The 71,359-nt window shown below is 43.3% G+C and overlaps 1 long non-coding RNA gene across 6 annotated transcripts; it reads left to right on the top strand.

The window, feature by feature from the left end:
• Positions 1–25,570: 25,570 nt before the first annotated feature.
• On the top strand, positions 25,571–66,190 carry LOC138820167 (uncharacterized). Of its 6 annotated transcripts, XR_011369749.1 has the most exons (12): positions 25,571–25,603; positions 25,832–25,909; positions 27,315–27,677; positions 31,807–31,928; positions 33,446–33,484; positions 39,817–39,883; positions 40,144–40,247; positions 42,898–43,062; positions 46,821–46,983; positions 48,073–48,157; positions 64,386–64,606; positions 65,658–66,190. It is a non-coding gene; the product is annotated as an uncharacterized lncRNA (long non-coding RNA). The 6 variants fall into 6 exon arrangements; XR_011369751.1 differs by lacking the exon at positions 33,446–33,484; XR_011369752.1 differs by lacking the exon at positions 40,144–40,247.
• Positions 66,191–71,359: the final 5,169 nt, after the last annotated feature.

The raw sequence follows: 71,359 nt of genomic DNA, 5'->3' as shown, positions 1-71,359 counted from the left end.
AAAAGACCTTCTTTAGACAGACTCTCTCCCATGGTTAGTTGACAGCAATCTTTACCTCAAGACCTTTCCGGGGTGGACGAGAGATGCGGTCCGGACGTCTCTACCTCGCGTGTCAGGAGCTCCTTGTTTGTCCGCTGTCCGGTAGGTCACCGTGTCTCGGGCCCCACGTTGGGCGCCACTTGACCGGTCCAGCAGGCCAGGTAATTTGGTGGGGGATCCGAGAGGGCACCTCCTAAAAGAACCAAGGGGGGCGAGAGAGGATCGAGACCAAGCGCATAAAGAAATACAGGGTCAGTCTGAGTCGCGTCAAGGTCTCATATATTGGCAAAGAAACTTAGGCTTTTATAAGGAAAGAAGGGGAAGTACTGTATGGAAGGGAGGGGCGGACGGAAATTTCTTTACGGTGAAGTCAGGGCAGGGTCTTTTTGGTCCACCGGTTTCGGTAATTGGCCCAGCCTGTTTTAGGAAGTAATTTAAATGTACACCTTGGAATTCCCAAGAACGGCTATTTGTCATGGCTTAATCAGGTGTTTGAAAAAGGCCAGAGCATTCTCAGGCAGGTTTCAGGTCTCCAACACATGATCATCCATCTAGAGAAGGACTCGTGTTCTGTCCACTGCATCCTGTCTTCCCTTCATAGTAGAGGACGGATATCCTTCTCCACTGTGGTCACATTTGGGAGGGATTGCTTTGTGGGGAGTGGAGGCATGGTGTAACAATGCTTTGTGTATGAAGACAGCAAGCTATTTTCTCTTCTGGACTCTGTGATCTGTATCATGGTTTGATTGGCTAGAAGCCAGTGTCAAGCGAAATTCCTACCCTATCCCACCTCCCCTTGGAATACAGAGGTCATTTTGTGGTACTAATTGTGCATTTCTGTATTAACTCCATTCCTGTCTCCATTGTATGCTGCTATCCATACCTTTCTACTTTCCCGTTCTCTCCTACACCTAGTTTATCAGAGCAGTTCTGGAATACAGCAAGTTATAAATAATTAAAATATAATTAAATTGCCTGGGCCTAGGGTGGAATTTGAGAGCTTTGCTTTGCTCTTCTCTGCTGCTGAGGGGCAAGCTTTCCTGTTGCTCTCCTGACTTCCACTCACTTGACATTCCCTAGGACCTCGGCAGTTTTTGCTCCTGGGTTTGCCATCCAGGCTGACTTGTGCAGAGCATACAGGACAGGCTTGGTTTAGGTTCTCCCCGAATCTTTGATAGTAACCTTGGTCTAAGGAGCCTGAGCGTCTTTTCCCCTGAACTCATACTTGAGTCATTTCACAGGTTTGTCTTGCCTTTCTTGTCTTCATAAATTGTAATTGCTTCTTTTGTCTTAGACACAGAGGTACAAGGAAGAGTTAAGAGCTGTGGAATGCTGGGTGCTTGCTCCCCAAATGATTCCCTATAGTCTGAAGCAAAAAGATAGATTAAATTTTGAAAATCTCTTTACAAGTCTGGTTGAAAATAAGAACCTCCTTACCTTTCTTAGAGGGATAGATCTGTCTGATAGTGACCCTGAGTTTGTAGCCAAAGGCGACTTTTAGAAACCCTGAGTGGTATTGGGCTCTGTCACTGACTGGTAACTCCAGGCTGTACAGTTTCCTTGTTCTCAGTAGAGTGTTAGCTCTTCCCCATAGTCCAGGGGATAAATGGTGAATTGTTTGGTATAATATCTAATGATCAATATATATAACTTACTATCATTAGCCTGCCTTCTGCTTATTTGTCACATTAGTTAGTTGGTCTATCTTCTGTAAAGATTATAGCAATTATGGTAATTACTATATCCACCAAAAAGGAACCACATGAATACACACTTAATATCTTATTTTTTTTTCTGTAAACTCGCCTTTTATAAGTGCTCACTCCTTCCTTTCTTCCCTTCCCTCCCTGCTTTTTCTTCCCCTTTTTTGTACTTGAGCTGAGTCTTGAACTTATGGCCTCTTGCTCTTGTTTGGCTCTTTTGTTTATGGATGATGCTTAGTCCTTTGAGTCTCATTGACTTTATCTGTCAAGGACTTTGAACCGGGATCCTTAGATCTCAGCCTCATGAGTTGTCAGGAGTACAGGGGTGAGATAACAGTACCAGGCAACTCTTTGCTTTTACTTTTAAAAGCAATGTATTCTTTTATTTATTATCTTTAAGGAGTTATACAAAGGAGTTGCTATCTAACTCAGCAGTTTAGGAATACAATATATCTTCATCAATATCACCCCTTTCAACTGTTGTTTTGATTCTTCTTTACTTCCTTTCCCTTAGCACTTCTCATGACCAATTACTGTATATTCACTTCTGTGGATTTACTGCACACACATGTGTATGTATGTGCATGCATGTGTATGTCTGTGTTTGGTGTGCACACTCGGTTCCCACCACAGTCTTTTTAGAACATTGCTTGGTACGTCGTAGCCATGCAAATCTATATTCAATCAGTGAATAGTCTTCAGACACCACCACAGTTTCATTAATGCGGCTTTGGATGATACTTGAAACAGAAAGGGCATTCCTTTGACTGAAGACAGAAGCTCTTCCCAGGGAAGTGTGTGCTTGAAAGACCCAGGGAAGACATGGGCTGCATTACTCTTTAATGGGGCTGCTTGCTCAGGATTCTGTCACGAATTACCACTAGTCTTTTTGTCACCAGATTGTGGACTGCCCACTGAGAGCTAGGGAGAAACCAAATGGGAAACCTCGCAGGTGCCCACAGAATGATGTCCCTTTTGATTTCTGTGCAGGGACAACATTTTGGTAGGATCAATACATGTGAGTATCTTAGAATCCTCATATGTCAAGAGCATTTTTCAAAAGCAGTCTCTGATCTGCTGACCTCTCTGGGATTAAGAAAGCTGACTTATGTAAGCACATAGCTAACAATACCCTATGTCCTGATGCATAGAAGAATTCTAAGATGAAGTTGACTCAACACAGGTTCACACTGCATACACTATGTGTGGAAATTCTGCAAAGCAAGGCTGGGGTACCATGGAGCTACTTACCCCTGAGGGGGAGCAAGAAGCTGACATCCAGGGAAAGACAATCAAACCACTTCCTTCTTTCAGAGCTGAAGACCTTACTGTTAGGCAAGTGCACTTCCACTAAGCTAAATCCCCATCCCCCACTGCCTCTTGTCTCTATATTTCCTCAATATTTTCCTGACTCTTTCAGAATGTCTTTTGATTAAAAAAAATCTTAACTGAGGATCATTTCCTTGAGTATGCACAAGTAAAAGTGAAAGTTCTTATGTTCTGTATACTTCCGGAATTCTGAATGAATGCATGCTACCCTGCTGCACTCTGAATGTGCACGCTACCCTGCTGCACTCTGAATGTGCACGCAGCTTTCTCATCCATTATTTCACTGATGCTCTGCAGTTTCATTGTGAATCAAAAGTCACCAATTGCTAAACAGAGAAAGCAAAGCAGAGCGGTTAAGTTTTGCCCCAGGTCATTAGTGTACAAGTTCAGTAAAAGGAAATTATATTCACTTTTTTTTTTGGTTGTGGGGCCTGAACTCTGGGCCTGGGCGCTGTCCCTCAGCTCTTCAGCTCAAGACTAACGCTGTACCACTTGAGCCACTTCTGGCGTTGTCTGCTTATGTAGTACTGAGGAATCAAACCCACGGCCTCATGCATGCAAGGCAAGCACTCTACCACTGAGCTACCTTCCCACATTTACATTCACTTTTTATCTATTAAATCCTGAGTTCTTTTCCTCCCCTTTTTTTTCTAACTACATCCTACTTCCGCAAATGTAGAGGCTCTACTCTCACAGCAATATTATAGCATCCTCTTCGAGAAAGAATATTAGCAGCAGCCATTATATACTCAGGAAACATGGTCTACCCTACCCTGACTCCTACTGGTAACTCCTCTATGAGATGAGTTCCTGGGCAGGTTTTGGACTTTAAGCTACAAGTTAGTTCTGCTATGGCAAAGGGGCCACAGGCAGGACCAGGAAGCAATGCTGCTGTGCAGACTGTGGGGAGCCTGTATATGCTGAAGGTCAGATGCTGACCCAGGCAGGAACAAGATGAGGGGAAAGCACATCATCAGGCATTTGCTTTGCCTGTCTGCTTGTGCTCAGGACATCAATGAAGAAATAGATTCCGTTGTGCAACATATGTTTTAGATTATAGCCTGAAAGCTGTCTATGTGGCACCACAAATATCTTGGCCGGCATAGCAAATTTGAGGGTAGTCTCGTGTAAACAGTATGAAATTTGAACTAAAGAAGACATCTAAAATAAATGGGCTTCAGTTATTTTCAAAAACTTATATTGGAAACCTAAAATGATAAGGGCTCTAGGAAAGGTTCTGGTGTATTGCTGGTGGAGCCCAGCTATTTGGGAGGAGGTAATGGGAGGGTCACGGTCCATAGATCAGTTGGATAAAACTATGAGAACTTACCTGAAAAAGCCAAATTAAAGCTGGGTGCTCGTGGCTCACACCTGTAATCCTAGCTACTCAGGAGGCTGAGATCTGAGGATCACGGTTCAAAGCCAGCCCAGGCAGGAAAGTGCATAAGACTCTTATCTCATATTTTCCAGAAAACCAGAAGTGGTGCTGTGGCTCACCTGGGTTCAATTCTTCAGCAACACATAAGCAGAGAAAGCTGGAAATGGTGCTATGGCTCAAGTGGTAGAGTGCCAGCCTTGAGCTGAAGAGCTCAAGGGAAAGTGCCCAGACCCAGATTTCAGGCCCCACAACTGACCAAAAAAAAAAGCCAGAAGTGGTACTGTGGCTCAAGTGGTAGAATGCTCACCTTGAACAAAAGACATCTGGAGACAGCACCCAGGCCTTGGCTCCAAGCCTGAGGGCAGACAAAAAAAAAAAGGAAAAGAAACAAAAAGAATAATTTTTAAAATTATGCTATGGTGGTCACGGGACGGAGATAAGACATTTACCAAGAAATGCCCTCCAACCAAGTCCATGAATTATTGAGAAAACCTGGAGATGCTGGTGGCTCATACCTGTAATCCTAACTATTCAGGAGGTTGGGCTCTGAGGATCGCAGTTCAAAGCCAGCTTGGGCAGAAAAATCCTGAAAGACACTTATCCACAATTAATCAGTAAACTAGAGGAAGCAGAGCTGTGGATCAAGTGGTAGAGCACCAGCCTTGAGCAAAAAGGCTCAGAAAGAGCACAAGACCCCAAGTAAAAGGAGAAGGAAGGAAGGAAAAAAGGAAGAAAGGAAGATAGGAAGGAAGGAAGGAAGGAAGGAAGGAAGGAAGGAAGGAAGGAAGGAAGGAAGGAAGGAAGGAAGGAAGGAAGGAAGGAAGGAAAGAAGGCAGGCAGAGAGGCAGGCAGGCAGGTAGGCTTATCACATGTCTTCCTGAACAGAGAGCCAGGCAAGGTGGTGTGTGTCTGTAATCCCAGCATTCATAAGGCAGAAGCAGGAGAATTATAAGTTCCAGGCCACCTGGAACTCCATAGCAAGACCCTGTTTAAAAGAACAGGAGAGGAAGCCAGGTGCTGGTGGCTCCCATCTATTAACCTTGCTACTCAGGAGACTGAGATATGAGGATCACAGGTTAAAGCCAGCCAAGGTAGAAAAGTCTGTGACATTTCCAATTAACCCAAAAAAGGCAAAAATGGAGCTCAAATGGTAGAGTAACAGCTTTGAGTGAAAAAACAGGGACAGCACCTAGACTCTGTTCAACCCCCAGGACTGGCATGAGTGTGTGCATGCACGCACGCACGCACGCACGCACGCATACACACACACACACCACACACACACAAACTCACACCACCACCACCATGACAACCACCATCCAAGCCCCTCAACAGGCAGACACTTCAGACAGCAAAATGAAGCTGCCATCACTAGTGCTTTCTCTGAAACCCACATTGCTAAGTGGCTGGGTGTATTTTCCAAAGATGGCTAAAAGAATAGTTTCACCTATATACTGTTCCTTAATGTTTGTTTTGATTTTGAAACAGTGTCTCACTATATAGCCCAGACTGGCCTGGAACTTCTGATTCTCCTAATTACCAGCACATACCACCATACTTGGCTTTGAATAGTTTTTACCAAGACCCATATTAAGAAATGGTTAGGCCGGGCACATGCCTGTAATCTTAGCTACTCAGTAGGCTGAGATCTGAGGATCATGATTCAAAGCCACCCCAGGAAGGAAAGTCCAAGAGACTCTTATCTACAATTAATCAGCAAAAATCCATAAGTGGCACTGTGGCCCAAGTGGTAGAGCATTTGCTGTGAGCTGAAGAGCTCAGGTACAGAGTCCAGGCCCAGAGTTCAAGCCCCATGACCACCACCACCAACAACAACAAAAACACGTTTAGGCTAGGCAATGGTGGCTCCCACCTATAATCCTAGTTACTGAGGATTGTGGTTGGAAACCAGGCAGGAAAATCAACGAGACTCTTATCTCCAATTAACCACTAGAAAACTGGAAGTGGAGCTGTGTCTCAAGTGGTAGAGTGCTAGACTTGAGACTAAAAGCTCAGGTACAGCACTCAGGCTCTAAGTTCAAACCTCACAACTGACAAAAATGATAGAAAAAGAAAGATGGACGTTTAGGCCAGGTGCCGCTGGCTCACACCTGTAATCCCAGCTACTTAGGAAGCTGAGGTCTGAGGATCAAGGTTCAAAACCAGCCTTGACAGACAAATCTGAGATTCTTCTTCTTCTTCTTTTTTTTTTTTTTGCTGGTCATGGGTCTTTCTTTCGTGTATGTGGGTGTATGTGTGTGTGTGTGCTGGTAGTAGGGCTTTAACTCAGAGAATGAGCTTTTGCTTGACTGTTCTGCTCAATGCTGGCATAGCACAACTCAAGCCAGAGCTATACATCTGGCTTTTTGGTGATTAATTGGAGATAAAAGCCTCAAGAATTTTTCTGCTCTGGCTAGCTTGGAACTACGAGTCTTACTTCTTACACTCTTGAGTAGCTCAGAAAACAGGCATGAGCCACAGGCACCCAGCTAGCTCCATGATATATTTATCTAGTTAGACAGTTTATGATGTTTCCAGGTTAGTTTTTGTTTTTTTGTTTTTTTTTTTTTGCCTTTTAAAAAGGATCTGAAATAGCACAGTGGTAGCTCAGTAATGAAAGCACATGCGATTCTTTCTACAGGGTGATTTCTTAGTGCTAGAATTTCTAGGCTAAAGGAGCAAATGCTTTTCTTAAACAAACAAACTTATTTTCTGCCAGGCACCACTATAATCCGAGCTACTCAGGAGGCTGAGATCTGAAGATCACAGTTTGAAGACAGTCAAAGCAGGAATGTCCGTGACTCTTGTCTCCAATTAACCACCAGAAAATCCAGAGTGGCTGTGGCTCAAGTGGTAAGTGCTAGCCTTTAACTGAAGAGCTGAGGGACAGCACCCAGGCACAGAGTTCAAGCCCCATGACTGACAAAAAAATTTAATAACTCTATACACTTCAGAAACACACACATATACATATAACCTTACAATTTCAAAAGGGTGTTCTCATACTCTCAGTCACTAGTTCGTTCAATGCTCATGACTCCTCCAGAGGGAGGAGACCATTATGATTCACAATTTTTCAGAGAAAGCAAAGAGGTTTCATTGAGTGAGGCTATTCGCTTAGTGTGACACACACAACCAGCCAGTGGCTGAGCCTGCCTGCCCTTCATGTCACCTGTTCCACACCCCTCCATTCCACCACCTCATGTCCACTCCTCACTTCATAACATTCCTGTGATAAAGACCTTCTAGACCCTTCTAGATCCACAATGGATGGCTGACCTTGCAACCCCCATGAATGGAGCCAGAACAGTTTCTGTAAGATCAAATGGATCTTGGCCAATTTAATTTTGTAGGATGATGTTCAGGGGCTCCATTCAGCAAGAAGTAGATATTTCCTGGGGCTCAGATGGTTCTAGCACTGCTTTCAAGGAGCCCAGAGAGATCACTTTGGTCAATAGATCCTTGTCAGTTCACTAGTATAAATTAAAAATTCCACCATAAGATTTATTTACTTATTTATTTATTTTTCCCCAAAGAAGATAATTGTGATTCTGGTTAAAATGCAAACCTGCACAAAAGGGAACAGAGTCTGACCATTCACTTACACGCCTCGATCTCCTTCTAGCTGTCTTGGTTTACTGATTGTCAATGCTACAGCACTGGAACCATAGTACCTGTCATACATTACTGAAGGCAGTGCAGGTGTAGCCCTCAGCAAGGTGCTCACGACAGTCCCTAAGTGCTAAGTAAAACCAGGTCTTCTGGGTGCTGCTTGGTTGTGGTAGCTGCTGGGGAAAGAAGCTGCAGAAGGGTCAGGACCGAAGAAATAGCAGTGCACCTGGGAGGAGCAGCTCGTGGGCAGAGGAGGCCCTGGCCATGTGAGAATGGATGTGGCCCAGGTGGGAGAAGGTGGTTGGTAGAGAGGATAGATGGATGGTAGGAAATTCAAAGTGCTGTTGTCCTGTTGTCTAGGAAAATCATAAAGGTGACAGACCAAGGCTGCTTTCCTCTTTCCTTCCCATCTCAGCATGTGGGGCCTACCCTGGGTGGCAGGAGGAGGGAGGGGAGGAGGAGGAGGAGGAAAGCAATCAGGTTCTGGCTAAGTATGGGTTCACACTCTCCATGGAACTATAACATGGGCTCTAGAACAGCCTGGTTCAGAATGTGGAGCAGTGCGGCCAGGTGGGGTGCATGGCTGTGTATGATGGCAGGCGTGGGTGTTTTATGGCTGTGGTGGTGCAGGTTTGCTGGTTTATATGACTTGCCTTTTAATGTTCTGCATCTCAGGCATTGTTTCTGCAGTGCTCGCTCTTCCCCTCTCTCTCTCTCTCTCTCTCTCTCTCTCTCTCTCTCTCTCTCTCTCTCTCTCTCTCTCTCTCTCTCTCTCTCTCTCTCTCTCTCTCTCTCTCTGCTCCTGTCATCTTCCCTTTGTTTCTGATCTTTTGGAAATGCAGAGACATCACGTAGAAGGGCAGAAGCAATGCATTTCCTATGGCGTGCACCACACGTCTGTACACACAGGTGACCATTGTGGCCCACTTCATCCTGCAGCTCAAGGACATCCACACACATAGGACCAAGGATCAGGCTTTGTTATAGCATGAAGCAGGCTACTTGCAACTCAGACTTTGCCCTTCACCCTTCTCTCCTCCAAAGATCTATTAAATGTGCAGACAAAGAAATATGCTTATGCTGGCAATGAGGCTTGAACTCTGAACCACATGCTCTTGCTTAGCTTGTTTTGCTCTAGACTAGTGCTTTACCCACCATTCGACTGACCCCTTCAATTTTGACCTTTTTCTGGTTAATTAGAGAGAAATTTTCCATGGATTTGTCTGCCCTGGCTGGTTTTCAACCTTGATCCTCAGATCTCAGCCTCTTGAGTGGCTAGAATTAGAGACATGTGCTATTAGCACTAATGTGAGAAAAAGTCTTTTCTATCAAAGGAGTTTTCTTCATTTCTGTTAATATTGAGCGATTTTTCTTTTCTTTTTCCATTTTGTCCACTATGGGTCTTTAACTCTGAGCCTGGGTGCTGTCTCTGAGCTCTTCAGCTCAAGGTGAGAGCTCTACCACTTGAGCCATAACGCCACTTCTGGTTTTCTGGTGGTTTATTGGAGATAAAGATTCTCATTGACTTTCCTGTCCAGGCTTGCTTTGAACTGTGATCCTCAGATCTCAGCCTCCTGAGTAGCTAGGTTTACAGGTGTTTTTTTCTGAAGTGTCCCTGCTTTGGCCAGGTGGCTTGGCCCTTGTTATGTACACTTTACTTACAAACTTCCTTTTCCTCAGCACCTGAGAAGCTCCTTGAATTTTAATTACATCTACATCTCTTTCCACATTATGAGCCTGATCTCAGCCAATGGGAGCAGAGGGGTGGGGCCTCCTGGATCTGGGATAAAAAGGGAGCAGCCAGCCTGCCTGCTCTGTGCGGTTGCTTGCCAGCTTTTTGACTGATGGTGCATTCTTCTGCAGAAATAAACTTAGCCTTGGTGAGTTCCTTTCCAGACACCCAGGAACTGAAAATCCACTTTACCATCCAGGTCCTTAACCTACACAACCTGGAAGTCTGCATGTACACAGAAGAGGTAGGGCTTGCTGCTTGTCCTGAGCACAGCAGGGTTGCACTGTAACTGACCATAATGCAGTTGCACTGAGACGGGAGACAGCATGGGCTAGACTAGAATCTCCATCAGCTCTGTGACCTTGTTTCTGTCTCCTGGCTGTTTGTTTGCCCATTCAAACAATGGAGTTCATGCTTAGCAATCTCTATGTTCTTCTCCAGTCCCATTGGCCTTGTCCTCTTTCTTTTCCCACTCTTGTCCTCTTGCTTTTCTATCACTATATATTTAAGACATTTAAAAAATTTGTTTATTCCTGGTGCCAGTTATGAGACTTGAACTCAGGACCTGGGCACTGTCCTTTGTCTTTTACTCTCAAAGCTGGTGCTCTACCACTTGAGCCACAGCCTCACTTCTGGCCCTTTTTTTACTGGTTAATTGGAGATAAGAATTGCACAGTCTTTTCTGTCCAGACTGGCTTTGAACAGCAAGAGGTCTCAGCCTCTTGAGTAGCTAGGATTACAGAAATGAGATATTAGTGGCCAGCAATCAATTATATCTCTAAATGAAGTTAAACAAACATAAAATATTAATTTCAATGTTGGACAATAAAGTGCTAAAATGAATCCTCAATCTTAGACTGTCTCTTTGTCTAGCATATAACTTTCTACTCTGTCATGTCCCTTAATAATGGCAGCCTTTATGGTCAAATGGTTCCTAACAGGTGACGGCCTCCTCTCCCCCCCACCCGTGCACTGGGGAGGGTAGAGGGAGACACATATTTTGTAAGGCAGACATTCATACAATGGCACTCATTTGTGCCCCTAAACCATGTCTTTTCTACTTGCAAAACACATTAACTCACCTGGCTCCAGTGGCTCACACTTGCAATCCTGGCTACTCAGAAAGCTGAGATCTGAGGATCATGGTTCAAAGGCAGCGCAGGCAGGAAAGTCCATGAAATTCTTATCTCCAATTAACCACCAGAAAACCAAAAGTGGTGCTGTGGCTCAAGTGATAAAGTGCTTGCCTTGAGCTGAAGAGCTGAGGGACAGTGTCTGGACCTAGAGTTCATGCCCCATGACCAAAAAAAACCCCCCAAGAAAACAAAATAGATACATTAACTTCATCCTAGTATTCCCTATCCCTCCACCCACAAAAAAGTAAATTTCGCCACTTATTCCAGCATCAACTTTAAAGTCTAAAATCCCTAGTATGACCTAAGTCACATACAGACCAGCTTTAAATCATGCTCCTTCTGAGGTTGTATGCCAGCGGAACCCAATGTATATTTCTAAAACACAACGGCGGATTGGCATAGAATAGACATCCCCATTTCTAGAGGGCTACATAGAACAGAAGAAAGGAATAGCCATTAAGTCTCCCAAATCCAACAGAGTAAGCAACATTAAATCTCAAAGCTGGAGATGAGTCATCTTAATGAAATTCCATTTCATGGACACTCAAGGCCTCAGGAAGACTTTCCTTGGTCATGCTCAAGTTTCTGCTCATGCTGAAATTTCATGCCTATGACTTCTTTAGGTTGAGGCTGTACATTGAAGCTCTATGCTTGTTTGTGTGTGTGTGTGTGTGTGTGTGTGTGTGTGTGTGTGTGTGTGTGTGTGTGTAGCCGGTTTTCCATCAGTCCTCTCAATATTGTCCTAGCAGAGATCTTGATAAGACTCCAGTGTCACAGCCTGCTCTCTATAGCAGCTCTGTCCCTGAAGTAGGACCCTGCCTGGTCCTCAAGGCTTTTGCAAGCATCCTTTGAAATCTGGCCAGACGAAGCCATGCCTCCATAGCTCCTACCTTCAGATTGCCTTGGAATTCACTGTATGTGGACATTTTATAAACAAGGCTTGCGTTGTGGTGGCCTGAGGCAAATCTTGGCCCTTGGAGCCAGAGCTGGGAGTATGGCAGAGGAGTTCTGTGGCAGAAAGTGGGGATCAGAAACTAGAAAAACTCTGGGTAATGAGCCCAGTATGTCCCACAGGTACTCTGAGCCTGTGAGGGGATAGGTAACCCTAGAAATCTCTGGCATGCCTTCTAGAAGCTTGTTTCTATCTTTTGCTGATCTCCATATGGTTACTTGGTTACAACTTTGCTTTTCTCAGCACATTTGTGTATGTATGTGTATGTGTGTGTGTGTGTGAGTGTGTGTGTGTGTGTGTGTGTGTGTGTGTGTGTGTGCACGCACACTTGTATCCACGCATGTGTGCATGCTGGTCTTGGGGCTTGAACTCAAGACTTGGTGCTCTCATTTAGCTGTTTCGCTCAAGGCTGGTGCTCTGCCACTGGAGCCACACCCCCCTTTCTGGCTCTTTGCATGGGTACTAAGACTTGAACTGAGGACTTTGAGCTCTTGTTTAGCTTTTATGATCAGGACTGGTGCTCTAACACTTGGGCCACATCTCCACTTCTGAAGCAATTTTTTTTGTCAGTCGTGGGGCTTGAACTCGGGCCTGGGTGCTGTCCCTCAGCTCTTCAGCTCGAGGCTAGCACTCTACAACTTGAGCTACAGCGCCACTTCCACATCTCCACTTCTGGCTTTGCTTTTTGGCTTATTAGATGAAGCTAAGAGTCTCATAGATTTGTATACCCAGACTTGCTTTGAACTGTGATCCTCAGATCTCAGCTTCCCTGAGTAGCTAGGATTACAAGTATGAGCCACTAGTGCTCAGCTTGAACATGCTTTTATGTCTCTTTACATGGACTGTCTCTGAACTTTCCAGATGTTTCCATGCTCATTCCCTCCTGAGTGTAAATTCTAGGCTTCAGATCATTTGATCATTCCTCTCTTCTTGCATTTTACAAGAAGCTGTTCAGAGAAGCCACATAGGTTCCTGAACCTTTGCTGCCTGGAGAGATTTCTCCTGCCTGATTCCAGAGCATTACCCCACACATTCTGCCTTCTACAGCATCCGAGGAGAGGGACAGAATTCACCCAGCATCGTTGCAAGTTCACAGCAAGGCTGGCCTTTCCTCTTGTTTCTTTCTCACACTTTGCTCAGGATGTCTAACTGAGGGTCCATTTCAGCTGATTTTAAGTCCTGACTACATCTGCTGAGAACACATTTGTTTTCCCTCCCTACCACTTTATTCTCGCAGAACCCAGTGCCTAATAGCTTGGGCCCTGTATGCATTCCAAATCCACTTGCACATTGTTAGATATTTAGGAGAGCCTCCACAGTGTACCCCATGGCTCTGGGACCCATCTTTGTCGTCTTAGTCCATTGGTATGACTATAATAAAATACCAGAAGCTAGACACTATATTAACAAGAGAAACTTGTGTTTTGTTGCCTTGAAAATGGAGATTAGTTCATGGCCCAGTTGTCAGAGGCTCAATTGTCAGATGATGCTACAGTTGGCTTCCAACATGGTGCTTGGAACACAGCATCTTCTGGAAGGGGATGGACACTTGCTGAACATGGACACCAGGGGTCAGACTCCCCTTAGATTCCTTTCTGATAGCATTAATCTCTCCACAAGGTCATGGCCTTCCTGGCATAAACACCTCCCCAAGTCACCACCTTCTAACACTGAGAGGATGGGGATTACGTGTTCAGCGTGTGAACTCGTGTGTGTGTGTGTGTGTGTGTGTGTGTGTGTGTGTGTGTGTGTGTGCACTCATACCACAGCGATCTCACTTTCTGCATCTCTGATATAAAACATTCTGAGTACTAAGCAGGTAGATTAAGAACTACCATGTGAAATCACATGAGGACCAGGAAACAGGCCAGGAACTTTAGATAGAGGGAGAAGGGATGATGGCTAGGATTTTTTTTTTTTTTTTGCCAGTCATGGGTCCTGAACTCTGGGCTTGGGCGCTGTCCTTGTACTCTTCAGCTTAAGGCTAGCACTCTACCACTTGAACCACAGCACCACTTCCTGTTTTTCTAGTGCTTTATTGGAGATAAGAGTCTCACAGACTTTCTTGCCTGGGCTGGTTTTGAATCGTGATCCTCAGATCTCTGCCTCCTCAGTAGTTAGGGTTATAGGCATGAGCCACCGGTGCGTGGCTTTTTCTAGGATTTTTATCTCATTCTCCTGAAAAGAATTAAACACACTGTGAACAAAAGTGTCAGCTTGTCCTCTGTATCTTGTTATTATTTCCAGGCCATCATTGTGATTTCTGAGTACTAGAATAAAAAGATTCATGAAGCCAGCTTTCCAAATATATAGCCTGGAGCTAACAGCATAAGCTGTTATGAATTCTAATTTGTATTTTACTTAGGAATCACATGGAATTAGACACCAGACTAAGGTTAGTTATATGGAAATGAAATGGAAAGAACTCAGGTCTTCAAAATTATGTTGGTCAGCCATGCCCTGGGGGCTTATGCTTGTAATTCTAGCTACTGAGGAGGCTGAGATCTGAGGATTGCAGTTCAAAGCCAGCCCTGGTAAGAAAGTCGATGGGATTCATGAACCACCACAAAACTGGAAGTGGTGCTGTGTCACAAAGTGGTAGAGCGCTAGCCTTGAGCAAAAAGAGCTTAGAGACAGCATCCAGGCCCTGAGTTCAAGACCCATGATTGACCAAAAAGGAAAGAAAACAAAACAAAAAAACATGACCAAGGATATTAGCCAGGCCCTGAGTTCAAGCCCCAGGACAAGCACAAAATAAAAACAATAATAGATGCAATCATGGTTCTAATCTCTGAATTAGCTCTTACTTGTTGGAATTCTCTTTATGAAGCGATTGAGCTATTAGGGGATATTGAGTGGAAGTGAGGAGTACAAAAGTCAGGCCTTTCTCAAACTTCTTTTGTGACCCCACACTCATTTTTGAAACCTTGATGGCTGAGCTGTGGGGTGAGTTTTATAGTCCTTGCCTTCCCTCCAAGTGGTGCAAAGCATTTATTGAGTTCTTCAGGTAATGATAGTAGCGTGCATGCTCTTAGGAGGTATCCTCATCTCTATCATCATGTGAAGTAGAAATGGGGTTTCCACAGCCCTGCAAAACCACCTCCATCAGCACATTGACCCTATGGGAAGGTAAATATATGGGCAGTAATAACACTCAGCCTGAGTCTGAAGCTGTGAGACAGAGGGACTGCACCATGCACAGCTCCCCTAGGGTGGAAACCTGCAAGCTCGATTTCTACCTTTATCAGCAGAAGATTTGACATCCTACAGGGTCTTCTCATGACAGAGAGGGGGCGCTCCTGCCAGACTGTAGGGTCACAGATCAGCCCCACAACACTGATTGTTGATTTATAGTGGGTCTAGTAAAGAAAATGAGACAAAGCATTCTCCTCCCTTTCTTCCTTTCTTCCCTTCCTCCCTTCCCCCTTCATAGCTCCCTCCCTTCCTCTCTTCCTTTCTTCCTTTCCTCCCTCCTTCCCTTCCTAGCTTTTCTTCCTTCCCTTCCCTCCCTTCTCCCATCCCTCCTTCATTCTTTCCTTCCTTCTTTGTTTTTCCTCTTCCTCATTTTCTCTTCCTCCTCCTCCTTCCTCTTCCTGTTTCCTTTCTCTTCTTTCCTTCTTTCTCCTTCCTCCTTCTTCCTTCTCCTCCTCCTCCTTCTTTCTCCTCCTCCCTCCTCATCCCACCTTTCTCTCCTTCCTCTTCTCTCTTACTCCCTGCTCCTTCTTCCCCTCTTTTGTCTTCTCCTCCTCCTCTTCCTCCTCATTTTCTTCTCCTTCTCTTGTTCCTCCTCATCATCTTTCTTTCTGTGTGCCAGTCTCAGGGCTTGAACTCAAAGCCTGCGCCTTGTCCCTTCATTTTTTTAACTCAAGGCTAGTGCTTGCCACAGCTCCACTTCTCACCTTTTGGGTTGTGAATCTGAGATAAGTGAGTCTCACAAACTTTCCTGCCAGTACTAGCTTGGAACCATGGTCCTCAGGTCTCAGTCTCTTGAGTAGTTAGGATTACAGGTGTGAGCCACCAGTGCCTAACGCTCACATTAAATTTTAGCCCACTTAAAAAAATCTGAAGAAAGAATTTGGAATTCTCTCACATCTGTTTTTCCCCCTCTGTTTTCTCCCAACAGTGGCAGCTATGTGCTGCCTTAAATCAATGCCTTGTTACAGAGTCCTGGGAGAGAAGATGAGGCAACCTCCTGCCTGCTTCTTTGCCTCTGGTCTCCATGCACCTTCCAGTCATAAGCTGAGCATGGTTGCCAGACTCCAGTTTCTACAGCATCCTCCCTTCCTTCCTCCTAAGTATTCAATCACTCCCTATTGCCAGAATGAAGAGTGAACTGCAAAGTAAGTACATGCCAGGTTCCAATGTCTCTCTCTAATTTTCAATTTTTCATCTATCTATCTATCTATCTATCTATCTATCTATCTATCTATCTATCTATCTATCTATCTATCTATCTATCTATCTATCTATCTATCTATCTATCTATCTATCTATCTATCTGTCTGTCTATCTATCTGTCTGTCTGTCTGTCTGTCTGTCTGTCTGTCTGTCTGTCTGTCTGTCTGTCTGTCTGTCTGTCTGTCTGTCTGTCTGTCTGTCTGTCTGTCTGTCTGTCTGTCTATCTATCTATCTATCTATCTATCTATCTATCTATCTATCTATCTATCTATCTATCAATCTATCTATCTATCTGTCTGTCTGTCTGTCTGTCTGTCTGTCTGTCTGTCTGTCTGTCTGTCTGTCTGTCTATCTATCTATCTATCTATCTATCTATCTATCTATCTATCTATCTATCTATATTGCTTCTAGTATGAGGACTTGAACTCACGCCCTATATACTGACCCTGAGCTTCCTCACTCAAGGCTTGCATTCTACCACTTGAACCACAGTTCCACTTCTGGCTCTTTTGGTGGTTCAATGGACATAAGAGTCTCACAGACTTTCCTGCCTGGTCGCGTTTTGAACCAGGATCCTCAGACCTCATCTTCCTGAGTATCTAGGATGACAGACATAAGCCACGGTTCGCAGAAGATAATATTCATTTCTATTCTTACCTATAAATAGACTTATGGACTGTAAGATGGGACATAGAACATTGTCTTTGGAGTAATGGCTTTGCCAAGATCTAGGATATGATGGAAGCATGGCCTCTGCTAGCCAGCCTCTAAAGAAAACCCTTCTTCTGGCTTGCTCACACTAGAGATGAGAGTAGAGGAGCTCGAAATGCTGCTCCAGGAAGGACGCCATCATGTTCTTCTGTGAGGTGAGAGATGTGGCCCTCCATGTGGCCTTCCTGGGAGGACAAGACCAGCCCAAAGCCCAGGTAAACATCTACTTCTCCCACCATGCATCATTCTTGACTGCCAACAGTTTTTATGAGTGAATAGCTAGGTGTGGTGATAGTCATGGGAGAGCCTGGGAGAGCAAGTGAGGGCCTTTGGCCTTGTGTAGTCTAAACCCCATCCCCTTCTGATGGGGAATCTGAGCTCCTGAGAGGTGCCTCTGTTCTCTCATCTTCTCCTTTCTTAATCTGAGGCACTGCGGGGTTGAGATCACCTTGAGAAAGCAGAGGGCTGTGTTGACCTGCTCAGCCAGGGGCAGAGAACACTCCAGAAATACTCCTAAATCCAAGGAGAGCAGAAGCAGAGAGGAGAATAGGAGAGGAGAGAACAGGCATTCCTCTGGTTCAGAGAAATAGAGTGCAATCTCAGAGCAGAGACAAGAACAGGAGAGGCTTCAGAACCTATGTGAAAACTTCCTAGCTTGCTTGCTTCCTTCCTCCCTCCCTAACTTCCTTCCCTTCCCTACCCTTCCCTTCCTTCCATCTTTCTTTCTCCCTTCCTTCCTTCCTTCCTTCCTTCCTTCCTTCCTTCCTTCCTTCCTTCCTTTTTCTTTTTCTCTTCTTTTTTTTGGGGGGGGGGCGGTCAGTGAAGGGGCTTGAACTCAAGGCCCAGGTTCTGTCTCTAAGCTCTTTTGTTCAAGGCTAGCTAGCACTCTACCACTTAGAGCCACAGCAACACTCTGGTTTTCTGCTGGTTCATTGAAGATAAGAGTCTCAAGGACTTTCCTTCCTGGGCTGGCTCTAAACCACGATTCTCAGATCTCAGCCTCCTGAGAAGCTAGGATTACAGGCATGAGCCGCCAGCGTCCAGCCTAGAATTTCTTATTATAAGAACATAGTTAGGCACCAGTAGCTCACACCTGTAACCTAGCTGTTCAGGAGGCTGAGATTTTATGATCATAGTTTAAAGACATCCCAGGCAGGAAAGTCTGTAAGACTCTTTTCTCTAATGAACCAGAAGAAAACTGGATGCAGAGCTTTGGCTCAAATGGTAGCATGCCAACGTTGAGCAAAAAATACCCTCAGGGTCAATGCTCAAGTTCCAAGTTCAAGCCCCAATAGTGGCACACACAGACAAAAAAAAAAGAATAAATTAAGAAGTAGTGATTGCTTTCTACCGAAAACCTGAAAGGAATGAAGAGGTGAACCTTTTAGGAATCTGTGTACCAGAGTTGGAGGTGTGACTCAAGTGATAGAGTACCTGCCTGTCAAATGCAAGACCCTGAGTTCAAATCTCAGTTCTGCCAAAAAAGCATCTAAGCATTACTCTGGGCAGTATTAAGTTGATCAGAATGTTTGTCAAGGGGAGTGTTTGTGCCTTAAATCACAATGGGGGCAGGCATTCTCTGTCATTAAAATTTGAAGATAGATAAACAGTAAATATTGCTGGGGATAATTAGTGCAGTGTGGAAAGACATGGAAGTTCCAACTCTGGCTGGTCCAAATCCATAGGGCCATGGGTATTTATCTAAAGCGTAGCCAAACCGTCTGAGCTGCAAAGGTGAGGTACAATTTGGAAGGCACTCTTTTGACACAGTTATGTTTGAGAGGTGTAATAATAACAGTTTGGCTGGATGCTGGTGTCTCATGCTTCTCATCCTAGCTACTCAGATGGCTGAGATCTGAGTATCGAGGTTCAAAGACAGCCCAGGCAAGATAGCCAATAAGACTCTTATCTCCAATGAACCACCAGCAAAAGGAAGTGTATCTGTGGCTCAAAGTGATAGAGTGCTAACCTTGAGCAAAAGAGCTCAGGGACAGAACTTAGGCCCTTAGTTCAAGCCCTGAAACTGACAAAAGAAAAGAGAAAAGGGGGGAAGGGAAAAAGAAAGGAAAAAAGGAAGGAAGGAAGGAAGGAAGGAAGGAAGGAAGGAAAGAAAGAAAGAAAGAAAGAAAGAAAGAAAGAAAGAAAGAAAGAAAGAAAGAAAGAAAGAAAGAAAGAAAGAAAGAAGGAAGGGAATTATAAGAAGAGTTATTTTCATTCATAGAGGAAAGTGGCTTGAATGGCAGAATGCTCATCGGATGCAGACTTAACCATTGACTTTGGGAAATTACTTGATATCTCTGACTTTGAACGTCACCTTTACAGTTTGTGAATGAGCCCGCTGCATAGTCAGGATCATTGTGTGGATGGGCAGCACACAGTAGGCCTTCAGTTGATGGCTGTCCCTCCTCTCCAACTATCTGTTGTCCACAACCTTCCATCGGCACCTCTCTGAGATGTCTGTCTGTCTGTCTGTCTGTCTGTTGATCAGCTGGCAGAGAGGCCTCTCTGCCAACTTCCACAATGCTATATTATGGGATGCAGAAACAGCTTTCTGCCATTAAACCTGTGAGGAAAGAACACTTGCTCATTAGAACTGCTCAGTGTGACTCTCCCAAAGGTCATCTCAGTTCTGCAATCCAGACTTGTAGGTTCTTGACATAGACCACGTTGTGTCTCTTGACCTATATAAACGAAAACCTGCGAAAAACATCTAAATCCAGATCTAGGCTGAGGAAGCAATTTTCTTTTCTGGATGGATGGCACAGTTACAAACAACTGGAAAGCAGCAGTATTAATCAAGAATGGGGAACTTTTAAACCCACAGAAGTTAAAAGCAGGGGGAGGGAAGTTGACTGACACATGTAATGATAAAATCTAGACTATTTTGGCTTCAGGTATGGCTTGATCCAGGTACTCAATATCAGGATTTCTCAGCATTAAAAGTCTTTTATTTTATTTTTTTTGGTCGGCCGTGGGGCTTGAACTCTGGGCCTGGGCTCTGTCCTTCAGCTCTTCAGCTCAAGGCGAGCGCTCTACCACTTGAGCTACAGTGCCACTTCCGGTTTTCTGGTGGTTTATTGGAGATAGGAGTCTCACGGTCTCTCCTGCCCAGGCTGGCTTTGAACCGCGATCCTCAGATCTTAGCCTCCTGAGTAGCTAGGATTACAGGCGTGAGCCACCAGCACCCGGCTCAGCATTAAAAGTCTTATTGTACTTTTGATCACCCAAGGTAAATACAAATACTGGAATTGACCCATGAATTATTAGGCTGATGAAATTCTTCTGTGACAACCTGCCTAGATGATCATTGTCTTCCCAATTGATAACTTTGATGAGACCGCCTCCAGGTCTCATTAGAATTTTAGAGGAATCTCACTGTACAGAACCATAAAAGACTATGATACTAAGGTAGAAAAATGTCAGTGTACTACACACCCCCACTCCAAACTCCGATGACTTCCTAGAGGATTAAATCGAGACTTAAAGAAGTAGTGATTGCCTCTCCCACCCAAATATACAGAAATTCTATGACATATCTGGTGTTGTAATGTAGATTTCTTGATACTAATGGAATCGGGTTTTTTCTTCTATATTTTTGCTGCAACTGGGGTAGAGATAGGGTTGATAATAATAGCCTCTGGAAAATGAAACTAGTCTTTTTTTTTTTTTGCCAGTCCTGGGGCTTGAACTCAGGGCCAGGAGCTGTCTTTGAACCTGTGTGTGCTCAAGGCTAGTCCTCTACCACTTGAGCCACAGCTCTACTTCTGAGAATTTTTTGGAGTAGTTTATTGGAGATCAGGATCTCATGGGCTTTCCTGCTCTGGATTGGCTTTGAACTGAGATCCTTACATCTCAGCCTCCTGAGTTGCTAGGATACAGACTAGCTGTCCCATTTGGTTCCTTTGCTGAGAATTAGGACTCTTCTGGAAACTCTAAGCAAATAGGAGTCAGCTGTGGAGGGCAGTGTTGGCAGATGGCAGCAGGTGGATGTCAAGCTGCAGAGCACAGGGCCCTGTCCGTGATGCTGACCCTTCTCCTCTGTGAGCCAGAGGTTGCTGGATCCTGTGTGACTTGTTCCTGTTTGCAGTCTCCAACACGTCTTCCATTAAATGATAACATTGTCCCCACACCATCCATGGTGGCTTTGAACACTCAGATCTCGGTTCTTCTGTGCAGAAAGACCTGGTGGACTAGAATCTCAAATGTTGCTTCCATGTTGGTTTTGTTAGCATCAGGACTGAATCTCTTTGAGGGCTCACTTGGTCCTTTTAAGGGATCTTTTACTCAAGATTACCAGGCAAGAGAGACAGGTCTTCCTTCCCTCTTTCAATGAATTATCTTCCAGCCTTCCTTATCTTCTTGGGGCTCACACCTGTCATCCTAGCTACTCAGGAATCTGAGACCTGAGGATTACGGTTTCCAAACCAGCTTTGGTAGAAAGGTCCATGAGACTCATCTCCAACGAACCACTCAAAAGCCAGAAGTGGAAGTATGGCTCAAGCAGTAGAGTGACAGCCTGGAGCAAAACAGCCAAATGGAGTTGGAGGGCTTGAGTTCAAGTCCCAGTACTAGCACATACACACAAGAAAATTTGTCTTGTAGACTTGGCCACTTGTGTCTGCAAATTGGTTCTTCATGGGAATCTTGGGTCAAGTCTGTCTAGCCTTGGGTTTGCCTCAGGTTTGTCCTTTTGTTTTCAATGCTTGGCCATCATTTTGACTCTTAGATTTTAGATCTGTAGTTCCCTCAGAGAGAAATCGTATTTCATTCCATTGCAACTTCTAAAATACTACACAGAATGCCATATTCATCTCAGTCAAAACACCTTATCACATCTTCACAGGAAAAATGACTGCGTGAAGTTTAATTTGCTTCAAGTATTATTTGAACTGTGTGTGTTTGTGTGTATAAATCCTGGGGCTTGAACTCAGGGCCTAGGCACTGTCCCTTAGCTTTTTCTTTCAAAGTTCAGTACTCTACCACTTGAGCCATATGCTTCCCTTCTGCAGGGTTTTTTTGTGTGTGTGATTCATTCAGAGATAAGAGTCTTACAGACTCTCCTGCCTGGGCTGTTCTTTGAACTGTGATCTTCAGATCTACACCTCCTGAGTAGCAAGGATTACAGGTGTGAGCCACTAGCACCTCACTCTGGCCCCATTTGAACTAATTCTGTCTGAAGAGAGAGAGAGAGAGAGAGAGAGAGAGAGAGAGAGAGAGAGAGAGAGAGAGAGAGAGAGAGAGAGAGAGAGAGAGTGTCAGAGGGAGACAGACATACAGACAGAAAGACAGAGACAGAGAGAAAGATAGAGACAGAGACAAAGCTAAAGAGAGAGAGAATGACTTTTCTTTTGCTCTACTGAGCCTTCTTGGGATAGAAGCAAAGTTTTCCCTTTTTGTTTTGATTTTGGTTTCTGAGGAATTAGCAATAGGTCTAATTAATGTCATCAAAAGGAGAGCATTTAATTAACTAAATAACATGTTGAGTCTAATGAGAACATACTTCAGCACCCACTAGGTGGTAATGGTCTCTGAGGCTAATTCCCAGGAGGCCTGTGATTGGATACAGAGAAATTTCTGTCCGCCAGTGTCAGGGTGTGTGTGTGTGTGTGTGTGTGTGTGTGTGTGTGTGTGTGTGTGTGTGTGTGCATGTGTATGCATAGGTGTGTGTGCACATGAATGTGTATACACCTTGCTTTGCACTTGCCCAGAACTCTCTATTTCCAGTCCTCTTGACCTGTCTAGCCATTTTCATACTTGATGGCCCAATCATTTATAACACCTGATGGAGGCAATCATTTTACCTTAGAAGTAAGTACATGAGGCCCAGATAAGGTTTGTGACTGTATCAGAGTCACACAGCCTCCACCACAGACAGAGTAGGCATTGTTTACATAATATGAAGTGGCCCTGTGGCTCAAGTGGTAGACTGCCAACTTTGAGCAAAAGAAACAAAAAAGCCAAGAGCAAGTGCAAGGTCCTGAGTTCAAATCCTAGTACTGGCACAAAAGACAAGGCGTTCTCTGCATCTCTATGTCATGGCGTCTCATTTACCTCAGAGATGATCGTTCTTAAGATTCCTGAGTGCTTACTTCAACATTTTATTTGGATGAATCTAATAAATTCTTTTCCCCCCAGTATTTTAACACAACAGTAATTAGGCCACTCATGGTGTGTGCAGACCTCCTCCATTTTTGCTTAACATTTTTACTTTCAGCACACAGGACTCTTGTATTTATCTCTTTTTTTGGCCGATTGTGGGGCTTGAACTCTGGACCTGAACACTGTCTCTCAGCATTTCAGCTCGAGGCAAGTGCTCTACCACTTGAGCCACAGCGCCACATCTGGTTTTCTGGTGGTTTATGGAAGATAAGAATCTCATGGACTTTCCTGCCTAGGCTGGCTCTGAACTGTGACCCTCAGATCTCAGCTTCCTGAGTAGCTAGGATTACAGGTGTGAGGCATTGGCACCTGGTTTTATTTATCTTTGATGGCTGCATGACAGATGAACTTTAGGCTATTACTCAGGACCAACAAAGTTAATCCACCAAAAAGCACAGACAAGAAACAGGGGAGAGATGGGAGAGTTCTTTCTCTGCAAATCCCTTACCTGAGCAAACCTAGGTCCTGGGGATGAATGGACTTGGAGGCATTAGAGTGACAGGGAGGAAGAGGAAGAGGTGAAGCTTCAGAGTGAAGCCCGCCTCCTACTTCCTTTTCCATCTTTCTTTGCTTTTTCTTCTTCTAAAATTTCTGTTCTCTGCAGAGACCCAAGCATCCAGAATAGAAGCTCCCAGTAGGTTTATCTACTCATTTATCCTTCTCTGGGAACAATTGCTTTGTTAGCATTGAAAAGATTTATTCATCCCATCTTTGTTTTCACCCTTGTGGGCTTTCTGCTTATTATTGGCTGTTTTTTTGTTTGTTTTCTTGCTTTTTCTTTTTGTACCAGTCCTGGACACTGTCCCTGAATTATTTTTTGCTCAAGGCTGGCACTCTACCACTTGAGTCACAGCTCCACTTCTGGTGGTTTCTTTTGTTTAATTTTTTTTTGGGGGGGGGTCCAGTGGTGGGGCCTGAACTCTGGGCTGTGCGCTGTCCCTCAAGTATAGCACTCTACCACTTGAGCCACAGTGCCACTTCCGGCTTTTTTCTTTTTGCTTATGTGGTGCTGAGGAATTGAACCCAGGTCTTCAGGCATGCAAGGCAAATGCTCTACCACTGAGCCACTTTCCCAGCTCCATCATGAGATTTTTATCTCCAATTAATCAACCCAGAAAGCCAGAAATGGAGATGTAGCCCGAGTGGAAAAGTGGTAGCCCTGAGCAAAACATACAAACAAGCAAAAAAGATTCAGGGACAAGCCCAGACCCTGAGTTCACGTCCCAGTGCCAGCCTCCAGAGAAGACAACAACAAAATAAAGCAGTATGCTACAGCACACTCTTCTACAGATTTGGTAGAGATGTGCTTGACCTTCATTCAAATGAAGAGAATCTTTTAATTTTCTCTGCTTGATGCTGCTCAGTGGGGCATTGGGGAACCTCTCCTTTCTCTGCGGGTGTCAACCATTCACATTGTACGGTGAAGGTTACAGTGAAAGTTTCCACTGGGTTACCATTCCTCGGCCAAAGCTGTCTTATATAATTGAGTTTTCAGCTCTCTCCAAATCTATTTTGAAGCTCTTCTGACCCATTTCCTCTCCTGGGAGATTGGTCCTTCTAGAACACTTCACCTGGATGAGTTTTGCTGGTTGGTCTCACATGGAAAGGGGCCAGTGAACTACTACACTTGAATGTGTTTGGCTGGGTTGGGTCGGTGGGAGGCAGGAAGGAGGCCTAGGCGCTTCTCTAGTGCTTTCTTGATTCAGTGTGACACTGGTAATCATCATGGGTTCCATCTTTGTGGCCCCTGATGGAGGGCCCCTGGTGCACAAATCTGACTCTCTGTGGACTCTGATAGCACTTCTTCTGAGCTTTCATCTCCTTTGACCTCGGGGAATCCACAGCTCTCTTTTGCTGCCAATCTCCATGTGGCTCAGTGGCCCTTGTTTATTCTTTAATCTCCTACCCATCACTTCTTTCTTCCAGTTGGTTCACAAAAGTGAACTGAATTTGTTTGTGTGTGTGGGGGGGTGTACAAGTACTTAGACTCTGAGTCTCTCTTGCTTGTTTTGATTTACTCAAGAGAGCTCCACTTCTTCCTTTTTGATCAATTGGAGATCAGAGTCTTACAGACTTTTCTGCCAAGGCTGGCTTCAAATCTTGATCTTCAAACCTCAGCTGCCTGAATAGCTAGGATAATAGGCATGATCTACTAGTACTGGGCTTTCCATGGGGCATTTGTTTCCTGCTGAGACCTGGAGCAGATGCTCCTGCTGAATTCACTCCTATGTGTTCCAAGTTGTTTTTTGGTTATTTCACAACTGATAGGTCCAGCCCATCACCAAGATTATCACATTTGCTGCCTTCCCCTGGCACACATCGTTGCCCCTCCCTGAGTTCTTGGTCAACTAGAATTGTGAGGTCATTATAATGAGGACATTCTTTTTGGAACTTGATTTCAGAACTAGGTTACCCAGGCTACAGGCCTGTCACCATCTTAAGGACTGTTTATGAGTAAGATCCTGTATTCCTTCATTCTCAACTTTCTGCTCTGTTAAATGAGAGCATCATAGCTTTCCTTTCAAGCTAATTACTGCCAGGATGAAGTGAATTGACATACATGGCAAACTTCATACGGGACAGTGCTTAGTGCTTCATACGGGTGGCCTTCATTGTCAAGGTAACCATGCTTTACATACAAGAGCAAACATTTGATCTAAACACAACACTTGTCTTTTATAGGATGTCGATTGTCTCATGGGCACTGCAAATAGTGATGCTGTGGTGCTTTCTGGAGCCAGGTATCTTGGGAAGGAAATGGTGAGCCATTTTGTGTGTGTGTGTGTGTGTGTGTGTGTGTGTGTGTGTGTGTGTGTGTGTGTGTGCGTGCGTGCGTGCACATGTGCACGCATGCATGCACGCAATCACGCACGGGTGCATGTTCTGGTCCTGAGGCTTGAACTCAGGACCTGGGCTCTGTTTCTGAATTTTTCTACTCAAGGCTAGTATACTACCCCTTGTGCCACAGTTCCACTTCTGGCTTTTTGGTGGTACATTGGAGATAAAAGTCTTAAGGACATTCCAGCCTGGGCTGGCTTTGAACCATGATCCTCAAATATTAGTCTCCTGAGTAGCTAGGATTACTGTTGTGAGCCATCAGTGCCCGAATTGTAATTGTCTTTTTTTCTTTTCCCCAGCCTTGTTTGAGTTTTCTCAGGTGCTCCCTAATGTGTGATGGAGTTGTATGTGAAAAGATGATTATAAGCAAAAATGTTGTGTGTTGGAAAATGTGTTTAATTCACCCTGACTACTGGATATCTTTGCCTAGCAACAGTGTGCTAGAGTGGTTAGTTATTAACTCAGAATTGCTGGGCTGATCTGAAGTTGTAGGTACTGTCTCTTCTCAGCTTTGCAGGAGAAAATCCCATTCATCAGCCTGAGAAAAGATTCACATTGAAAATTCAATATATGAGCCAAGTACTGGTGGCTCACATCTGTCATCCTAGCTACTCAGGAGGCTGAGATATGAGGATTGTGGTTCAAAGCCAACCCAGGCAGGAAAGCCCATGAAACTTTTATCTCCAATGAACCACCAAAAAGCTATGTGAAGCTATGACTCAAGTGGTAGAGTGTTAGCCTTGATCAAGGGACAGTGCTCAGGTCCTGAGTTCAATCCCCAGGACTGGCAAACATGTTTGCATGAGCTTACCCTCCAAATTCAAGATATGATTTCTACTAAATTTTCTGCAATCTATTAACAATTCAAAAGAAACCATAGTTGGGATAATATAGGCAGGGTAAGGTAATAGGGAAGTTAGAAAATATATTCAAAAAATTAAGCTGGAATTAGGAGTGAGGGTATAACCCGCCTAAAAAATAAACAGTCTGGCTGGGTGCTGGTGACTCACACCTTTAATCCTAGCTACTCAGAAGACATGAGAGCTGAGGATCCTGGTTCAAAGCCAGCGTGGGCAGTAAAGTCTGTGAGACTCTTATCTCCAGTAAACCACCAGAAAACTGGAAGTGGCACTATGGCTCAACTGATAGAGTGCTCGCCTTGAGCTGAAGAGCTGAGGGACAGCACCCAGGACCAGAGTTCAAGCCCCACATCAATAACAACAAATAATGGGCTGAACCACAAGAAGTTGAGTCAACTGTTTCAAAAACCCACAGAACTGCCTTCTTTCTAACACTTTCTTTTTCTTTTTCTTTTTTCCACATGTAGAGTAAACATTTCTGCCTCAGAGAAGTAAATAGGTATGGGAATAAAAAGTGACTCTTTCTGGTAAATCTATGACCAGAATGAATATCTTAAATAGGATCACGAAGAGCAGACTTCCATGTCACAAAACTCCTTTGCCAATCCAGATCCACTGTGCCACTCTTGCATAACAGTAGCAAAAAAAAAAAAAAAGAAGAAAAACAATAAAAGGATAATAGAGAAGTTGCTAGGCTACCCTTCATCCAAGTGACCAGTTTGTGAATGAGGAGCTCCAACCCACATAGAGACATGAAGGTCACTTACGAAGCCCCTAATTCTCTGTTTGGCAGAAGCCGTCAAATTCTCCCACTCCTGGCAACTGGCAAGGTACTATCAGCTAACTTGTGTGAGGTTTTGTGAATGACTTCAAGCTTGTATTGTTAATCTAATTTCCTCAAGGGTCACAGTGGGGCATGGAAAATCTAGTAGGGTTCCCTTTTCTTTCTTTTTCTTTCTTTTTTTTGTCAGTCATGCGACTTGAGCTCTGGGTCTGGGGACTGATCTTGAGCTCTTCAGTTCCCTACAACTTGAGTCACAGCACACTTCTGGTTTTCTGGTGGTTAATTGGAGATGAGTCTCACAGATGTTCCTGCATTGGCTGGCTTTGAACTGTGATCCTCAGATCTCAGCCTCCTGAGTAGCTAGGATTAAAGGCATGAGCCACCAGTGTCCAGAGGGTCCCTTTTCTATTTGGGAAATCTCTTTTCCACATACCTTCCCAGAGATACCTAAGAAACTACAAACAAAACTGGATTATTTTGTGGTGCTTGGGATTGAATTTAAGGTCTCACATTTACCAGGCAAGTACTCTACTATATTACCTATACCCTCAGTCCTGTTTACTTTTGGGGTTTCTTTCTTTCTTTGTTTCCCTCAGATAGGGGTATCATGTTTTTACTCCTACTGACCTTGGACCACAGTCATTCTACCTTTGCCTCCAGAGTAGCTGGGATTATAGTCATGCATTATCATGTCTGGATTTGTTTTTAAGTATTTGTATTATAGTTTGAATTCAGGGCTTTGAGGCTCAAGGCTGGCATTCTACCCCTTGAGCCACACCTCTACTTCCTGTCTTTTGCTGGATGGTTGGATATAAGACTCAGAGGGTTTTCTGTTTGGGCTGGCTGAGAATTTGACCTTCAGATCTCAGCCTCCTAATAGCTAGTAGTACATATGTGAGCCACCAGTGTCTTTTCCTCCTCCTCCTCCTCTTCTTCCTCCTCCTTCTCTCCTCCTCCTCTTCCTCCTCCTCCTCCTGCTCCTCCTCCCCTCCCCCTCTTCCTCCTCCTGTTCCTCCTCCTCCTCCTCCTTCTCCTCCTCCTCGTCCTCCTCGTCCTCCTCTTCCTCCTTTTTCGGTAGATTCTCACTAAATTTTGTCTTGGCTAGCCTTCCACTATGGTTCTCCTATCTCTACCTCTAGAGGAGTGAGTCAGCATAGCTGGAAAGGAAACAGAACTTTTGCCTGACTCACTGTGGTGACAAGATCAGCAGGAATTCATATCGTCTCAACCTTCTCTCAACCCTTTCTAATTCATTTCTTCCCCCTTCTAAACTCTGTGTGTGTGTGTGTGTGTGTGTGTGTGTGTGTGTGTGTGTGTGTGTGTGTGCGTGTGCATTTATAATTGTGCTAGTACTAGGGCTTGGACTCAGGGCCTGGAGCTCTCATTTGGCTTTTATTGCTTAAGACTGGTACTTTACCATATCAACCACAGCTCCATTTCCAACCCTTTTTTGCCAGTCGTGGAGCTTGAATTCAGGTCCTGGGCACTGTTCCTAAGCTTCTTTTGGTCAAGGCTAGTATTCTACCACTTGAACCACAGCGCTATTTCTGGCTTTTCTGTGTATGTGGCCCTGAGGAATTGAACCCAGGGATTCAGCCATGGTAGGCAAGCACTCTACCACTAAGCCACCTTCCCAGCTCCTGTTCCCAATTCTTTGCTGATTCATTGGAGATCAGGCTCTCACAGACTTTTCTGCCTAGGCTGGCTTCAAACCAAGGTCTCTGCCTTTCTGAAGAGCTAGGATTATAGGCATGAGCCACTAGCATCCAGATTCAGGCCATGGGTTTTTTGTTTTGTTTTGTTTTGTTTTGTTTTTGCTTCAGATCCAGATTGTAAACATGTCTTGGATGGATTTATATCCTGCTTAGGGCCATAGCCCACACAGTACAAAGTAGACTTTACCTTCACTTGAGGTGAATTCTCATGGGAATTTAGTGGTGAGGATTACATAGTGTGGGCTATTATAGGACCCAGGCAGTATGTGAGAAAATGGGAAAGCACACAGCAGAGACCTTGGCATCTCTTTGATGGCCACAGAAGGAAAGTGTGGGTTTCCTCCATCTTGACATAAGTTCCTTTTTGGATTCTCCAAGTGTGAAGTTCCTCTGAAGCGATCCTTCTTTGATCTCCAACAGAACGCACTTTGTAGATCATCTCCATCCTTGACCCCCTGTGCATCTCCTTCCCACAATAGCCAGGTGTTCTTCAGAGATAATGCCATCTGCACAATAGCTTTGTGTCTCCTTCATGTCCTTCAGAAGTGGGGGCGGGGAGGCTTCAATCTTAGAGACCTATAGCATCCCTGAAGGGCCTTTGTTGCTTTTCCTTGAGATAAATGGGTGCCGGTGTCTCTGGGCAAAAGGGATCAAACTTTGCACAGTGATTTTCAGATCCGTTCAGCCTCCCAAGTAGCTAGGATTACAGGTGTGTATCACTGACACCTGGCTGCATTCTTTTTTTTTTTTTTTTGTCAGACTTGGGGGTTGAACTCAGGACCTGGGCACTGTCCCTGAGATCCTTTTGCTCAAGGCTAGCACTCTACCACTTGAGCCACAGCCCCATATCCAGTTTTTTCTGTGTATATGGTCCAGAGGAATCCAACCCATGGCTTCATGCATGCTAGGCAAGCACTCTACCACTAAGCGACATTCCTACCCTTGCATTCATGTTTAAGGATGGTTTTCTTTCTCTTGTCAGCCCTCTTGCCTTCTTGTAGTTTCCTGAGAACCTCAATTCCTTTCTCCTGAACACCAACAGTTTCTCCTCCAAGTGGAAAAGAGATGGAAAGTATTCAGAGTTTCGTAATGCTTTCTTTTGGCTCTATTTTTCTTCTATTGATTTCTTTGTAATTAAAAAGGTCATAGAAATGTGTGGGGCTGAGAAGGTGACTCAGTGGTAGAGTGCTTGCCTTGCATGCCTGAGGCCCTCAGCACCACATAAGCAAAAAGAAAAAGCCGAAAGTGGCACTGTGGCTCAAGTGTTAGAGCGCTAGCCTTGACCTGAAGAGCTGAGGGACAGCGCCCAGGCCCAGAGTACAAGCCCCACGACCGAGGCCAAAAAAGAAAAAAAGAAATGTGAGAGAAACGGTAGAAAGATGGAAGGGATCCTAATAGATGAGATGGGTGGAATATGGTGAATAATGGTGAAAGCATGTGGTTGTAGGGAATGTGGACTGACAATCATTCCTTCAACCTGAGTTTTTGGGGTAGGGAAGCCAAAGGCCCAGGGAGGGGACTTGAGTGGCCTGTGGAATTTCTGTGGGCAGGGCTCTCAGCGAACAGCACCCCTGGTGGGCAAATCCAGTGTAGCAGAGCATGTTACTTTGGGAAGCAAAGAACTGTCTGGCCTTGGGCTCCCCACTCACCATGCAGAGATAGGAGAAATGAAACAACCGGGGGCATTTTTTAGATACAGCCGTAGAATGCATACATCTCTCTAGAGAATCAGCCTCTGTGGGCAGCTGCTGGTTTAGCTCAGAAGTGAAGGGTTGGAGAAGAAAGGAGGGAGAAAGAGCCAGGGATGTTGGTTTCTTGTTTTTAGCTCTGTTAGCGTCTTCTGTGCTACTGTTACTAAACCGTATCCTAGTAATAAACACTATCCTAGTGTTACGGTTATTAAAAAAATTAGTTCTGGCTCTAATCCTAGCTCAGGAGGCTGAGATCTGAGGTTAATTGAAAGCCAGACCAGACAGGTTATTTTTGATAAACAACTCAGAAAGCTGGAAGTAGTCTTGTAGCTCCAAGTGTATATCGCTATCCTTGAGAACAAAGAGCCTCAGGGATAGCTCCCGGGTCAAGCTCCAGGATCTGTAAAAAATAAAAAAAAATTAGAACTGGGTACTGCAATCCTAGCTACTTAGGAGACTGAAATCTGATGATTATGGTGGGAAGCCAGCTCAGATAAGAGTGTCTGTGAGACTTTTATCTCCAATTAAACACCAAAAACCTGGAAGTTGTGCTGTGGTTCAAATAATGGAGTGCTAGACTTGAGCACAAAAGGTAAGCACCCAGGCCTTGAGTTCAAGCCCTAGGACCAACACAAACACACACACACATACACACACACACACTCACACACACACACACAGAGCTGTGCTGGCATGAGCTCTTCAGTCTTTTCTCCTTATGAGATTTTTTTCATTAATATTTACACAATATTTTATTATTTTCATTCAGGTGAAATCTTTCCTTAACTCTCTGAGTGGAGAAGAATTAGAGGCTCTAATATTTGAATTAGAACAACTCAGAAGCATTTTCCCTAGCAGAATTTTTTGAGGAAGAGGAAGAAGAGAAAAAAGGTAATATGAAAATTCAGAATCGGAGTGGGAAGATGCAATGTATTTATTATTACTAGAGTATTTATTATTACTAGGGTATTTATTATTATTATTATTATTATTATTATTATTATTATTATTACTAGATTATTTATTATTACTAGAGTGATTTGTGTGTTTGTGTGTGTGCACGCACAACACCTGTGCTGGTCCTGGGGCTTGAACTCAAGGTCTGCTTGCTGTCCCTGACCTTCTTTGCTTAAAGTTAGACCTTTAAGGACTTGAGCCACACCTCTACTTCCAGCTTTTTTTTGTGTGTGATTAGAGATAGGAGTCTCACGGAGTTTTCTTCCTACGCTGGCTTCCAACTATGATCCCCAGATCTCAGCTGCCTTAGTAGCAGTCTGACAGGGATAGCCACTGGTACCCTGCATCTCTCTCTTTTTTGCAGTAAGAATTTTCATGTAGAATTTTTTTTGCAACTTTCCCCCATCTAGGTGTTCAAACACGTCAGCCTCTTGCTTATGTCTTCTTTTTTTTTTCCCTGTCAGACTTCTCTTATCATCCCTCATACTGATATTGTTCATACACCCCTGCCAGTGATTACAGTTAAAGATTGCTTTTTCAGAGTTTGTCCTCAGTTTGGCTGATGTTTCTTTATATCTCTGGATACTTCATCTGTGCCTCATGACTTGTGGGATCCTTAATTCCATCTTGAATTGAGGCAGAAAAGTTGGTAGTACCTAAAACGTGAGTGGCACTCTTCCCCCTCCCTGCCTCCACAATTTAAAGCCTGTATCTCTTAGAAAATATGAATGTTGAAGCTGCTCATTTTTTATAGTAATTAGGTAATGTGGCAGTTAGTATAAAATGTAATTTCTGGACAAATGAATCTTAAGGGTTGTTTAATTTTAACATTTAATTAGATATATTTCTAAGACATATTCTCTGCTAATTGGCTATTTTAAGAAAGTGGAATCCAATGAACTAAGTTTTGTCTTTTTTTTAAAGCTGGTCCTAGGATTTGAACTCAGGGCTTGGATGTTGCCCTAAGCTTTTTTGCTCATGGGTAGTGCTCTACCACTTGAACCACTGCACCACTTCTGGCTTCTTCTGAGTAGTTTATTGGAGATAAGAGTCTCACAGACTTTTCTGTCTGGACTGGCTTTGACCCATGATCCTTAGATCTTAATTTCCTCAGTAGCTAGGATTACAAGCATGAGCCACCAGTGCCTAGCCCATTTGTAGTGTTTAAATGAACTATTTACTTTGCCATGGAATGACATTTTCACTCTGAAGTATACAAGTGGTCATAGAGACTAGAATTTTATTTGGTGAACATTTCTTAAAAGTGAATGAAATGAGCCTTTTCAATGAGAAAAGCAACGATGTATGAGTCATGATACACATTCAAACTAAGTTTCAATTTTGTAGAATGTATTTATTGCTCTGTTGAGCTTTGTAGCTTCCCAGTGCTGTTTACAGACTATGCTGATGAAATCTGTGTTGATAATAACAGCTATATTCATTGATTTCAGGACAGTTGGTCAGCATTTGGAAGATTTGTGTCACTCGGTGTGAGTATTTTCCCATTATTTAATGTGTGATGTTAGCAAATCATGTACAGGCAAAAGAAAAGAAAAGACTAACTGATTTTAATTTAATACATCCAAGCAGAAAATCTTATGGTATAGCTTCAGGCTCATTGCTATGTATCTCATTACAACTAAATTTTAAGAGATGACCACTAGTTGAGTTTTAGTGTAATATTAAGGAGTATGCCAGCATTAGCTTTATTGATAATCTGAGAAGGCAACTAAAATACTTCTTCCTTTTCTAACTAAGTGACTTTGTAAGGTAGTTTTTCTGCATATACTTGAAACAACATAACCCAACAGACAGTATAAAAGCAGATGAGAGAATACAGGTGTCTTTCATTAGGCTAAAGGATGAAGAGATTTATTAAAGATGTAAAACAATGGGACTATTCTGCTGAAATTTTACCTTTTTTGGAAAATACAGTGTTTTTCAATAAGCGTATATTAATAAGTAGTGTTTCTTTTCTTTCTTTTTGGTGAGTTGTGGGGAGTAAACTCTGGGCTTGGGTGCTGACCCTCAGCTCTTTAGCTCAGTGCTAGTATTCTACCACTTGAGCCACAGCGCCACTTACAACTTTTTCTGCTTATGTGGTGCTCAGTAATTGAACTCAAGGCCTCATGCATACAAGACAAACACTCTACCACTGAGCCACCTTCCCATCCCCAGTGTTTTTGTTCTTAAATTTACAAAACTACCATAAGCACTTGAGTTCTAAATTTTCTTTTGTTTGGGTTGTGAAACTAGGACTCAATACCTGATGCTTTGCTCATTACCTGAGTTCTACTTTTTAACATATCTGTCTGTTTCTCTTGTGTGTGTGCGTGCACATGCTAATGCATGTGTATCCCCTATTTTTTATTTAATTTATTTATTTTTGTGCCAGTCCTGGGGCTTGAATTCAGCACTTAGGCATTGATCCGGAGCTGCAGTCTACCACTTGAGTTATAGTTGTACTTCTGGGTTTGTTTTGTTTTGTTTTCTGAGTGGTTTATTGGAGATAAGAATCTCATTGACTTTCCTGCTCCAGCTACCTTTTAATAGCAATCTATAGATCTCAGTCTCCTGAGTGTGTAGCCAGGATTACTGGTGAGAGGCACCAGTTCCTGGCTCTACTTACATTTTTTTTTGTCGGTTGCGGGGCCTAAACTCTGGGTCTGGGCACTGTCCCTCAGCTCTTCAGCTCAAGGCTAGCACTCTCTCACTTGAGCCACAGTGCCACCTCTGGCTTTTTCTACTTATGTGGTGCCGAGGAATCGAACCCAGGACCTCATGCATGCAAGGCAAGCACTCTACCACTGAGCCACCTTACCTTTTTAATTAGCTCTTTGGGAGCTCTCAAAATTTAAGAGTATTAAGAGGTCCTGAGACGAGCATGTTTGAGAGCTGCCAGATTAAAATTTTCCAAATGTCAGTGCTTTTAAAGATGGCTCTCTGTTTTACTTCTTTGAACTGTCAGTGTGCTTGCCACTGATATCTCTAAACCTCATTTGATTTTTTTCTATTTCTCATCAACTGTAAAATAACTAGTCTTCAAGTTTTCTACAAAGCAAATATTTCTCAGTGAGAAACTTTTCTTACTCCTTTAGTATGGATTTTATGCAGACTGGGACATTTTCTTTTTTGTTTGTTGTCTTCAGCATCGTGTTTAAGAAGTCAGACTAGACAATTGTATAACATCTTACTAATAAATGATTCCTTAGTCTATGTAAAAGCTTGATTCCTGATTAGAAAATGTTTTCTGACCAGGTACTGGTGGCTCACACCTGTAAACCTAGATACTCAGGAAACTGAGACCCCGGATGGGTTTAAAGCCAGCTCACCAGCAAAGTCTGTGAGACTCATCCCCAGGTAACTACCAAAAGCCCAAAATGGAGCTGTAGCTCAAGTGATAGAGTGTTAGATTTGAGCTGAAGAAGCTCAGGGACAGCACCCACACCCTGAGTTCATGCCCTAGGACTTGCACAAAAAAAGAAAAAAAGATTTTTTGAACATAAGTTCTTAATGTTCTTCTGAAGTATTGAGATGGCAGTTAACTATGATGGGCTTTGGAGTTATCCACTGAGTCAAAATAAAGATCTGTCTTTTACTAAAGCCATGTGACCTGTGATACTGAGCTCTTTTCTCATCTGTAAGGTAACCCAATCTAATTCCTTACAGGTTGTTAAAATAAGTACTAAATGAAATACTTTATTCAGAGGCTGGGAAGGTGTCTCAGTGGTAGAGTGCTTGCCTTGCATGCATGAGGCCTTGGGTTCGATTCCTCAGTACCACATAAGCAGAAAAAGCCAGAAGTGGCACTGTGGCTCAAGTGGTAGAGCACTAGCCTTGAGCTGAAGAGCTGAAGAGCTGAGGGACAGTGCCCAGGCCCAGAGTTCAGACCCCGAGACTGGCAAAAACAAAACAAAACAAAACAAAAATGAAATAATGTATTCAATAAGTGGCATAATAGTCATAAGCAAGGGATGGTAATTATTTTAATGATTCCAAAGATATAATAGATTAAAAAATCTGCTTTTTAGAAGTCTTAACTTAGGAAACACATAAAGCCATTGTGATGTGTTTAGATAGTTGCATTCTTTCTAATTAGTCCTCAATATGACAGTTGTGTTATTTATAAACTTTTTTTGTGCAATTAACTGCATTTGTTCATGTAATCAGCATCTGTTTGGTGTAGGAATGGGAATCCTGAACTTTAAATACCATTCAGAGGACTCTGAAGGATTTTCTAAACAGTTGGATTTTTGTCTAATATATTCACCAGAAATGACTCTGAAAAGAGACTCCTGCCCAACTCCTCTCACTCTGTGCCAGCCCTCCTCAGTGATATTTGTTGAGAATTCAGCAGTGATGTTGGCATTTAATGATATCTCAATGAAGTACTATAAAAACGGATGTAGCTGACGGGGGATAAATGTAGGAACCTGCTGTTGCGGTAGTGTTGGTCATCTTTTTCTATCAGCATTTTTGGACACAGTGGCAAGTGTCTGTGATCCTAACAATGACAGGAAGATGAAATCGGTAATTGTAGTTCAGGCATGCATCCAGGCAGGAAACCATACTCTCCCTGAAAATAGTCAAGGGAAAGCAGGGCCCAAGGCATGGCTCAGTGGTAGAGTGTCTGCTTACTAAGTTTGAGTGAGCTGAGCTCAAACCCCAGTACCATCATAACAAAGTAAAACAATGGTGGAAGATCACTACCAAATACTTTCCACAGAATTAAGTATATATTGGGCAGGATTGTGGCCCAGTATTAGGCTAGGGGTGTAACTCCATGGTACAGTACTTGCCTGAGGCTTTGCATTTGGTGACTGGCATTGAGATGAGGAGAAGTTGCATCGAAATTATGTAGGATGGTGCTGGTGGCTCACGACTATAATCAGCTACTCAGGAGGCTGAGACCTGGAGGATGGACGTTTAAAGCCAGCCAGGCAGAAAATTCTGTTTAGATCTATCTCCACTTAGCAAGAAAAAGACAGACTGGTGTTGTGGTTCAGATTAGTAAGACATCAGCTGAGTTCAAGCTGTGGTCCTGGCACCAAAAACAACAATAACAAAATAAATAAATAAAGGAATAAAGTGTGGGCTTTGGAGGGACTTTGGAAAAAGGAAGGACTCTCCCAAAATCGGAAGATGCATGCCTGAACTACAATTACCGATTTCATCTTCCTGTCATTGTTAGGATCACAGACACTTGCCACTGTGTCCAGCCTCTCTGTTGAGATGGAATCTCCTAAAATTTTCTGCCCATGCTGGGCTGGAACTGAGATCCTCTTAATTTTGGACTCTCACATTAGTGTTGGAGGATGAGCACATACTAATATAACAGGCTATGGCTGAGAAGGGATCTCACAAACTGTGCTGCCAAGGCTGACCTCAAATTATAATCCTCCATTCTCAACCTCTCAAATAGCTAGGTTTACAGGCATGAGCCACAGCAGTGACCTGCCTCATTTTGTTCACAACACTTACCAAAAAATAAGTTTATTAACACTCAAACATAATACATTGTATATCTGAACATTGTAAATTAAATGTATATATTGGAATATTATTTACATTCTAAGTACACACTAAATAATTTTTTAGAACAGAATGAGATAAATATAAGTGAAAAAAAATTCTGCATGCTATTGGATCATTTTGTCAATATTTTGTGATATAGGTATGTCATTATATTTTCAGATTAATTTCTTGCACCCAGTAGGATTTAGTTGGATGACAACCTACGAGTCAGGTTTTAGATTTTTATTCATATTAGGATATAGTTAAATGTTGTTTAAATGAGTTACATTGGTAAGGATGGTATTAATGAGATCAGCTTCACAATCCATCTTATACTTGGGATTGCTAAGTCATTTTAATTCTTTCTCTTAAATGCCAAGGGAGAGGCACAAATGAGCTATGATACATTCTTCCCGCCAATCCCGGGAAATTTTGGGGACAATGGTCAGATAAAGCAGTAACAATTTGCCCTTTAAGCTATAGACTGCTGATTAAAAAATATATAGATTCTAAAGGCTAAAACCTTAGGCTGGTCTCAAAGTGAGTGAATGGATAGGATTTATTTGTGTAAAGAGAGAAGGAATATTTCCTGACAGTATGTTTGGCTGTCTTGATTATAGTTTGCTCTTGACTTACCCATATGTTTGCATGTTTCTTCAGTGAGGTGTTCTGCTTTCCCATCATCAAGATAACATTTTCCTTAGCACCCTTCCAACATTAATCCTTTCTCCCGCTGATTTAAACATCACCTTGCTCACTTGGATCATGGATTATTCCCTCAATTTTACTTCCTTTTTTGTTCCTAGATTAGTGCTGATCAGTTCTCTACTCAGCCACTAAAATTATCTTCCTTTGATTTAAATTTGATCTTACTTGTCTCTGTTCTAAAAATCATTCAGTGGTTCCTCATCTCTTCGTTAGAATCTTTGGAATCTTACTAGGGTGTAAAGGCCCAGTCTTTGCTGGATCCTACTTTGTTGTTTTTTTCCTTTGTTTACATTAAATGCTGTGATCATACTAAACTTCCTGCTATGCTTTCACCCCCTAATCTTGGCACTCATTTTCTCTGCCTGAAACTCTTCCCATAACTTGAATTCCATTTTTTAAATTCTTTTTCTTTTCTTTTTTTCTGGTCCTGGGGCTTGAACTCAGGGCCTGGGTTCTGTTCCTGAGCCTCTTTGTGCTGAAGGCTAGTGCTCTACCATTTGTGCCACAGGGTCACTTCTGTCTCTTTCTGTTTGTGTGGTACTGAGGAATCAAACCCAGGGCTTCATGCATGCTAGGCAAACACTCTACTACTAAGCCACATTCCCAGCCCTGAATTCCATTTACTTTATACAATATCTGCTTCATACTCTCCATTCATTATTCTGTAATGTGACGCAAAGAGCATTGAGAGTGGAGGCCAAGGTTTAACTCCTAACCTTTGCTAAGAAATCTTGTGGAAATTCTTGACCTCTTCCAGCCTTCATTATCTTTATTGCCAACGTGTGATAATGCCCACCTCTCTTATAAGCCCATTAAGAACATCTATCGACATACTATACACAAAAAAATTCTATAAGCATGTCAGCCAAAGATGTTTGGTGTGGCAACGTTTGTGATGACAACAAGAATGATCCCAAGGAAGCATTTAGCTTCACTGCTCAGGTGACCTTCCTGAACCATCCAGGCCAAATCAGTGCTAACTATGCCTCTGTCCTGGATTGTCATTCAGCTTAAATTGCTTGCAAGTTTCCTGAGTGGAAAGAGAAACTTGAACAGAGATCTTGTAAGAAGTTGGAAGCTAGTCCTAAATTCCTGAAGTCTAGTGATGCTGTCATGGTTCATATGGTTCCAGCAAGCCTTGTGTATGTGGAGAGCTTCTCTGACTATCCTCCTTTGGGTCATCTTGCTGTTTGTGATAGGAGACAGTTGCTGTGTGGCATCAAAGCTGTGGACAATAAGTCTGCTGGAGCTGGCAAGGCCACAAAGTCTGCCCAGAAATCTCAGAAGGCCGAGTGATTATTATTATCCCTAACGCCTGTAGCTTCAGCTTAACCAGTGGTGGAAGAAAAGTCTCAGAAATGTTTGTCTTAATTGGGCATTTAAGTTTAATAGTAAAAGACTGGATAATGATAACAATGCATCATAAAAACTTGAGAAGGAAAGGAAAAAATTCTATAAGCACTCATATTCCATGCTCATTAAATTGTTATGCATACTTCTGCTGCATTCACTCCTCTTCCTTCTCACCTTTCTTGTGATCCTCAGCAGTTTTTCTGGAATGTTTTTCATGTAAAACTTTATTTTTTTTCATGGGATGAAGATTTTTCTGAAGAGATAACAGATGTTTTTACCAACACATCTCCTGCAAATCAGACAAACTGGCCAGGGTAAGTTATTACTTCTTGGTGATTGAGATTCATTTGTGACACTTCAGTGAATAAAAACTGAGATAGTAACCATTTACGATATGGAAGTAAGAGCGAAAGCCTTGCTCTTTGTTGGTGACTTGTGAGCTATGTGCATATCCAAGGTCAGAGTGGGCAGGGAGGTGCTATATCCAGAGAAATATTTAATACAACATATATTCCATTGCCTGCTCATGCACAGGACATGGGATGCTTTTTCCTTTTATCCCTATCTTTCCCAGGCTCAGGAGACATTCTGTAAACCAGTACGCCCCAGGCACACAATGCTCTCTGGACAGAGGGAACTGATATAATCAGGATGTCCTGTTTGCTCCTAAGTCCTAGGGTAAGGACCCTAATACTTGATCTTTTTGGTTGTTGTTGTTATTAGAAAATAAATTTTGTTATGGAATGTCTTGGGTAAAAGAAAGACATTCCTCAAGCAACAAAGTAGCAGAAAGTTCCAGGCCAGCCTGTTCTAGCAGGGTTATAACTCAAAAAGAAAAAAAAAACATAAAGAAATACATGTTTAAAATCTACTGAATGTAAGAAAAAAAGAGTACAGTTTCCTGTGAGTATATAATGTCAGAGAGTTTCCTGGAAACAGTAGCCTCTAAAATGGGATGATTTTTTTCTTTATAGGGAAATAGTAATAACATTTATTATTATAACCACAATTCAGTGACATTCAGTACATTTCCAGTATTGTAGAACCATCACCTTTATCTTATCCCAAACATATCCATCACCCTCGACAGAAATTTTGGGCCATTAAACCATTCATGCCTCTTTCCTTACCTCAACCCACAGTAGCCCTGAGTTATTTTCTGTGTCTGTGAACTTTCTTACTCTTGGTACTTTATTGTTGTAGTCTGAATGTTTGGATTTCCATAATTTTTCATATGGTAACACTTGATCTTTTATTCTTATCCCCTAATGTTTGCTTTCTCCATGAAACCCTCTCAGAACACTCCTCGGGAACTCATCTTCTGCAGTTCAAGTGCATCTCTTCACTATTCAATCTAGTATTGTTTAAAAATGGTCAAATTTAAGAAAAGTCATAAAAAGAATATAAACAGTATTTGTGTGCTTTTTATGAAAATTCACTATAGTTAACATTTTCCTTCTTTCGCTTAATCACTTATTTGTGTGTATGTTCTCTTTGTGGACATACATTTGAGATTAACTTGTATATATCATAGTCCTCTATTCCTACATATTTTAATCTTGCTCTCCTCAGGATAAAAATGTCCTGTTATTACATATCCACAGTAGTTACCGGCTTCAGTAAATTAATCACAATGCCATACTTTTGCTTAATCTTTGTCTATATTTCAGTCTTGACAATTGGCTCAATTCTGCCCTCTCATTTTTTTCTCCAGTACTAATACCAGTACATGATCATGAATTATATATAGTTGTGTATACTTGATCTCCTATAGTCTATAATAATTCTCTGCTTTTCCTTTATAACATTACTATTTTTAACAACACAAGCACCTGCTTCCATTTAGTAGCTAGGATTAGAGGTATGAGTGACTGCTGACTAGCAAATGTAGAGTTCTTGAGGGTTAAATTGTGTTATTTGTTTTTGTTTTTGTTTTTTACAAAGTATGAGGCCCATTGTAAAAATTGCTCAGTGTTGATGACCCTATATAAACTAGCTTATTATCCCAAATATACATGTAGATGTTCAATAAGCAGATATGTCTCTATATTTTTATACTAGGTAATTTGCTAGGTGCTAGGGAAGTAATGATGAGGACATAGAAAAATCACAAGAATAAAAGAAATCATGTTAATAAATATTTTTGAGGTCAATAATTCTCAATGTGGTCCCTATGTGGCAATTCTCAGAAGGCAGTTTTCAAATAATTGAAATTTCAAATAATTTCAAATTGAAATAGAGATACAGGATATAGCAGGGGCATTGGCCTGGTTGTCTGCACACTAAGGATGTAGGGAAATGTGCACTGGAGCATGTGGTTCTGGGAATAATTTTTTAATACTTTTGTTTACATTTTTTACCTTTTTTCTCCAGGCTAGCAGGCTTCATACCTTGAGCCACAGCTTAATTACTCACTTTCTTTTTTCTTTGTTCCTTTTTGCCGACCTTGGGGCTTGAACTCTTCTGCCTGGGCCCTGTCCCTGAGCTTCTTTTGCTCAAGGCTAACACTCTACCACTTCAGCCACAGCAGCACTTCCAGCTTTTTCTAAGTAGTCTATTATGTTTCTCGGACTTTCCTTCCTTGCATCAAACTGTGATCCATAGAACTCAGCCTCCTGAGTATGAGTAGCTAGGATTACTGGTGTGACCCTTTGGCACCTGGCTAGGTTTTTCTTATGTTTTGGTTCTGGACCTAGGGCTTGAACACAGGGCCTGGTCAGTGTTGTTTAGTTTTTGTTTTTTATTTAAAGCTGATAGTCTATTTGAGCCAAAGCTCACTTTCTGCCTTTTTGTTGTTGTTTTTATTCTTTGTGTTAATCCCAGGGCTTCAAAGTGGCCTGGCCAGTCTCCAGTCTCCATGCTTTCTCCCCCTCCGCCCCCCCCCCCAAGTTAGCAAGCACTACATCTTTAGCCAGTGCACAACTCTTCCTTTTTATTTTTGGTTGTTGTTTTTATTTCTTTGTATTTGGCTTTTATTTATTTATTTATTTTGGCTGGTCATTGGGCTTGAACTCTGGGCCTGGGTGCTATCCCTCAGCATTTCAGCTCCAGGTCCTCTACCATTTGAGCCACAGCACCACTTGCAGCTTTTTTTTCTGCTTATGTGATGTTGAGAAATCGAACCAGGGCCTCATGCATCCAAAGCAAGCAAGCCCTCTACCACTGAGCCACCTTCCCAGCCCTGGTTTTCATTTTTTATGGTGATCCTAGGGCTTGACCTGCCAGTCTTCTTGAGGTGTTGGGCTTTTTCCCCCCTCTAGGATGGAAGTTTTACAAGTTGAGCCATAGCTCATCTTTTTTTTTTTTTTTTGGTGGTTAATATTGTAAGGTCCGCTCCTGGATGGCAAGCAGACTCCACCCTCCTCACAGCAAAGTCTCCATCCAGTAACTGCATTACCTTGGGAACTGGGACACCTGGAAGAAGTCACATTTGCATCCACTGAGGTCATATCTGAATTTGATGTGGCCACACCTTTCTCTGCACGTACCCTAGGTAAGGCCTAGCCCAGGCCCAGACACTCTCTCTCTGCTCTCTCTCTGCTCTCTCTGCTCTCTCTGCTCTTTTCTAGCTCTTTCTTCTCTCATTCCTCTCTTTCCCAACTCTCTCTCATTCGAAGGCTTTTCCCAGCCAGGTGGAGTGCCAACCTTGCCTGGTCCCAGCAGGTCTACTGAATAAAACTAGTCCCTTACCTGAATAGCACATGCATGGTGCTGTTCTTACTCGGCTATCTCTTTTTTTAAAACCTAACAAGTGAGATAAGTGTCCTATGGCTCTAACTACTCAGGAGGCTGAGATCTGAGGACCTCAGTTGGAAGCCAGCCCAGACAGAAAAGTCCTTGTGAGACTCTTATGTCCAATTAAGCACTCAAAACCCAGAAGTGGCGCTATGGCACAAATGGTAGAGCACAAGGCTTGAGTACAAAGAGGCTCAGGGACAGCACAAAAGTCCTGAGTTCAAGCCCCACAACAGTCAAAAAATACAGAAAGAAAAAAAGTACTACAGGAAGCCAAGATGACTATCCAGACAGCTTGGTATTGGCATAAGAACAGACATCAGGACCAATGGAATAGAATTGAAAACCCAGAAATGAACCTACAGACCTATAGACATCTAATCTTCGATAAGGGAGCTAAAACAATAGAATGGAAGAAAGACAGCCTCTTCAGTAAATGGTGCTGCTAAAATTGGTTAACTACTTGTAGAAAACTAAAGCTAGATCCTTATATATCACCTTGCACCAGAATCAACTCCAAATGGATCAAAGACCTCGAAGTCAAAGTACACACTTTGAAAACATTACAGGATGGAATAGGAGAAACCCTAGGTCTCCTCGGCTCAGGCCAAAATTTTCTGAATAGAGACCCGGAAACACAACAAATCAAAGAAAGGTGGGACAAATGGGATTGCATGAAGTTGCAGAGCTTCTGCATGGCAAAGGACATAGCTAGCAAGATCAATAGAAAGCCCACGGATTGGGAGAAGATCTTCACTAGCCATACAACAGACAAGGGTCTCATATCTAAAATATACTTGGAACTCAAAAAATTAAATCCCCCAACAACAAATCCTCAAAGAAACAACTGCCCAATAAATAAGTGGGCTAAAGACTTAAAGAGAAACTTCTCTGAAGAAGAAAGAAGGATGGCCAATAGACACATGAAGAAATGCTCAACCTCCCTAGCCATAAAAGAAATGCAAATCAAAACAACATTGAGATACAACCTCACTCTAGTTAGAATGGCTAAAATCAAGAACTCTAACAACAACAGATGCTGGAGGGGATGTGGACAGAAGGAAACCTTACTTCATTGTTGGTGGGAATGTAAACTTGTTCAACCACTTTGGAAAGCAGTATGGAGGTTCCTCAAAAGACTTCACATAGAGATCCCCTATGACCCAGCAATCCCATTTTTGGGCATTTACCCAAATGTTTACAAACAAGACCACACTAAAGCTACTAGCACAACTATGTTTATTGCAGCATTATTTACCATAGCTAAGATATGCAACCAACCCAGATGCCCCTCAGTAGATGAATGGATCAAGAAAATGTCGTATATATACACAATGGAATTCTATGCCTCCATCAGAAAGAATGACATTGCCCCATTTGTTAGGAAATGGAAAAACGTGGAAAACATTATATTAAGTGAAGTAAGCCAGGCCCAAAGAAACATAGGTCCCATGGTTTCCCTTATTTGCAATATCTAGTATATGTATGAGTCAAGCGGAAAAGGTCAGATAATGTGATGTTAGGAAAATGAATCCTTAGATATGTATTCAAATGTTTTTTTTCCTTTCATGCATTTGTTTCTAACGCATTTATAAGATTATCTCTTTGTAGCTTTGTATGTCCCTCCCCCACAGTATAACCCTGCTTTTACTATATTTGATGTCAGTATAACTTGTGTAGGAGATGGGAAAAAACAAGTCGTTTAAGGATACAGGTAGACCTGTTGCAACAATGAGAAGTACAAATTGTCATGTCGAAAACGAGCTTTACAATGTTGGTGGGGGGGCTAGCGGGGAGGATTGGGTGGGCAGATGGGGGGGAGGCTGGGAAGGGATGTTAAGTGTAAACAAAGGAGGAGGCTGCAATGCTTGATAAGAAATGTACACATTAACCTGCCCATGTAATTGTAACCCCTCTGTACAGTGTGTTCACAAAAAAATAAAAATAAAATAAAATAAATAAATAAGGAAAAAAAAGAAAGTTGAGAGCCAAGGTTCAAAGCCATTCTAGGCATGAAAATCAATGAGACGTTTTTCACCAATTAACCAGCAACAGGTAGGAAGCAGTAGAACTCTACCCTTGAGTAAAACTCAAGTTTTAGCCCAGGAGTAGCATAAATGAAAAGAATTCTCATTTACTTTCCTGCCCAGGCTGGATTCAAACCACAAATGCTCAGATTTCAGCTATTTGAGCAGGTAGGATTATAGGTGTGAACCATATTTTTAAAATCTTGAATTGGCTCTAATATTTTTGTCCTTCTTTTCATTAATTTATTATTCTTTTTCACTTTTTCATAAGTTTGGGTCATCCAGCTTATTATTAGGGCTGGCCACTGTTTCTGAGGTTTTTGTTTTGAAGTTTTTTTTTGTGGATTTTTGTCCCAACCTGCAGGACGTCAATGAGGGCGATGAACCTAAACGAGAAGGAATGAAGGGACAAGAGACATGAAGAATGACAGCAAGACAGGGATTCTGATCAAGCTGCAAATTTTTATTTTTCACACAGGGGTATTTATATGCTTGGAATAAGGAAGCTTTTAAATTGGCCATTAAGGAAGCTTTTTCATTGGCCATAGCAGCTGCAGGATGTTTGCGTAGGGCAGGGTGAAAGGGTGGTCATTAGCAGCTGCAGGATGTTTGCATAAGGCAGGATGAAAGGGTCGGATTTCTGAGAGTGGTTCTGTAAACTCAGCCACAAGATGTTCCAGTGAGATAGTCAAGCCTATCTTCATGTTGAGAGACTCCTTTTGGATCTCAACAGATTTTTTTTTTTGAGCTTGTTATAGTACTTGAACTCCAGGCCTGGTCATTATTCCTAATTTTTTCTCAAGACTAGTAGGCTTCCCACCTCAAGACAGTTCAAATTGTGGCTCTTTATGTATTTTTCTTTCTTTCTGCATTTATTTTAGGTGATGCTCTTATGGTTTGTACTCAGGACTTGGGCATTTTTTTTTTGAGTTTTTGTTGTTGCTGTATTTTTTTTTTCTTCATTGCTGGTCTTAGGGCTTGAACATAGGGCCTTAGCTTTTGCTAGTCATAAAATCAGGGCAGAGCCACTGTGTCTGAGGTTTTTCCCTTTTCTTTCTCAAGACTAGCAGTGTCTATGGCTTGAGCCACAGATAAAGTTCTGGCTTTATTTATTTATTTATTTATTTTCATTTTTGTTGCTAGGGCTTCAACTCATGACATGGCCACTCTCCTGAGGCTTGAAGTCAGGGCAGGGCCATTGTGAATGAAGCATTTTTTGTATTGTTTATTCTCAAGGTTAGCATACTTTAACAGCTTGAGCAACAGCTGCATGAATGGCTTTGTTTATATAATGTTCTCTACCACCCCCACCAGGCAAAAGTTGTAAAGTTCATTTTTGAAATAATTTCTTGTACATCTCATTGTTGCAATAGGTCTAGCTGTAACCCTATTTAAACAATTTGTTTTTTCCCTTCACCTTCACAAATTACCCCAACATCAAATACAGTGAAAATGTGGGAGTTATTTATTTATTTGGTTCTGGTCCTAGGGCTGGAACACAGGGAGTGGTGACTCTTCCTAAACCTGAAATCAGGGCAAGGTCACTGTGCTGGAGTCTCTCTCCCGTGTCCTGAGCAAGGCTGGCAGGCTCCAAAACTTAAGCCACATTTCAACATCTGGCTTTGTAAAACAAATTTGGTGATTCATAAGGGGTAAGTTTCTTATGGAGGAGCTGGGAAGTGGCTCAGTGGTAAAGTACTTGCCTTGAGCTGAAGAGCTAAGGGACACCATCCAGAGCTGGAGTTCATGCCCCACAACCCACAAAAACGAAAAAAGAAAAGAAAAAAAAAGCTGAGTGCCAGTGGCTTACACCTGTAATCCTAGCTACTCAGGAGGGTGAGATCTGAGGATTGCAGTTCAAAGCCAGACTGGGAAGGAAAGTCCATGAGACAATTATCTCCACTAAATCACCAGAAAACCAGAAGTGGCCCTGTGGCTCAAGTGGTAGAGCACTAGCCTTGAGCTGAAGAGCTTAGGGACAGTGTGCACGCCGAGTTCAAGCCCCATGACCAACCAAAAAAAAAGAAAGATTCTCATGGGAAGACAGGGACATTAGCCAGGTTCTAAAATCAGAGTATGGTGATTCGAAGCCAGCCAGGGCAGGAAAGTTTTTGAGACTCTCATCTCCAATTAATCACCAAGAGCATGGAAGTAGAATAGTTCTAGTCTTGTGCAAAACAGCACAAGTTCAGGCCCCAGGACTAGCACACATAAAACCTAGTGTCATGGAGCTTCCTGCCCAGGTTGACTATGAACCACAATCCTAAAATTTCAGCTTCCAAAGTAGCTAGGATTATAGGCATGAGCCACTACTTAAAAATATTTCATTGACTTCTCTCTTCTTCTTTTGCCTTCTTATTATATTGTTCATTTCGTGTGTGTGTGTGTGTGTGTGTGTGTGTGTGTGTGTGTGTGTGTGTGTGTGTGTGTGTGTCCTGGTGCTTGTTCTAGACCTTGAACTCTGGAGCCTAGCCACAGTCTCTGAATTTGTTTTACTTTTATTTTTAATGCTGTTTCTAGGCTTTGTATTCAGGGCCTAGTCCCTGTCCCTGAGTCATTCTTTTGTTGCTGGTGGTGGTGGTCCTAGGGCTTGAACATAGGGCCTGGTCACTTCCTGGGTTTGAAACCAGGGCAGGTCCACTGTGTATGAGGGTTTTTGTTGTTCGTTTTCCCTCAAAGCAAGCAGTCTCTGTGGCTTGAGCCACACAGATCAACTTCTGGATTCTTTTACTTTTTGGCAGTTCATGGAAGATAAAAATCTCATAGAATATAAGAGTACTGTATCAGCAACTGAAATCTGAGGATTGGGGTTGAAAGCCCGGGCAGGTAAGTCCGTAAAACTTATCTCCATTTCATCCCCCAAAGAAAGGAAGTGGTAGAATGCTACCTTTAAGAAAAAAGAATTTCTATTTCAAGCCCTGGGTTCAAGACCCCTACCTGATACATACTCACAAACTCGTAAGGGACTTTTCTGCCTGGGATGCCTTGGAACCCAGATCTTCAAATTCTGTCTTTTGTGTAGCTTGAGCTCCAGGTGTAAACCACCAATTCTCTTGGCTTTTGTGCTCATCTTCCACTCTGATTTTTATTTGTGTTTTGTATTTAATTGATTAATTATTAGTAGTCCTACCCTATGTATCTGGGCCTGGTCACTGTTATTTTGCTTTTTCATTCAAGGCTGTTGCTTTACCACTTGAACCACAGCTCTACTTCTGGCATTTTTGCTGGTTAGTTGGAGATTAGAGCCTCATGGAATTTCCTGCCCAGGTGGGCTTTTAACCACCATCCTGAGATTTCATGCTCCTAACTGGGATTACATGTCAGCCACCAAAAAGTGCCTGGCTCACTCAATTTTAATATTCTTTTTTTTTGTGGTTGGTCATGGGGCTTGAACTCTGGGTCTGGGCTCTGTCCCTCAGCTCTTCAGTTCAAAGCTAGCGCTCGACCACTTGAGCCACAGAGCCACTTCCAGCTTTTTTCTTTTTTGCTATATGGTGCTGAGGAATCAAACCCAGGGCCTCATGCATGCAAGGCAAGAGCTCTACCACTGAGCCAACTTCCCAGCCCTCAATTTTAATATTCTTAATAGGCTCTTACAGTCTTTTTATTCACATGATGATGATGATGATGATGATGATGATGATGATGATGATGATGATGATGATGTGCTGGTCATAGGTTTGAAATCAGGGCATGGGTGCTGTCCATGATCTTCCAGTTGAACCTCAGCTCAAGTCCTGGACTTTTCTTTATTTCTTTTTGCTTCTTTCTTGGTGGTTAATTTGAGAGAATTGTCTCATAAAAAACCTTGGCACTACTCAGAAGGTTGAAATCTGAGGATTGTGTTTTCAAGCCAGTCCTGACAAGAAAGTCCAAAACACCCTTTTCTTTTTCTTTTTGTTGTTGTTGTTGTAATGACAAAGGTGAGGTGCAGTGGAGTTGCAGTTTCATTAACAGGTAAAAAGGATGTTTGCTTTTGAGCAATAGCCTCCCAAAGTACACTGCCTCCTGACTAGGGATGGTCCACTGATGGTTAGAATGACTTGTCTTCCTTCTATGACCCTATTACCCTGGTAACCGATTGTTTACAAAGATGTGATCCTGACACCTTAGCAACATGAGAAGGGACAATATCATTCCTAGGTTGGGATGAAAACCAAGTGGATCCCCCCATTTGGTGTGCTGCCTCGCTCTGGGGGGCCAGGATGATAGTGCACCCTTCTGTGAAGAAGGAAAATGACTTGAACAATTCTGTACTCTTTGTTCATTTCTGACAGATGAGGGCTGTGGATAAATTCATGGACTCACCTAGGGACAAGCAGGGAATTTTCTAGGATCTCCATTGTGTCTAGGAAGGAAGGGCCTCAGGTTTTGCTGCAGAGAGATGCATCCTACAGTGCGGTTGCAGCAGCCCTGGCTTGCTCCAATGCCAGTGATTTCACAGATCAGCAATATACCTGGACCCAGGAAATGTCACCTTATGCAGATGAAATAACTCTCAGGACATCTGTCCTGATGACCATGGAAGCCTATGCCAGTGCAAGCGTTGGTGACACAATTCTGCTCATGTGGCTGGGAGTATGGAAGTGGCACAGGTGTGGATTTGAGGTGTTGGATAGCACACGTGGTGTATGCTTTCTGCTCTGCCCACCACATGAGTAAAGGCAATGCTGGATTCTGTCTGAATTTAACTGGGGTCTGAGGGACTGTGGATTTTCTGGGATGCCAAAACTCCCAGGGGGACATAGGTTGAGCTGGACTAGGTGAAAGGGAGTGAAGGAAACCTCCAGAAAGAAGGAAGTCTTGATTCTCTTTAAAAGTTCCTTTAATGCTTAAATTTTAATGAAAACGGGAAATAAATGGAAAAAGTGATTCTAGATCTCAGTTTCCTGAATAGCTAGCATAACAGGTGTGACACTAGTACCCAACTCACTCTTTTGTATCTATTGAGTTTATTAGGTTCTAGACACTGTAGCAAGGAAAAAAAGAAAAGCTTTGTTTTGAAGGTCTATGCCTTTGTGTGTGGGGTTGGGAGAGGGTAGGGAATGTATACACATAAATATGTTTAAATATATGATGGAAAAAATATATTGAGTGATGTGCTAGGGAGGAATGTTAGCAATTTGCAGTGATGTATGAGTTCAGAAAAGCCTCATGTGGTAAAGTGACTTAGAAGAGATCAAGGCAACTCATCCAGGCCCCAGAATCAGGTAGAGTCATGAGCTCGAAGTATGAGCACCTACACCTGGGTCCCCTCCCATTTCTGGAGTTCCCTCCATACAACTGGCCCCTCCCTCTCTCTGCCCAGACCCACCTGGACTCCCATCTACCTCACTTCCTTTTCCCTCAGATCCTCCTGCTACCAGGATAGTGATGGAGGTCATGTGCTCCCTCTTGGGGGAAATATCGCTTCTCTAATAAACCTTGTAATAATCTTTCTCCTTTGCCTTCCTGCTTCTGCATGGTCCCCTTGCATGGATTTTTGTCTAATCCTCTTACATTGGTCGCCCCTGTGGGGATAGGCTCCCCAGTGGGTTTGATCCTCCCTCCACTTCGGAAGGAGGTTCAACCAGCTTCCCTGGGACCTATGCTGAGATCCTATACGCCAGCCACCAGAGGACCACCAAGGTAACTTTCTCCTGACTGAGCGCTCTACCAGCCCATCCAACACTGCTAATTAAGTCCCACTCCAGGGTAAGTGAAAAGTTTATCTGAGGTCTGCGTTTCTGATTCTGATATCTCAGTGGTAAGGGTACCTGGGCCTCTGTGACTTACCGAGCCCCCCTTCCCCTCATCAGAGCCAAACCTTGGCCAAGTGCCAGGGGCCTACCTTGGCCCAAGGACCCCTCCTCCATGGCCCAAGGAATGCAAATGGACAAACATGAAGACATTCTCCACTGGCAGGGCCACCACCCCCTTTAGGAGCCAACCTGTACTGTGGAGAACACTCTAATATAGGCCCATGGCATCAGGTCCGTTACCATGGGAAGGACACTAAATTTCTTTACATTAAGGCCACCTGGGCCTTGGAGGGCTTCTGAGCCCCTTCAATCAAATTTTGCCCCAAATTTAAAACTCCACTTCTGCGAGTGCTTGGGCAGATAGCTCTGGCTCTCTCTCTCTCCCTCTCTCCCTCTCTTCCTCTCTCCCTCTCCCTCTTTCCCTCTCCCTTGCAACTGAAGGTAAAAGTATGGATGAGTTTAAGTTTAAACTCCTCCTCTGTGTACTGCTTTTGCAGTTTCCCCTCCTCTGCAGTCTCCCCTGTGAGGCCCTCCCCTCTTTTGCGGCCTCCCCCACAAGGCACCCTCACTTCTTTGCCCTTCCCCACGAGGCACCCTCACTCCTGCGGCCTCCCAGTGAGGTATACTCCTTTTTGCAGCCTCTTCTGTGAGGCCCCCACCCCTGAAGGACTTCATCTGTGAGGTCCCCACTGCTCTGCGGGACCCCTCCTCTGCCTTTGTAGTGGGGGTGGAAGCTGAAGCTCCAGTTTTGCCAGAAACAATGCATAAAGCATAAAGTGACTCCATTTAGGGTATCATCTCTTATTCTTTTCCATGGTTTTCCATGGTCAGGACTGACTTTGTCCTGGCCATTGTCTCAACATCCATTGCTGGGATAGCTTGTCCCGGTTGGCATTTACGGTTTGGACTCAAGGCCTGGGCACTGTCCCTGAGTCCTTCTGTTCCAGGCTAATGCTCTACTACTTAGAGTCACAATGCCACTTTCAGCCTTTGGCTGGATAGTCCTGGTTCTGTGCTGATTAGTAGGGAGATGGAGTTTTAGAAGGATTTTTTTTGTGCCCAAGATGGCTTTGAACTTTCTTACAAAAGCTCTTTTTATTTCCAGCTAAAGCAACAAGGAGATCAATGAGATGGAGGTTACCTATAACTTGTTAACAATTGACTAACAATTACTTGTCAGAGATTTTTAAAAGAAAGCCCAGTAGATGCTTTTAACCTGAGACTGATTGGCACTCTAAGTACAGCCCACTGCCTCTGGGTAGCCTGTTTAAAGTGGCTTATAGACAACATTTAACCTATAACAAATGTACAGGCCTTTTCTTGGGCTACAGCAGCATAGCCTGTTTAACACCCTGGTTTATAAAAGCATTTTCTGTCTGGCAGAGGAATGCCTACCTATGTAGGCCTTTAGACAGATCTCAATAGGAACATAATCTCAGCTTTACAAGCTTTTCAACAGATGAATTTAACCAGCTCAAAAGTTACTGCCAATTAGGACTTTGAGCAGATACAGGGGTTTTGGGATTTACATTCTACAATCTTAGCTTTTACTACCCACTATCACAGATCTCTGGAAAGTTTTGCCCAGTTACACCAACATGGGTGATAGGAATGTTTAAAAACTTATCTTTCCATGACTTTCTGGCTTGATCAATTTTTTGGAAGACAAAGCTCAAGTAACTCAGGACCTGATACCACTTTTGTCATCCAAACATTTGTTTGTAATTGCCTCTGAATGTTTTAACATTGTCAGGGTCCCTGGAGTGCCTTTCTTATGTTGGGATAAATACATCTTTGGCACTTTCCTTGGTCAGTCGCCGGACTTGAACTCAGGGTTTGAGTACTGTCCCTCAGCTCTCCAGCTCAGGACTAGCACTTGGCCACTTTAAACTCCAAAACAACTCAGCTTTGAGCACTCTGTTGGCAGATTAGAGATGACAATCTCACAGGGACTTTAGTCTGCCTGTGCCTGGACTGGCTTCGAACGACAGATCAATGAGTTGTTTTTTTTTTTTTTACAAACAGTCACTTTGAAAAGACCCCAGACCCCAGAATACGTTCATCCATTGAGCTCTTTAAGAAAAACCACTGCCCCTTCCCCTACATAGCTAAGAGAGCAAGCAGGACGCAGGCAAGTCATTAACCACTGAGTCACCGCCTGCAGACCTCAGCATGACTCTAACACATGCCCTAAAACCAGGCATTCCTGAAAAATAGCCGACCCTCCCGTCCCTTCCTGTAAAACTTAGCTATAATGGCAGGGTAGGTCAGGAGGTAATAAATCACTTGTCAAAATTAGGGAACGAACAGTTTCGGTGCATGACGACCAGCACAGACTTGCCGGGGCAAGTACCGACACGTCAGCTTTCCCCCAACCCCACCTGCCCCATCTGGCCAGCTTAACCTGACCAATCCCCACCCTGAGCGTAATTTGAAATTAACCAATCAATACTCTGTAACCAAGCATCTTGCTTCTGTAACCTTGCTTCTGCTGTCCATAAAAAGAGGGTGCTTTCAAGCACTCGGCGCGCAAGTCTCCCGATAGACTATGTCGCCCCGGGTACCCGTGTAACCGGTTCTCAGACATTCAACCCGAACCTTGTGGATCTCGAGGTTGAGTGCACCTGGGAGCCGAGGGCTTGCCCAAATAAACCTCTTGCTGATTGCATCCGCACAAGTGGTCTCGTTGTTCCTTGGGGAAGGGTCTCTTCTGATTGAAGGACACCCCACGCCGGGGGTCTTTCATCTGGGGGCTCGTCCGGGATAGAGACCCCCACCCAGGGACCACCGACCCATTTTCGGGAGGTAAGCTGGCCAGCGTCTCTGTGTTGTCTGTGTGTTGTCTGTGTACTGTCTAAAGTCAATCTGTGTGTGCGCTTGCGAATCTGGTGAGTTCGGCCGTTCTCGTCTGCATCTGGCGGACCCGTGGAGGAGCTGACGAGCTCATACTCCCGACCGCAGCCCCCAGGAGACGTCCTGGAGGTGTCCGGGGCCTGAAACAGTGGCCCATCCGGGGTCTGAAACAGTGACCCATCCGGGGCCTGAAACAGTGGCCCATCCGGGGTCTGAAACAGTGACCCATCCGGGGCCTGAAACAGTGGCCCATCCGGGGTCTGAAACAGTGACCCATCTGCTTTCTGGAACTCAGTCCTCTTTAGACGCGTGATTTCTCTGGGAGACTCTCAAAACAGTCTCCGCCTGGTTTTTGCCTTTGGCTTATTGTCAAAACAGCGTAGTGAAAAAGTAGCGTGACCAGTATAATTGTGATGTTTGTTGTAGAATTTTGGTTGCTCGCACTGCTCTTGCCTTTGTGGTTTGTTTTCCTGTTGATCTGCTGTCTTTGCCTTCGTTGTGGAAACTTTGGGAGAGTGTGCTACTGTGAATAGTTTTGTAACATTCCTCAAAACCACACAGGTCTCTGCCAGGTTTTGCTTTCGGTTTACTAGCAACAGCGCGCAGCGAAGCTAAGTGTTGCCTGTATTGTATTGTTGTTCTTGTGTTCGTTAATAGTTTTAAAATGGGACAAACTGTCGCGACACCACTTAACCTTACTTTACAGAACTGGAGGGATGTGCAAACATCAGCTCACAATCTTTCAGTAGAAGTTAAAAAAAAAAAAAAAAGAAAATGGATAACTTTTTGTTCATCAGAATGGCCCACTTTCAACTGTGGCTGGCCACGTGAAGGAACCTTTAACCTAACCATTGCCTTACAGATCAAGGCCAAAGTTATGGACCCGGGACCACACGGACACCCAGACCAGGTCCCTTATATTGTTACTTGGGAAGCTCTTATTCTAGAACCTCCCCCGTGGATGAAACCCTTCTTATCTACCCCGGCCCCCCAAATCCCTACCCCCTTAACCCTTCCATCTGCCCCTCAGCTCTCTCCCCCACTCCTTCCCTCTCCAATTTCCCAACCTCAGCTTTCTCTCCTTCCCGGGAGTTTAGCCATGGTCGGCCACTCCCATCTGAAGTCGCTTTTTCTGTTTGGCGCCTGTCTGTTTTTGTGTTTCTGTTTAGTGTTAATTGTTTCTGTTGTCTGTTTTGTTGTCCTTAAAGGGATGGGGCAGCAACTAACAACCCCCTTAAGTCTGACTATAGATCACTGGAAGTCACAGCCTGAGCCGAGATTGTCAGGTTTTGGGAACTTGCTTGTTTGTCAATTATGAAATTGCCACTGACCATCTGCAGGTGGCCTCAGTTAGATCTCAGCCTCGGGCCTTGGCTCAGGGGGGTCTGAGCGTGGGGGAGAACCTGTCAGTCTGAGGGAACGGCCGCTAGGGACTTCCTTCCCTTGCCCTAAGATGACTGGGAATTCGCCTCTGCCTTGGAAGACCCCCGGGTCAACGTCTGCAGGACTCTAAGAGAAAAATCCTCCGGAGGTGAGTAGGGGGGTTGAGTCCCCTGGTAAGTGAATGGTGGTGAGATGTCGCCCTATTCACTGAGACTTGATTCTGTCTTTGTGGCCACATGTTTGTCTTGTTAACTTTAGTGTGTTTGTTTTATGGGGTAGGAAAGTTCTGGGTGAGTGTGGCAGGCTCACCCAGCAGACTCTGGATTCAGCTTGCTGAGTGGGAACAGCACAGAGTTCCGGTAGGGATAAACTGGGGCCCATTAGTCCCCAACTCAGCCTTCAGTTCTTGTCTAGTTCTGTTTTTAGAATTGGTACCAGTTTTAAATGTGGATCCTTGGTTTTTGTGTTTATCTGTGTTTTTGTTATTTATTTATTTAAACATCTCTGAGGGAATAAAAGTTCCAGCTGGGCCTAGTCACAGACCTGCTATGCCCACCCTCCCCACGAGGCATGAAGGGTTACTGGGCTAGTTTGGTTCCCTTCAAGCCTCAGGCTGCACCTTCTCCCAGTGGAGGCTGCTGGAGGACAGGTGAGGGCGTAGAAGGCTGTGTACCTGGATTGGACTTTTCAGCTAGTTCTGTCTAAAATTGGGTTAAAAAAAAAAATCAGGCCAGTTTAGTCTTAGGTGACTCCCTCCCTCAGCCCTCCTCCAACTCAGAAGAGATTCATAAGCCTTGCTAACAAGCAAGCTCTGTGAAAATGAAGCACAACAAAGGTACCTAGTTCTAAAAGAAATACTGTCTTAAATTTTTTTGTTTAAAACCTTTAGAAAGTGTACGTACAACTGATTTTGATTTTTGCGCGCTTTAAGATCTGTGTGTTTTGTGTGTGTCTGTGAACGTGTTCAAAGATAAAAAAAAAATTGTCAGCATGCTGTAACAATTGGGTGATTTAAATTTAAATTTCAAAAGGTTATGAGGTTTGGACATTACCAAAATTTTTAAAAATCTTCACATTGTTTTAAATGGCTTTTTAAAAGGTTCTTTAACTTGCAAATTAGAAAATCTGGTATTTTAAAAACTAATATTTTAAAATGCATAAGTCTGTTTATACTGTAATCAAGTTATCTGGCTTAACAAAAATGCATTGGCTGTTTGGGGTCTAATTCCCTTGGCTAAAATTTGGGGATAAAAATTAGAAATTTAAATGTAAAGGTTAGTTTAACACTGTCAAAGATGTTACCTGTTCTATCTAAAACTGTATTTCATTTGAGAACCAAGAGAAGAGACGGGGAAAAACTTAGAAACCAACAGAAGACCTATCTTTAGGGGTGAAGGGTGAACAAGCAGAAGTGCAGTTCAGCTGGTCATGCAGTGGGACAGGCCCTGGGAGGAGTCCAAGCATGATGAGGCAAACTGGCACAAACGCAGTTCATCTAACCCTAAAGAGTCAGATTGGGTGTGTGCCTGCCTATTCCATAGGAGGGGCCAAGTGGCCCATCATTGTTCTGTCTCTTTTCCCTGCAGATAGGCACTGAAAACATGATGGTTAAAATGAATGATGTGATGATCTGATTAGTATTACTAAAACTTTCCCTTGGATGTGTTAACATTAAAATTAGGAAGGCCTTAAAAAGAGGGTAAAAAGTTATTTGTATAATGTGGCTTACTTTCAATTATGTTCTGCAATTAGGATGTTTTTAAAAAGTTATAAAGATGTTAAATCTAGCTTTGTGGTATAGTAAAGGTGACTGTAATTCTTGCATTAAGGAAAATTGTCATTTGAGTTTAAAAATCTTAATGTGTGTCTGTTTTAAAACAAGCAGCCAAGAGACAATGAGTGACACTTGGCCTCAAGATTTCAAGGGATCTTTTCAAAATGCAAATAAAAACTAAAGTATAAAATATTAAAGGTGATTAATAAGAGGTTTAAAAAAATAGGGAATGGATTTTTGGATATAAAGTTTAAATGTAAAATCATTCTTGACATTGGCCTCAATGTGCAAAAAAAAAAAAAAAAGGAAAAAAGAAAAAATTAGGATTATCAAAATAATTGCTATTCTAGTTTGCTCTTCTAGGTTTTTTAAGTTTCCAGCAAGCCCAAAGCAAAGCACAGAGGATTCTTACAAGTTGTCAGATGTAACTTTGACTCTTAATAAGTTTCAGGTAAGAGCATGCTTAAAAGCTACTTCTATGTTGACCACCTTGTTGCTTTTAATTGGAGTAAAATGGCCTTTTGTAAGACTCATTGATCTGCAAACCGGTTCAAAGCCAGCCCGGGCACAAAAAGGTCCCTGTGAGACTGTCACCTCTACTCAGCCAGCAGAGTGCTGAAAGAGCAAGCAGAAATGCTTTGGGACTCACAGTGGCAGAGTACTAGCCCTGGACTGAAGAGTTAAGGGACAGCATTCAAGCCCCGAGTCTGGGACTCAAAGTGGCAGAGTGCTAGCCTTGAGCTGTAGAGCTGAGAGACAGTGCTCAGGCCCTGAGTTCAAGTCCAGCAACCAGCTAAGGAAAATGCCAATGAGGCATTTATCCCAATGTAGAGAAGACACTCCTGGGACAAAAAGCAATGGTGGAGCATCCAGAGGCAGTAAGCCACTGCTTGGATGGCAGAAATGTCAGATCCTAGAGTCATTTGTGCGTGGCCCTTCAAAACTGATCAGAGCCGGGAGGTCATAGGAAGATAGTTTGGAAGCATGCCTAATGTTCATGACTACCTTGTAAGGGACAGGAACTTGCCAGTCCTCTGTGATAGTAAAAAGCTAATGTTATAAAATGTGGGGGGTAGTTTAAATCTTAACCCCTTTATGTGCCAAAAGCTCTAATTGGCAGTAATATTGAGCTGACACCAGTTACATGAAATTCATCTTCTCAGGAAAAAGTTTGTAAACCTGAGAGTGTGTTTCTATTGATATCTGTCTAAAGGCCTGCAAAGGTAACTCAGGCATTGTGTTAGGGTTACTAAAGATCACATTCCTAAGTCATCCAGAAAGATGCTTTTACAAACCAGAGTGCTAAACAAGCTATACTGCTATAGCTGGAAAAAAGGTCTGTGCAGTTGTCAAAAGTTAAATATTGTTCTTAATGACTTCTAACCCTGATGGCCTCTTTGTAAAATAGGCTAAGGTTATAGGCTCCTGGCTAGGTAAGATCAACGCCCCTAAAGTCAGCTTGAAGAAGTTACAGAAGATGGACCTTCGCCCTTCTACCCCCATTTTAAGATCAAGAGTCCAGAGTCAGTTTTTGAAAAATGAGGCGAAATAGATAAAATAATTTTTAATAAGGGCATAAAAAATAGTGTTAACTGCCTTCTGTGTCTATTTACAAAAATATCTGGTTAGTAAAAAGTTGTGATTTTGGTAAATTGTCCTGAGCTATTGTTTAAAAGATCTTAAAAACCAGCAGGATCAAAGCCTGCCAAGCCTAGGCAATGTATCTTTAACCAGTCTGTGTAGGAATTTACAGCCCAGCATGAGGTGTGACAACAGTCCCTTGGAGCCACTGAGAGACCCTGCTGTTCCGGTTGCTGCTGCTGCTGCCTGACGGCCTGACAGTCACTTGGAGGAACTCCTGCTTGATTCCATCACCTAAGTCTGCTTCATGGTTGACTGCTGCTAAATCTAAGATCTTGTGGGACATTCTTTTGGGTGATATCCAGAAACCCTCTCTTCCCACAGTGGATATTGGGGACAAGGATATCACTGGCTTGCTTGTCTTAGGCACTCCAGTGCATAGTAACTGGAAATCCACTCTATGTTCACAGCCTAGTTTGACTCTAATATGGTAATAACCTGAGTGTGTTATCAATAGAGGTAATACTCTTAGCCTTAAAATCTAGCAAGCTTCTGCATCACGGTGGTGCCTTAAGGCTGTTCTAAGATAAAGGTTCCGCAAGCCAAAGGAAAATTGGGCAGTTTTAAACTACAGCCACAAAGATGGTCAAGAGATTGTAAAGAAAGAGGGTGGTAATGAAAGCCTTGGGAAAGGAATTGTAAAGAAAGAAGGAAGGGGGCCTATGTGTAGCCTTAAAGGAAGAATGTTGTTTTTATGCTAACAAAACAGGAGTGGTAATCAGGACCGCCTATCGGTCGTGCAGGCCCTAGTATTAACCCAACAATATCATCAACTTAAATTAACGGAGGAATCTCCAGTTGAATGAAGGATTTCATTCAGGCAAAAAGAAAATGGGGGAATGAAAAGACCCCAGACCCCAGAATACGTTCATCCATTGAGCTCTTTAAGAAAAACCACTGCCCCTTCCCCTACATAGCTAAGAGAGCAAGCAGGACGCAGGCAAGTCATTAACCACTGAGTCACCGCCTGCAGACCTCAGCATGACTCTAACACATGCCCTAAAACCAGGCATTCCTGAAAAATAGCCGACCCTCCCGTCCCTTCCTGTAAAACTTAGCTATAATGGCAGGGTAGGTCAGGAGGTAATAAATCACTTGTCAAAATTAGGGAACGAACAGTTTCGGTGCATGACGACCAGCACAGACTTGCCGGGGCAAGTACCGACACGTCAGCTTTCCCCCAACCCCACCTGCCCCATCTGGCCAGCTTAACCTGACCAATCCCCACCCTGAGCGTAATTTGAAATTAACCAATCAATACTCTGTAACCAAGCATCTTGCTTCTGTAACCTTGCTTCTGCTGTCCATAAAAAGAGGGTGCTTTCAAGCACTCGGCGCGCAAGTCTCCCGATAGACTATGTCGCCCCGGGTACCCGTGTAACCGGTTCTCAGACATTCAACCCGAACCTTGTGGATTTCGAGGTTGAGTGCACCTGGGAGCCGAGGGCTTGCCCAAATAAACCTCTTGCTGATTGCATCCGCACAAGTGGTCTCGTTGTTCCTTGGGGAAGGGTCTCTTCTGATTGAAGGACACCCCACGCCGGGGGTCTTTCAACTTTTACTCCAATTAAAAGCAACAAAGATGGTCATTGGAAGTAGTTTTATAAGCATGGTTTTACTTATTAAATTACATTTGACAAACGTGTCCTATCTTTTACTGTGGGCCTTCCGGCAACTGTTACAAAAAACTTTAGGGGCAAACCTGAATAATCCTATTTTTTTTTTTTTTACTTTGAAATAAACCTTTAGGAAAATTTTATCTTTTAAACTTGTCTGGGAGGTCAGCCACTCCCCACAACTTCTCAAATTTTTACAAGGGGGATGTCATTTTAAATCCTTTTTGTGAAGTTATGTTAATTTGCATTTAAATGCATCATTGAAACACTGGGCTGTATATTCTTTGCCTGTAGGCTGTCCTGTGGGCAGTGAATAGAAAGAGTGGCCATATTTTTTTTCTGCAGTCTGAGTTACATTTAGGAATTTACCTCCAATTGTAAAATAGTATAGAAATCAATTTCTATCCTTTGCTCATACACCCTGTATGGTCTAACTTCTGGCGATTAACATTTACAGAACCAAATATCTAATGTGGCTTGTGTTTTACCCTTAATTAACAGGCTTTTGGTCATGTAAGATGAAGCAAGGCCAGAGTCTGAGAGAGACTGTGGCATCTCCCAGCATGTATGGACTGTTGCACCTCCTGTTGGTAACCTGCAATATTTCTACATATACTGGTTAGAGACCTGGTTTACATTGTCTTTTGCAGGCTGGTGCCACTGGTTTAGGCAGCTGTGCCTGGGCATAGTCACTCTGCTCCCTTGATCTTAATTGAAGTTGATCGGCACACAGGGGAGAAAACAGAGAATGAAACCCTTAGCTTTAGTTTACTAGCCATGGTCAGTGTACAATAGTTAACTCTTAGCATAGATGGACATAGGAATGACATAATTCACAGCCAACTTAGTTACCAATTTCATTTACTTTGTAAAGGACATTGTCTTTTTTAAGTCCTTTTCCAAGGTCTTTTAAAACTGCCTGTTTTTTCTTTGGCTTAGTCAGGTCACAAAGTTTTAAAGCAATTTAGATTAATTCACAGCTTCCATTGACAAAGATTTTTAGTAGGCAGAGTAACCTTGAAACCATAATCACTTACATATAGTCAAATAAGACACAGACAGACATGTTTGTGCACAGATTATAGAGCATGCTTAGATTTTAAAATAGACTTTTAAAGTTTTGAAATTTTAGTGGAACTACTTTTCTAATTATGAAGGAACCATGTGGTCAGTTTAAAATACAAAACTTTGCCAACAAGAAACCAAATGAACAGGAGGCAATAGGAACATACACTTGGCCTAGCATAATGGCACCACAGGACAGGGGAGGGGGAAGGGGTAGTACCAAGCTGAAGTACCAAGATGCCAATTTGGCACATCCACCACTTGCTCAGTGCTAGAGAGAAGATTAATACACTTTTGGTAATATCCAAACTTGTTGGCCTTTATTTCGGTGAGTTTAGACTTAAACTCACCCATTTTCTATCTAATGAGTAGAAACAAGCAATTACTGGTTACATTCTTCCAGGGCTTAACCAACGCGTTTAGCATATGAAATACTTGTGAAAGAGGTTACAAGCAGGTAATTTTGGCAAGAGGGAGAGTTTAAGGGGAGGGGGAGAGAGAGAGAGAGAGGTACTTGCTCAAGCACTCTCAGAAGTGGAGTTTTAAATCTGGGCCAAATTTAACTGATGGGGAACCAACAGCCCTCCAAGGCCAGGTGGCCTTAATGTAAAGAAATTTAGTGTCCTTCCCATGGTAAGTGACCTGAAGCCATTTGCCTACAGTAGAGTGTCCTCTACAGTGCAGGTTGGCTCCTGAATAGGTGGTGGCCCCACCAGTGGAGACTGTCCTTATGTTGGTCCAAGGTGGGTCCTTGGGCCATGGTAGGCCCCTAGTGGCTAATTCTAGCACTTGGCCAAGTTTTTGGTCAGATGGTGAGGGTGGGGCTCAGTTAGCCCAGAAAGGCTCAGGTGGCCTTACCACTGATATTGGAATCAGAAACCCCGACCTCGGACAAACTTGTCACTTACCCTGGAGTGGGAATTAATTAGTGGGGCTGGATGGGCTGGTAGAGCGCTCAGTCAGGAGGAAGTTACCTTGATGGTCCTCTGGTGACTGGAGTGAAGGATCTCAGAATAGGTCCCAGGGAAGCTGGTTGAACTCCCTTCTGAGGTGCAGGGGGAGCAAATGCACTGGGGAACCTATCCCAGTATGGAGCCACCAATGAAAGAGGATCAGACACATCCATCCTATGGGACCATGCAGAGGCAGGCAGGCAAAGGAGAAAGATTACAAGGTTTATTAGAGGAGCCATATTTCCCCCAAGAGGGAGCACATGACCTCCATCACCATCCTGGTAGCAGAAGTATCTGAGAGAAAAGGAAGTGAGGTAGATAGGAGTTCTGGTGGGTCTGGGTGGAGAGAGGGAGAGGCCAGTTGTATGGAGGGAACTCCAGAAATGGGAGGGGGCCCAGATGTGGGTGGAGCTGAGGACCAAAGGTGAGCAATCTACAAACTGCAGTTCAAAGCCAGTCCAGGCAGAGAAAGATTATCATCTCTAACTAGCCAGCAGAGTGCCAAAAAAGTGGGCAGAGTTGCTTTGGAGTCCGAAGTGGCAAAGCGCAATCCTTGTACTGGAGAGCTGAAAAACAGCACTCAGGCACTAAGTTCAAGTCCAGTGACCAAGGGAAATGTCAAGGTTGCATTTACCCTAACATAGAAAGAGGCACTGCTGGGACTTTGGCAATAATGTTTGGCTCTTCTAAAATTGATCAGAGCTGGAGGTCATGGCAAGCTAGTTTATAAGCATGCATAACTGGGCAAAAACTTGTCAACCATTTGTAATAGTTGGCTGTAAAAGGCTGAGTTTGTGAAATGTGGGGAATAGCTTAAATCCAAACTGCTCTGTATGTGCTTAAGACCCTAATTGGCAGTAAATTCTGGGCTGACACTAACCAAATAAATTTGTTTAAGAATAAAATATGAAATTGTTAGGACCAGATCGAAAGTAAACAGATAGGGTATTAATTAGAACAAGGAAGGAGAAAATTCAAATTTAACTGAGACAAATAAGTCCCAGGTAAGCAGAGAAACATTGGTATAAACACCAAAATAAAACAAAATTGTGGTCTGATAATTACTAAAAAGATCATTTATATCAGGATTTAGACCAAATGTTAAATTTTCAAAGATAAGGGCTTAAGTAGAGAGTTAAGCACCAGGAGCTACACTAAACATCTGTATGCCAAAGGATGGGCTGTCCCACCTAGGCTATTTGAGGAGCTAAACAATGCTTTCGCCCATTTGGGGAGGTAATGTTTTCCTAGAATTTCAAGGTAAGACTTGTCCCACCTCCAGGCCTTGAAGCTGGGTACAATGCCCCCATCTCCAGCCTAGATACCAGGATGTCTACAGGCAGTTGTTTGGACTCAACCACCCTATTTGCCTTAATGCAATTTGTAATCACTAACTGTTAGTTCTGCTTTTATAACTTGTTTGTCAATTACAAAACTGCCACTGAACACCTACAAGTGGAACTTCTTATGGATCTTACCTTTAAACATCCTAGACTATTTAAATCTTTTACAAACCAAAGTACTAAACAGGCTATGCTGCTATAGCCCCCCCCCCCAACAGGGTCCATACAGCTATTAAAAGTTAAAAAATTATGTCTAAACTCTAGTTTGGAATAAAATGTAATTAGTAAAAAGTTGTCACCTTGACAAACTACCCCACACCATATTATAAAAGCCAGTGTACAACCAGAAAAATATTAGGGGAGTTTACTAAAGTTAGTCCCTAGGAAAACTTCTTTAATCAACCTGTGTAGACTAATGCCAACTGTTTACACACCCATAAAACATTTAAGCTTCAATTATAAAAAAAAAAAAAAACGAAAAAGGGGAATCCCCAAGGGAAACTTTTGCCTTCACCTTATTTAAATTTTTAAAATTTCACTCAAAGTGATCCTTTCACTAAAGCTGAAAAGCATTTTATCCCTCTAGCACCACCTCACTATCTATTCCCATATGGTTTAAAAAATTTAATCAATGAAGACTAAGAGTAATGCCCCATAAGGGAAAACAGTGTTTCTATCATTCCAGATGGATCCACTGGCAACATCTGGGTCCCTTTTTGACTCATCCGACCTCCAGAGAAGCAAAAACAACACAACACAACCCTGAGGAAGAAGATCTAGTACGCAGCTTCGCAGACCTAAGCTTTAAGTCCCGAGGAAGCCATCATCCTTATCTTAAGAAAACCAGCTTGACCCCACCAACATGGGGTCAGAATAAGGTGTTGACACAAGACCGAAGCCACCCTGGTCAGTACAAAAACCCCTAGAATACCTGAATATCTGTTTTGGCCGTGATTGCACTGCTTGTGAATACATCTGCAGTGAACATGCATATTGGGCCTATGTCCCTCACCCACCATTGTTAAAATTAGTGGATTAGCTAGACCAAGGTCCGGTGGCGTATACAAATGACAGCACGTATTTTCCGCCACCATGGGATCATGCAGACCCTACTCATCCAGGTGAGGAAGGAATACCTTATATTATTTCCTTAGGATTTGAGTCTTTACCACTGTGTTTAGGGACATCACCTTGCTTACCAACCAGAAGACAGGTATGGGCATACATCTTGCCTGATGATAAGATCAACAATCATATGGGGCTATTCAGAACAAGTTCCTTAAATTTTATTGGTCAGGATCATTCTTATACAAATAAGACTGGGCAACCACCTAACCTAGTATGCCAGGACATTAATTATTGAATTGGGTTTATGTTTCTATTCAGTGGTCTCAGTGTCAAAACCCTAGAGGAAAGATTATACAGCATAATGATAACATCTCATTTATAGATTGAGGTCCTCATGGATGTTTCATTGCCAATTATTCTGAAAAGCATGTTGGTGATTGGTATACTAATAATTCTTCTGACGGTGACGTCTATACAATGGAGTTATAAATCATGTAGAACCCATTGGCTTGCTCACCTGACATGATGGAGGCCTTGTGCCTCGTAGGCCACATATAAATTTCAGGGGACACTTAGGGCCTGAGCAGTGGCATTTATAAAACTTGCCACCCAATTTTATACAACTCAGAATTGGATTGGTCACTTTACTAGGGCCCATGAGGCAAATTATACATTTTACAGGAACCATTCTTCTACTGTACAGGGTTGTATTAAACTTTCCTATGTACTAGCCCACAGGGACAGTGTCAATCAATGAGAACCCACGCAGCCAGGACTCTTTACATGCTTAAATCATACTATTTCTTTTAATATGCCTTCTCAGTCTCTCTTGATATTAAGATCTCGCTTAGGGGTCTGGGTGCCTGTTAACCTCACCCGACCTTGGCAGGAGAGCCCCACTGTTGGTTTGTTGAAAGGAGTCTTCCAGCAACTGCTGAAGAGAACTAGGAGATTCCTGGGTCTGAGTGTAGCTGTGATCCTTGAAATGATTGCTATCACCATGACTGCTGCGACTGCTGGAGTGGCCCTGCATTCCTCCATCCAAACCAAGGACTTTGTAGAGAAGTGGCTGGACTGTCACCAGCTATGGACTCATCAGCACAATATTAAACAGGACATTGATTCCCGTCTGAACACACTGCAACACAGGGTGCAGTGGATGGGAGACTAGATAATTGATCTGCAGAAACAGCTAACCTTCAAGTGTGATTAGAGCTCAATAAACTGTGCATCACTCCTACTTGATTCAACACTTCTAACATTACTTGGCAGGGACTTCACTACCACCTGCCAGTCTTGCAAGGAAATTTGACTTGGGACATCCACTAGTTACAGCAGGAAGTCATTGAGACTTTCTTGGCACAACTCCCTGGGGTGGGATATGAAGGTCTGGCTGAGGGAATTGCATCTGTGCTAAACCAATTGGACCCTCGTACCTGGTGGCACAGTTTTAAACATAGTGTTTCTACAGATCGATTGCATTATGTCTTGTCAAGATATTGCTGTCTACATTCCAAAATAGTTTCTGCAAATCCCTCCTGCAAAGGATCTCTTGCTTACAGTTGTACTTAAAAAACAAAAAAGGGGGGAGATGTCAGAGGCATTGACTGGCATAACCCCATTTGTTGCTGTTTCCACAGTGGGATCTGGGGACACGATGTGTGGTATAGGCAAGAAGGGACTACACCATGTGGGTATAGACAAAATTTATTGAAACATCACATGCTTATATACAGCACACAAGCAGGAGAAGTAAATCTTCAGTCAGGGGCAGAGAGTTAAACAGTTTTATGGGAGCACAGGCAATGAGAGTTTAAACAGAAAAAGCTAATCCTTGTCAACAAATGTGGAGCAGTTCCACTAATCAAGGTTGTAAAAGTAGGTAAAGCACAGGTGATTACACATAGGGGGAGTCTCCAGGCATTGTTCTACGTGGTTAAGTAGATGAAGCAGGAATGGTACTTTGAGCAAACCATTACCTGAGTCTTGCACCGGGGGCAGAACCTTTGCCCAGCATGGAGGAAGGGGTGTCCCTTCCTCCCCGAGAAGAATTGGAAGTGGTCCTGTGGCTCAGGTGGTAGGGCACTTGCTTTCAGCTGAAAAGCTGAGGGACAGCGCCCAGGCCCAGAGTTCAAGCCCCACGACCAACAAAAATAAATAAATTGGAAGGAAAGAATGCATGCCTGCATGCACCCTCAGGGCACACAGGTGCTCAGATGGGGTTTTGTAGGCCTATGCCTCCAACACCCATCTGAACCCCTCTCCTTTTGCTCCAGATCCAGCTCCCAGATCTTAGGCCGATTGGGTGGAAGGGGGTTGTGTCAATCCTGGAGTTTTTCTCCGCCTCTGGCTGTGCCTGAGCAGCTGCAGGAGCCCTGGCCCATGCTGCACGAGGCAGCAACAACTGCTGCAGTCGCTGCTGCAAGTTTGGCCATTTGGCTCCACTCCTGCCTGGTTGCCCTGACACTGGAGGAGTCTCGCTGACTCCTTTGCTGTTTCACACTGCACCTCCAGCCTAGGGATGAGCCCAGGAAGCTCGGCGCTGGAGCCTTTGAGGCCTGAGGTCAGCCACTGGAGGGATTTGGAGGGGCTTCCCTGACTGCAGGGTCTGGCCTGAGGAGCCTGTGCCCCAGCCATGGCTGCTTGCTGCTTCTCACTGTTGCTCAGAAGAAGCGGCGGTGGCGGCGCTGGCCTGTAGCCGGCTTGCTTGCTCCCTCCGAGGCTCTTACAGTAGTGTTACTGGCAGAACAATATCCCAACTGCTCTAGTACTATTTTATTGTATTTTAAAAATAAAAGACTTCATGGGCCCCATAAGTGCTTTATAAAATATGACTGGCAGCCGCTATTTAAATAAATGTGAGAATTCAGGAGGTTTTTTTTTTTTATCTTCCTAAGTGATTTTTTTTGTCTGTCTTGGGACTTGAACTCTGGGCCTGGGTGCTGCTGTCCCTTAGCTCTTCAGCTAAAAGCTAGCACTCTACCACTTGAGCCACAGGAACACTTAGGTTTTTTGGTGGTTTATTGGAGATAAGAGTCTCATGGTCTTTCCTGCACTGGTTGGCTTTGAACCAGATCTCAGCTTCCTGAGTGGCTAGGATTACAGGCAGGAGCCACTTGCGCCCAGCTCTAAGTGATCATTTTAAAGGCTAAGCATGATAGATCACTCCTGTAGTACCATCGACTTGGGAGGCATAGATTGAGAGGACTGCAATCCAAGACCAACCCAGGCAAAAAGTGAGATCTGATCACAATCATCAAGCTGGGCTGATTCCAATAATCTCAGCTAGATGGGAGGCTGGTCCTGGGATGGGAAGAAAACAGGATGCCCTAACTTAAAAACTAAAGTACAAAAAGGCCGTGGTGTGGATTAAGAGTTAAACACCTGCCTAAGCATGAAATCCTTTGTATAAACCCTAGTACTGAGAAAAGGAGGGAGGGAGGAAAGCAGGAAGGGATATAGGGGAGGGAGAGAGATGTTATTTCATTAATTTTACATTTTTCCTAACACCATTCATTTTGAGTTTCTTTTGCTCAAGACTAGCACTCTGCCACTCAAGCCTCAGTACCACTTCCAGCCTTTTCTCTTTATGTGGTACTGAGGAACCAAACCCAGGACTTCATGTATGTGCTAGGCCAGCACTTTATTACTAAGCCACATTCCCAATCCTTCTTTTATTTTGTAAGATGAGGTTTGGTTTTGTGTTCTTCTCTTGGCATGGAACTTAGGCTAGTCTCGACCTAACTTCTGACTCAGCCTCCTAAATTCAGAGATTGCAAACATAGACCACCATGCTCAGCTCAGGATTCCTTTGAGAGAATCATCTTTTCAGAGACAGAGTTATTCTGTCTTCCTTGGATTGGATGGCCTTTTGCTTTTGGCATTGTGTTAATCCCATTTCTTGTCCTGATATATTTCTCCTCTTAGATCAATAGAAAAATTTCAGGTTCCCAACTTGAAGCCTATTGGTGTCATCCAATAATATCACAAAACTTGTGAATACCATTACCTGGCATCATGGGCATGCCAGCCAGCTAAAACTCAGCTATCAGATGGGCTTGGGCTCCAACAATGCAGGCATTTCTCTGCATAATCTGAAAACTGTCATAGATAATGTTGGTTTATCCCATCCTGTTTTCAGCTGCTTGCCATTCTGAGCTTTATATGTTTTTGCATTCTTTTATTTATTTATTTATTTATTTTGAGTCATGGGCCTTGATCTCTGGGCTTGGCTTGGGTGATGTCCCTGAGCTTTTCAACTCAAGGCTAGCACTCTATGACTTGAGCCACAGAGCCACTTCTGGTTTTCTGCTGGTTTATTGGAGATAGGAGTCTCACGGACTTTCCACCCTGGGCTGGCTTTGAACCACGATCCTCAGATCTCAGACTTCTAAGTAGCTAGGATTACAGGTGTGAGCCACCTGTACCCGGCCCTGACTGAATCTTGAAAAGAGAAGACAGGAATAGGTCAAGAGACAGACAGTATCAAAAAGGGGATGGGAGGGATCGAGAGTCCTGACTGAGCAGTGGATCCATATAAAGTCTGATCAGACTTACTCCAAACATGAAGGAACATCTTCAGTCTGGATGTGGGATGCCTATAAACATTGTCAGGGACATGAAATGAGCAGGGCTGGGATGAGGGTTTTAGAGAGCACTGTGGGATGAAGTGTCATTAAAAACTCTCAGCTCTGGGGCTGGGAAGTTGGCTCAGTGGTAGAGCGCTTGCCTTGCATGCCTGAGGCCCTGGGTTCGATTCTTCAGCACCACATAAGCAAAATAGAATAAGCCGGAAGTGGCGCTCTGGCTCAAGTGGTAGAGCACTAGCCTTGAGCTGAAGAGCTGAGGGACAGGGCACAGGCCCAGAGTTCAGGCCCCACAACCGGACCCTCCCCCCCCAAAAAAAAACCCTCTCAGTTCTGACAGCACAGATCAGGTGTATGTCTTGGGAGTCCCCTGTTGTGCCGTGGCAATGCTCTTCCTGTGTATGTCTGCCTAGAGGGGGAGGTGTTTGCTCCTTATTTGTCATTAATTCTAGAGGACAGAGGAGCCCCATGAGTCCAGTAAACAGATGCTTTCTGGCAGCTTCTCACAGTGTTTCCTCCAGGCAGCACCAGGCTCTTTACTTGCTCTGATGAGGCAGCTGCATATGGGTCTGCAGGAATTTCTTGTCAAGAAATTAGAGAGTCATTCATTCATTACTCTAGAACAAAGAATGGCAATGCCTAACTATAGGTTGCTTTGTTATTCCAATGTGTGTGCTACTGGCACTGGCTTGTCTCTTCAGTCTGCACAGGCTCAGGACAATACTATAGTCAGCTCTGACACACCAGCTTACACCCAGTCACTACTCAGAATGTGATGTCAAAGCTACGGTAATAGATGACAAGGCTGTTTAAGTCAGAATAATATCACAGCAGAATGCACTATGATATCTTTTTGCTCCTCTGATTTAACAGCTTCTAAGCTAGTGTTTCCTGGCTTTCTATCCTTGTGGCCTAGTATGAGAGCCATCTAGGTTGATGCAATGCATCAGCCAGGAGAAGGGTGTCTATAGTCAGAGTATGACACAAAAAATAGCATCTGTGGTGGAGGTTAGACTTGGTGTTGGATTATAATTAAGCGCTTGCTGCAAAGCTGGGAACCATGGAAATGGACTGCCATTGTGAAATGGACATGGGATAATTTAGGAGACAACAAGGATCTGAGTAGCTCTCACCTGTAATCCTAGCTACTCAGGATGCTGTGATCTGAGTACTGAGGTTCAGAGACAACCTAGGCACAAATATCAGATAGTTACTTTCTTCCAATTAACTAGCAAAAACTGGAACTAGAGCTGTGGCTGAAGTACTTACTAGCCATAAGAAAAAGAGCTAAGGGTCAGCACTGAGCACATGCTAGCATGAAAAAAATGAGAAAGATTTAAGAAGGGAAATTACAAGAAACTTACTGTGAACAATTAGACCTCTAATTATCTTTCTTTTTATTAGCAAGTATTGGTTGTACAAGGAGGAGGTTGTGAAGTTCCCATACATGTATACAATGTATCACAGTCATACCCCCTCCATAACCTACCCAGTCTTATTTCCAGTTAACACGAAAAAGCCAGAAGCAGTGAGGTAGCTCAAGTGGAAGGGTCCCAGCCTTGAGCAAAAAACTGAAATGACATTACCAGGTCCTGAGTTGAAGCCCTAGTACAAGGACCACCACACCCAACAAAAATAAAACATTCCATGGGAATGAATGTAGATCTTGTAACATACAACTACAGAAAATAGTAATGTCTGGCATTGAGCTTCCTTAAATTATAAATAACATGAGGAAACTGTTAGGTTTTTAAAAAGAGGTAGCCGAGTAAGAACTGCACCAGCACGCACGTGGTATTCAGGTAAGGGGTAGTAGACCTGCTGGGACCAGGCAAGGTTGGCACTCCACGTGGCTGGGAAAGGCCTGGGAATGAGAGAGAGCTGGGAAAAGAGGAAAGAGAGAGAGAAAAGAGCCAGAAAAGAGCAGAGAGAGAGGTAAGAACAGTAGCACTCACGTGGTATTCAGGTTAAGGGGTAGACCTGCTGGGACCAGGCAAGGTTGGCA

The sequence above is a fragment of the Dipodomys merriami genome, unplaced genomic scaffold, assembly GCF_024711535.1.
Source record: "Dipodomys merriami isolate MVZ:Mamm:240054 unplaced genomic scaffold, mDipMer1.0.p SCAF_846, whole genome shotgun sequence".
Lineage (NCBI taxonomy): Eukaryota > Metazoa > Chordata > Mammalia > Rodentia > Heteromyidae > Dipodomys > Dipodomys merriami.
The sequence above is the reverse complement of the archived record's forward strand: the minus strand, read 5'-3'. Positions and strand labels throughout refer to the sequence as shown.